The sequence below is a fragment of the Marmota monax genome, unplaced genomic scaffold (genome assembly GCF_021218885.2).
Source record: "Marmota monax isolate L192 unplaced genomic scaffold, Marmota_monax_Labrador192_F-V1.1 WCK01_AAM20220418_F8-fsc00004, whole genome shotgun sequence".
NCBI lineage: Eukaryota > Metazoa > Chordata > Mammalia > Rodentia > Sciuridae > Marmota > Marmota monax.
In genome coordinates, this window is record NW_026692881.1 from 174,062 (window position 1) to 246,150 (window position 72,089).

Here is a 72,089-nt window from a genome sequence, read left to right on the forward strand (position 1 = left end):
ATGAATCAGAGTGTCATACACAAAGACAGGGAAGAATCACAGCAGTATAGAATTCAGTACCCCCCCCCCAAAAAAAAGCCAAATAAAATATATAATATAATTCTCCTTTCACAAAAATAAACACATTTTTATTTTTAAATATTTATTTTAAAATATTTAAATATATCAAGATGAAATAAAGGATATATAAAGGTAAAGAAGGGAGCAAGCTCACTAAAACTGGTGAGCTCAAGAACTCCAGGGCTCCACAACGTCATCTAATGAGCAAAAACTGTTGAACACACTTTTGTAGAATGGTAGAAGCTAGTCAAGAACTTGAGAAAAGCTCTGTGAGGAAAGAAGCTGTCCCACAGCTGAAAGACAGGGCTACAACAGTAAAACAGTTTGCCTACCACCACTCTCCGGGTCAGGGTAACTGTGAAGGAGCCAGCCCAAGCTCTTTGTCTAGGCTGCAAATGCCAGAGGGTGCACATGGAACCTCATTTTCAAAGAACCATGATTGTATATCTGATAACTCCCCGAGGGATGGGTACAAGGGCTGGCCTTTGCTCCTCACTTTGAGCAGTCCCAGGACTGGACCAGTTTCCCAGGCTGTGAGTGCTTGCAGAATACATTTAAAGGAAAAATGGTATCTGCAGGAGACTTGGGCAGACCAAAAAGACTGGAAGAAAAAATGTTGGAAAGGAGATACATGGGGTTGGGCAATAAAGACTTTTAAAAATACCACATATTCTGGAGAATCGAGATAAGGCTCATGCCCAGAGCTGTACGTTGTGTTCAGAAAAGGCCTGAGAAGGTTCTAAGCTATGACTTCAGGCTAAAGTTCAAGATTTCTGCAAAAATAAGTGAAGGCTTAGGCAGAGGTGTCAATGTCCTGGCTAAGCATTGAAGAATACCCTGACTCAGAAGCAATCTGAAAAGAATGAAAAAGTATTGAGGTATTTTTCTTTTCTTTTCTTTTCTTTTTTTTTTTTGCTCAAATTCAATTTTATTATTTTCCCTTGCCTCCCCTTCTCCCTTTCCCTGTCTCCTTCCCTCTCCTCTACTGATCTTTCTGCTATTTTATTAAAGAAATTGGGGGGAGGGGTTATGTATATCCACAAGACACTAACCAAATTCCATTAAAATAGAAGAAAAACTGGTAGACTAGTTGAAGGGGACTGATGGGAAGGAAGAAGGAACAGGATAAGGCAAGAACAGAGGAATGAATCTAACCTACCTTTTCTAGTATATATATGAATATATCATAGTAAATGGACAAATCCTAATGGAAACAAATAAGAATATCAACATAGTGATAAAAATTATTAAAAAAAAAACAAATTTGGATTCTGGAGCCAAAAAGTATAACAGAAATACAGATTTCACTAGAGGAGTTCATCAGTAGATTTGGGCAGGCAGAAGAAAGAATCAACAAATATGAAGAGAAGCTGTATTAGTCTGCTTTTCTGATACTATACCAAAATACCTGACACAGGTTAACTGCGTACAGCAAAGGGGTTTATTTAATTCACATCTCTGGAGGTTCAAAATCCAAGATTGGGTAACCCCATTGATTTGGCCTCTGGTGAGGGTCTAATGATGAATTGTGTCATGACAGCAGGAGCTTGTTTGTGTGGGAAAGGATGGCAGAGTGTAATTCAGGGCTCAGATTTACTTTTTTTAATGTTTATTTTTTAGTTGTAGTTGGGCACAATACCTTTATTTTATTTATTTATTTTTATGTGGTGTTGAGGATCAAACCCAGGGCCTTGCACGTGCTAGGTGAACGCTCTACCGCTGAGCCACAACCCTAGTCCTCAGATTTACTTTTAAAACAGCTTACTCTATGAGTGTTCATGAAAAACTACCCATGAAAACTACTTTAATCCCTTCCAAGGGCATCTTCCCCAATGACCCAAGAACCTCCCATTAGACTCCACCTCTTAAAAGTTTCACTCCCTACATCACTATACTGGGGTCAAGCTCCCAACATAAAAACATGTGGGGGTACACTCAAACCATATTCAAACCTATACCATAGGCCAATTGGTACATTCCAGCTGAGGAGGAGAAATGAAAAATAAATAAAAATGAACCAAGCCTAAGAAACCTGTGGGACAATATCAACTATAACAACACATGTATAATGAGAGTTTCACAGGGATAGAAGAAACCAAAGAAAGAAGATAAAAAATACTTGAAGGGATAATGACCAAAAACTCCCCCAAATTTGGTAAAATACATGAATCTCCATATTCAAGAATATCAACAAACTCCAAGCAGGATAAATTTTAATATATCCCTACCAAGACAACAAATGGGTCAAAGAAAAAAATCACAAGTAAAATTTAAAAATATTTAGAGATAAATTAAAATGAAAAGAGACATACCAAAACTTATGAGATATAGAGAAAAGGGTATTCAAATTCATATTTATATCCATAAATCCTTAGACTAAAAAAGAAGAGGGGTCTCAAACCAATAACCTAACTGTACATCTCAAGAAATTAACAAGAGCAAGATAAACCCAAGCTTGGCATAAAGAATTAAACAGTACAAATGGCAATTATCAAGAGTACAAACAACAATGAATGTTGGTGAGGATGTGGGGGAAAAGATACATTCATAAATTGCTGGTGGGACTGCAAATTGGTGCAACCGCTCTGAAAATCAGTGTGGAGATTCTTCAGAAATCTTGGAATGGAACCACCATTTGATCCAGGTATCACACGCCTCCACATATACCCAAGAGACTTAAAATCAGCATACTATAATGATGCAGCCACAGCAATGTCTATAGCTGTTCAATTCATAATGGCTAAGTTCTGGAATAAACCTAGGTGTTCTTCAACTGAATGAAGAAAATGTGGTATATACACAATGGAATATTATTCAATCTTAAAGAAGAATGGAGTTATGGCATTTATCTGTAAATGGATGCAACTGGAGACTATCATGCTAAGTGAAGTAAGCCAATCCCCCCAAAAACAAAGGCTGAATGTTCTCTCTGATATATGAATGCTAACACTCAACAAGGGAGTGGGGAGGGAAGAATAGAAGTTCATTGGATTACACAAAGGGGGATGAAAGGAAGGGGCGGGGATGGGAATAGGAAAGACAGTAGAATTAATCAGACATAACTTTCCTATGTTCACATATTAATACACAACCAATATAACTCCACATCACGTACAACCACAAGAATGGGAAGTTATACTTCATTTATGTATAAGATGTCAAAACACATTCTACTGTCATGTACATATAAAAAGAACAAATAAAAAATTTTAAAATGACAAAAAAAAGAATTAAACAGTACATAGTATATTGAAGGTAAATGAAATAGAAAAGTAATGAAGCCAAAATGATTGAGAGCAACAAAATTGAAAACATTTAGATCAACAGACCAAAAGAGAAGAAGAAAGAAGCCTCAAATAACTTAAATGAGAAATGAAAAGGGGAATATGACTATGGACTTTACAGAAATAAAAATAATTATAAAAGAATACCATGAACAACTATATGCCAATAAGATAACCAAAATGAAATTATCAAATTCTTAGAAGTATAAAAACTACCAAAACTGGCTTTAAAAGTAATAGAAAATCTAAATAGAAATATAAGAAGTAAAAAGATTGAAATAGTTATCAAAACATAGAGAAGGCGTGGTCCAAAATAGGTGGAGTCAATACCTGTTGCTTTCTTTGTCTGTGTCCTCCATGATTTGACTTCAGGTGCAAGCATAGTCATGGAAAGTATGCAACAGACTGGGTTAACTAAAACTGGGTTTCTGCATAAAAAGCCAATCATGGGAATCCTAGAGAATGAGGGCAAACTAAGAACACAAAGTGAAAGCTGCTCAGGAAAGTATCATTGTAAAGTTGAACATGCATGGAACTGATCCTTAACAGTATGCAAAATACATTGATAAATGAACTAAATGACATATGATTGCCCTGGTCCCAATTTATTTGAGCTAATTAATTTAAGTCCACTATGATTGGAAAACACATTTTGTTTTATTTCAAATCTTTTAAACTTCTTAAGACTTGATTTATAGTCTTGCATATGTGGTCTTTTCTGAAAAATGTTCCATCTATGCTACTATGATTTGGGGAATGTTGGATAAATAGCAGTTAGAGCAATTTAATTGATAAGTTGCTATTCAAGTTTTCTATATTGTTGTGGGCTTTCTGGCTGGTTGTTCCATAAATAACCACAAGTCACGTATTGAAGTCGCCAACTATTTTTGTTGATTTGTCTGTTCCTCCATTCATTTTTGCTTTATGCATTTTGGGGCACTGTTATTAGGTACATGTATATTTAAAATTGTTATATCTTCTTGATGATTTTGACCCTTTTATTATTATGTTACTCTATGACATGTTTTTAACCTTGAAGTTTACTATATACATTACCTTTCCAGATCTCTTGTAGACAACGTATGTCTGGATCTTGATTTTTCATCCAATCTGACAAATTCCATGGAAGTGTTTGACCATTAAAATTTAATGCAATTATTGAAATGGTTACGTTAATATTGCCATTTTCAATCTAACTTTTTAAATTAAATCTTCAGAATTAGAAACATTAGTGTGAACTCATGTTTAGCTTAAATATATACAAATATTTCCACATAGAAATATTTATATACATATGTATAACTGTGTTTGGATTAGTATACATAAATATATCTCTTTATTGTATTGGCTGAGCAATAGCATTTCTGTAACAACCAACTACCTAGATCCTGGCTTCTAATATCATTCTCTAATTAAAGGAAAGAGAGCTCCTTGATTCTAGGACTGGGGTAGAAAAAATACATAAGATGAACCTGGAACATCTTTATAGTGCCAGAAAATGAGGAAATGCTAAAAAATAATGATGAGGTTATGTCAAAGGGATCTAGGAGACAACTGAAAGAGCTCTTAATGGTCAAAGCTAAAATAGTTTGAGTAAGAAAATAAATGAGGTCGAATTTATAACCCAAAGTATAAAATAAAAATTCATGTGTCCATACCAACATAAATAAATTATTGAATAAACAAATATGGAATACCAGATGAATCTCCCATTTATGAGAATTCTAAATAATTTGTTTTGATGCTGTAGAGGTAGAGTGTAACTCATGCTCCTAAAGTCTAAGCTGCACATGTAACTTTTTTTCCAAAAAGTACACCATGGAAAGGGAGGGGAGGGAAAGTGACTTTACAGTGCACTCACATAACAAATACTAGCTCAGCCAGTGACCAAAGTGACAGATATCAACAGTGATCCAGCATACTGATGACAGTTTGTGCTCTTGATATGTGATAACAATGATGTTGCTGTCTTACTCTTCCTCCTAAGAACACACAACTTCAGTCTAATAATGATAAAAGGATCAAACGAATGCACACTGAAGGATACTCTATAAGATACCCGACTAGACTTCTTAAAACTGTGAAAGTCAACTAAGTGAGGAAAATCTGAGATATGTCACACTCAAGAGTAGCCTAAGAAGACCTACCTCATAAATATAGGAAACCTAATGGGATCCTAGAGCTAGAAAAAGAAAAGACATTAGGGAAAAACTAAAGAAATGTGAATAATGTATGGATACTAGATGAACTTATTAATTGTCACAAATAAACCATATTAATATAAAATGCTAATGACAGGAGAAACTAGGTATAGGCTACATGGAAACTTTCTGTGGTATCTTCATAATAATTCTGTAAAGTTAAAGTAGTTCTTATTTTTTCCCGAATTTTTAAAACTTAAATAATGATCTTGGCTTATTCATTCCTGTATTCATTTAATCATTTAATTTAATCATTTTCTGAGCACGAACTATGTCCTAGACACTGCTCTAGACTCTGGAGATACAAACCACAAATAAAATCCAACATGTCTTGCTTTCAAAGAGCTTATCTTCCAGTGGAAAATGAAAGAACACTAAGTTACCATTAAACCCCATAAGAAATAAGCAACTACCTTCCAACTCAACACTCATCTTCTTGAGTCTTCATTATAGACAAGAAAACTTTTGAGAAAGGTCTAGGCAATCTGACAACTGAGAAGCGTGATTTTCAAAGAGGAACAGAAGTCAGCTCCTGAACCAAACAATGCAAATCCCTAGGAGGAAACTCAGCTTCCTGACCCTAGCAGGAAAAATTATTCTGAGTCTAGGGCTATGCCACAGGACCAGGCTAGCTGTTGGTTCTCTAAAAGCCAGATGAGTGCTTGACAATGCGATATGGTTAGGAGACATCATGCCCTTGGGTGCTGTCTTAGCAGTAGCCGTGCTGGCAGGAAAGATGGGTAGGCAGCCAATAGAGAGACCAAGCTCCACTCCAGCTGCGCAGGCAGCCACCTGTCCTCTGTTCTCCATCCCACTCCTCCATTCTCTGACCATGAATTAAACACCGCCTGAACACTACCATTAGACCTAACGGGCATCAACATGTATACCAGGTGACACTGGGAATCAGTGTTCCAGGCAACTGGAAGAACAGGTAAGACCCAGGAAGTGAGCCATGAGTAAAACCCTCAGGACATTTCAAGGGGTTCCATGGGTTGTGGGTTGAGAAAAGGAGTGTGCGCTGGCAAATGGCGACAGAGGATAGTGTAGATGGTGGCAGAGGCCAGATATGAACAGCTCTGTGGCTCCTGCACAGAGTTGAGACTTTATCCTGAAGACAAAGAAAAACAAATAAAGGGGTTTGAGCAAAATCTGTTTACGCCTGGGGCAGACAATCAGGTATGGATGTTTAGGAAAACAGTGTCGCTAGCTGCTGTTTGTGGTACCCGGGCTAGACAGGGCTGCCCTGAAGGCAGGAAATCACATGGCAAAGTCAGAAAGCAGGGGTAGAATTTGATACCTCCCTGGATGTAGTAAGGAAAGGAGCAGGAGGATTCAGGGATGACTTCCAAGTTTCTGGCCTGGGTAAATACGCAGGATTCCAGATTAGAGTAATAATGACAATAAACACAAATACTGTGTGTTGCCAGGATGTATCAGGCAAAGCAAGGGGGTAAATGCTGGTCCCTAGGGGAAAGTGAGGGACCCAGTCTAGATTCCTACCATTCAAATACTGGTGTTCCCTCTTACACGCAAGCCAACATCTCATTTGACAGATAAAAATGCATTTAATGAGCATTCAAAAATCTGAAATATCCAGGTGCGGTGGCGCACACCTGTAATCCCAGCACCTCGGGAGGCTGAGACAGGAGGATTGTGAGTTCAAAGCCAGCCTCAGCAACAGTGAGGCACTAAGCAACTCAGTGAGATCCTGTCTCTAAATAAAATACAAAATAGGGCTGGGGATGTAGCTCAGTGGCTGAGTGCCCCTGAATTCAAACCCCAGTACCCCCCAAAAAAACTGAAATAAACATTCTTTTTATAGATATAAAATATAAAAGTAATCACAAACCATGAAGAGCAACTTGTACAAGGAATTTTAATAATATATGAGTGTATATTAAATAAGCAATATTTCACAGGTTGTTAGGATCACTAAGTAAATCCTATTCATCTTACACAAGCAAATGCATCCACCAAGATAAATATACAACTGAGACAAAAATGAAAATAGCATGAGTGTGTTCAGAATTAGTAATTTCAGAGGGGAAAGTACAGGGCTGGGTGGGATAGAAAAGCGGGATGTGATTGGCCAGTTAATTTCCCAACCAAGGGTAACATCAGTAGAAGGGAAGAAGGAGGAGGACTGTAGAAATTCAACTGTTGGACAGAGTATCATGAATTACATGTGCCTCTCTGGGCTTCTCTTTCCAGCTACTAGTAGCTTCTGCTGTAAGATGGCTTTTAACATTTTCATAGAAAAACACTAAGCCAACTCTATGAACTGACAAGTGCTACATATGGTTTTAGGAAATTAGCCATGATATCTCAACTCTAAACCTCTTCACTTAGAACACTGCTAAGAGGTATCTAGATTTCTACCAGGCATGCCTGAAGACTTCTATGTGCACACAAAAATCTCCATTTTGAAATAGAATCATGATGATCATAGATAGTGTAAATTAGTTGTATTTTTAAAACTGAAGATGATATCAACTGACATTAATAAATCTATAAAAAATTTAAAATATTACGTCTTTCCCTCTAAGTCAACTCACCATAAACTCAACAACACACTGGGATGTATAGAGATTGACAGGGGACAATGTGGCCTCAGTCCATACTTCACTTGCTGGGATTGTGTCATTGGCCTAAGATTACACAGCACCACCAAAGACTATAACAGAGACAGATTCTGTCATCTTCTCCCTAGTTTCTTCACTAAACAAATCCCCATCCCCCAAAATGAAGCAGAGTTACAACATTTGAAGGTAAAGTTGGTAGAAAAAGATAATTATAGTTGTGGTATTAGTTTTCTCTCAACATTCTATTTTTCTTTTATTTTCTCTGAAACATTTTTGATATAAATACTATATCATTGGAGTCTAGATATTTTAAGTGAAATAAAAAAACTAATATTTAGGTAATTTGAGCCAACCTGGGTCCCCCCCACCCAAGCTTTCATTCCCAAACCAGGAATGCTGCTGTGCCCCCAAACTTCTGGAGAAGCTTCTATCAAACTCTTTCCTTTCCTTTCTAGTCCACACTCTGAACTTCCCCTCTGCCTCTGTGAAATGTATCTGTGCTACAAAAGGAACCAAGATCATGCAAAGTGTGTTGTGTACCATGCTTGGCTCACAGTAGGTGCTTTCTTCCTTTTAAATGAATATACAGTAATGTCAGAGATAACTGGATGTCAAGATACTATTGATGCAAGTAAACATCTAGCTGACGTCCCTTCAGCCAGGGTGATCACGAGAGACTCTCTGGAGAATGTAAACATTTCTTGTAATTCATAAAATCCCACCATCAGCCTAGCTACACTAGAAGTCACCCATGAGGTCTCCTTGTGCTAATGTATTTTGGAGTGTTATGATTTAAAAACTATTTCCCTTTCTTCTTAAAGTTTTCTGTTTCATCAGCAAATTAAAGAGCCAATGTAACAGCAAGGCTGTAAGCAGGTTGAAATGTCTAAACTGCAATAGATGAGCTCATTTCCTGCTTTAAAAATAACTTTTCAGGGCTGGAGTTGTGGCTTAGTGGTAGAGCACTTGCCTGGCACTTGTGAGGCACTGGATTCAATCCTCAGCACCACATAAAAAATAATAATAAACAAATAAAATTATAAAATAACTTTTTTTCAGCAATATCACCAATGTACAAATAATGAACTAGAATTTTTATTCTTCAGTATAACTGTGAAAGTGTGCTTTCACAAATGCACTATCCTAAAAAGGTAAAAATAAAAATAAGAACCTACTTGGATCATTGCAAACATATTTTCAATCTGTTGAATTGCAAACAAAGTTGAGAATTACTTAAGAATATTAAGAAATTTACCTTTGGGAAGGTACCCTCCAGATACATTTATCACAGAAAATTTCTATTTTTAAATGGATATAGTTTAAAAGTATGAAATGTGTAGTATCTGTATTAAAATAACTTTTGTTTGGGAAAAAAACAGTGTGCTTTCACTCATATTTAAATTGTCAGTTTCATCATTGGCTATACTTGAAGGGAATTCACTTGAAAAGATAATCCTTAAATCAAACTACATATCCCAGAAGTTTTCAGGATTAATACTGGTTCAACTCATGAAACAAGACAAAAAAGGGACAAGACATACATGAAAAATAACACATTTACATAAAATCAAACTTGACATTCTTGCCACAAAAGAAATATGGTAAACCACGTTAAAGGACAACCTGCCACCTGGGAGATTTCCCAACACATACAACCAACAAAGAAAGTCAATAAGAAAGAGAAAAACAAATCGATAGTGAATGTAAGCAAATAATCTGAACATGTACTTCCCAGAAGAACAAATCTGTTGTCCATGAACCATGAGAAGAGGTGTAGCCTCACTATTAATCAAAGAAATGCAAATTGAACAACAAAGAAGCTACCATGTTACACTAAGGTGGGCAAAAACTGTTGAAATGACATAATGTGACAGGGCCTCCCATATCCTGCCTGTCCGGGTGTACACTCACATGACCACTCTGGAAAGCAATTGAGCATTATCTAGTAGCTTGAGAATGGACATGACCTGTGCCCAGGACTCTCGCAAGTGTGCCTTGTATACCCTAGTAAGGTTTTTCCCTTCAGGTGATTGCTGACCAACCACAGAAGCAGAATCTGGAATTATTTAGAAATGCATATTCTCCAGCGTCAGCCGAGGTATACCAACTTAACCAGGAGTGGGTTCTTTTTATTTAAAAAATTGGTTCTTCTTAGTAATACGTGACAGTAGAATCCATTTTGATAAAATTATACACACATGGAATATATCTTATTCTAATCAGGACCCCATTCTTGTGGGTGGGCACAATGGTAAGGTTAACTTAAGTATTTTCAAATGTATACATAGGAAAATTATGTTAGATTCATTCTATTGTCTTTCCTATTCCTATCCCCCCTCCCTTCCTTTCATTCTCATTGTCTAATCTACTGAACTTCTCTTCTTCACCTCCCCACCTTTATTGTAGTTCAGCTTCCACATATCATCGAAAACATTCTGCCCAGGAGTGGGTTTTAAGGAGCCCTCCTGCAGATTATGATACATGCTGAGGTTTCAAAATTAATAGAGAAATTTCTTGCTTGTTTCAACAGAAGATTGCATCAGAAGGATACTAGAGACATGGTCCTTGACACATTCTGTAGACAGGATGAGTCGGAAAGAACTTGGCTTACTAATAAATATAGTGTCACTTAAGAGTCAAAGGGACAGTGTGCAATTTGATTTCCTCAAATGCCTATATTTGCATAAAGAAATACATATATATATGTGTGTGTGTGTGTGTATGTGTGTGTGTGCATTTAAGTATATACAAAAATAGAGTATTAAAAACCATCTAAACACCCATCAATAGAAGAATGGGTACAATGTTATATGAAGTCCACTGAATTTCCATCTGTGTCTCCATCTGTTTCTGGCGAGGAGGAAGGCAATAAATGAAGTAGTTATATGTGTATTGATGGCGTAGATCTTGAAAATAATGGAAAAAAGCAAGTTGCAGCATAACAACTATAGAATGATACCATTGTACATTAGTTTAAAAATCACACTCAAAAGAAACTGTCTTTTATTTGGATAAACAAATACACCTGTATTTGAAAACATTGAGGATGTGTAACTGTAAAGTGTATCTGCTGATCTCAAGATAATGGTTACCTGTGGGCCAGAAAGGAGAGAACTGGGATGGAGGAGAATTATCAACTGGTTAGTTTTTTAAAAAGCTTCAAACTTATGGTAAAGAGATAATATTTGATAAATTTGGGTCAGGAGAAAAGATACTGCTAAGGTATTCTTTGTACTCTCCCACATGCTTAAACTATTTCATAATGACTTTTAAAGTAAAAAGGAGTAGAGATGGTCTGATATGAAAGTTTAACTTATGATTTCTTTGATTTTGCAGAGCTTTCAGTAAAATCCATACTTCAAATTTTGAATTTTGATCTTTTCCTTGGCTAGCGATGTATAGTATCATGACACTCCTGCAGTTGGCTGGGCAGTGAGTCACAGCTCCCAGCCAGCCACCTCATCATGAAGAAAGCAACTAACACTGGACAGAGAGCTGTGTTGGCAGCAATGTTGGGATATTGTGTTCTATGTTTTCCACATGCCATCACGTCCATGGAACTCCCATCTGTGTCTCCAGTCTCTGGTGAGGAGGAAGGCAATTCCTTTTGAGAGGCAACTTAAGACACCTGCCCAGCATGAAGGCCACATGCCCAAAATGGCCATTGCATGTGAGTTCAGACTTTCACAGTAGATATCTTGAACAGCTTAGAGGATAAGAAGTGAGTTAGTTGGTAATTCAGTGAAATTATCAGCATTAGTTAATTCACCATCTTGTAAAGGAAACAGCCAGGCCAACTGCTGATGGGTAAACATTACTTGCAATGTGGGTGGAAGACCAGATGCAGAAGTGCATGCGATATAGTCTCCTGATGACACAGTCTTGGGTAAGATACCTTTCCCATGAGCATGCTGGAGACCCTACAAGTTTGCCAATATTTGTAGATAGAAAGTGACAAATGATACCAACACTTCAGAAGGCATCAGTTTAATTTTCTTAACATGAAGGTCAGCAGCAAGCAGCAAGGTGCTAGTCCTGAAGGTGTTAAGGGAGAGCTGCATGAGACAACTGTGTATGAGAAATATTTGCAAGACAAAATATTTACTGTGGATGAAATTAGCCTGCTCTGGAGACATATGATGAAGCATACCTATATTCATCAAGAGTCCCAGATGATGCCAGGTGTCTAAACATTCAAAGACTGTGTGATGCTGCTTTGGGGGAGAAATGTTGCAGAGTTCACATTAAAGTCATTCCTCATCAACCACTGAGAACTCTAGAGCATTCAAGAATATGTGTCATTTCATATTTTTTATGACCACACAATAAAGCCTGAATGACATCAGCATCGTTCTTGAATTGGTTTTTGGGCTATTTCATTCTACAGGTGAAACCATAGGCAAAACAAACAGCTATTCAATCAGCAGGGCATCTGAAGCACAGGGCAATGTGCATCCTAATGCAAAGGCTATGTATTTGTCCGTGGACACGATGGCACTCATTCAGCCAATGGGTCAAGTTGTGATAGCAGAGTTCAAAGCATACTATTTATGCCTAATGTTTGCTTGAGTTAGTTGTCAAAGTGACTGATTCTGGCTGAAAGCTCACAGAGTTTTGGAAAGTTTTGAACATTCTAAAGGCTAACCAAAATATTGCCAAAGCCTAGGGAGAAGTCACACAGTGATGCAAGAAGGGCATTTGGGAAAAAAAATTTTTAAACATGAATGCATTCAAAAGTTTTGACAGAGATTCTGCTGTTAATGAAATAGTAACAAGGTATTAGGGCTTGGGAGATAATTAGGATTGCATGTTGATGAAGAGGAGACTCATGAGCTTATTACAATGGAGGCCAAAGAGCTTTCCAATGAGGAATTGATCAAACTGGAAGAAGAAGAAGAAGTAAAAAAGTTGAAGCAGAAGAAAAGTACCCAAGGAACCAAGAGTGTTCACGGCAAAGAAACTGGTGGAGGTGTTTGCTGCTATCAGCAATGGTATACGGATATTGGAAGAAATGGACATCAACCATGAGAGAGTCACATGAACTGACAGGTAAATACAAGATGTTCTTGCTTGCTAGAAAGAAATATGTGATGAAAAGAAGCAACACACTCTACAGTTAAAAATTGATCTTTATGAAGAACACTATGCCTGCTAAATCAGCAAGTGTTGATGTCCCAGTGCCTTCTAACTCCTATTCTTTTTTTTTTTTTTTTGGCAGGAAGGTACTACTGGGGATTGAACTCAGGGGAACTCTACCACTGAGCCACATCCCCAGTCCTATTTTGTATTTTATTGAGAGACAGGGTATCACTGAATTGCTTAGCACCTCACTTTTGCTCAGACTGGCTTTGAACTTGCAATCCTCCTGCCTCAGCCTCCTGAGCCCCTGGGATTACAGGCATGCACCACAGTGCCCAGCTCTACTTCCTATTCTTGAGTCTCATCAAGAGAGAAATGGATACCCTGTCACTGAAGCAGCCCCATCAACCAGCAATGGATTTTAATTTAATGACTTAAATTCCTTCAGGCCCAGTTGTGCTTTCAGTTAATGTATGTTAATAAATTATATGAGTTATTTAACACTTTATTATAATATAAGGCTTGTGTTCAGCAATTTTGGCTAATGTAAGTATTCTGAGCATGTCTGAGGCTAAGCTATGATGAGTGACAGGCTACTTGTATTTAAATGCATGTTTAACTTACAATTTTTTCAACATAGATTGGCATATCAGGTTGCAACCCCATCAGAAGTCAAGGAACACTTGTAGTTTGTCATACTTACGAACACTAGAAAACCTTATTTCTGCAAAAGAAATTTTCCAAAAGGACCGCAAGAGCTTTTTAAAAATTGAACTTTTGTGACATCTAGTGGTAGTATAAATCATTACAATTTAAAACAATTAGAAAGAAACTTGGCTTAATATAATATTAATATCTGAATTTTTGGTTTAATTGGGTTTTCATGAAAATTTAATATGAATTTTAAAAGCTTGTGCTTTTGTTTTTTATTTGCTATTTCGAGTGGTACACACCTGAAGGTTTTTATGAATGTGAGACTTTAAAAATAAGCTAATTTTCTTGTATATATTAACTAATGTGGTTAGCCACTGGCTTCTTAGAAAATGTATGAATTATATACAGATGAACCCCTGCTGTCCCACTCTCTAGGTCATAGATAGCAACAGGAAGAAGTTTTTCCCATCATACCCTGCTACACACCAGCTGGGACAGGTGTCCCTCCCAACCCAGACCTGCAACTCTGCCTCACCTCCTGAGCTCTCAAAGCCCACCACTGTTCCAGAAACCAGGCTTTTCTTTGTCCTTCACTTCCATCCAGTCAGCTTCCAAGCCCATCTTTGAAATGTATCTTACCCACCACTGGTTTTCTTTATATCTTCTACAAATTTTGAATTACTTGAGAGCAGGGAACATGTCTTGCACACATGCTCCCCACAAGAATCTAATACAGTGCATTTTCACCACCATGACCTGGGTTCAGGCCTTCACTACCTCAACCCTGAACCTCTACTTTTTAATGCTCTTGGTATATTCAAATACATTTAGTAGTTATATGTCAAACATACTAGGTAACAAGACCAGTTCCCACCCTTAGTAGTCATATGACTCTTAACATTAATTTCTACCACCACGACCTAGGTTCAGACCTTCACTACATCCGTCCTGGACCTTGACAAACAACAGCTTCCTAATCTCTAAATACACCATTTGAGCTTCTTAATACATCTTTTTGCTCTGCCTCCCCTGAGCTACATCTCCAGTCCCTACCTCTTGACTTGCCTACTTTCTTATTACCAGAACACTAAAACACAACTTTGTCCACACAAGGAGAATATCTTCCAACCTTGCTACAGCCTCAAGCCACTCACTCTTCATCACCAAACTTCTCCACATAACTTAGGCTTTACCATTCATTCCCTTCTTTCAGAATTCATGACTTTAAACCACATGATGTGAATTTCACTCCCCCCCCCAGAAAATAGTGAAAAGTCCCAAAAGGACATCAGCTGTTGTCTGTCAGGAGGTGAGGCAGAGTTGCAGGTCTGGGTTGGGAGGGACACCTGTCCCAGCTGGTGTGTAGCAGGGTATAATGGGAAAATTGCAAGGGCACTCCTTATAAGCCTGAAAACCACAAAAGGGATGTTCCGGGGGTCTAGCCAATGCAACTAAAAGAGATCCTAGAACTGAAAAATTTACAAGTGGGACTCAACAGCTGGTCTGAGCTGGCAGAAGAATCAATCAGTGACTTCAGAGACAAGTCAAATGAGATTATCCTTCTGAGAACAAATGAAAGAGTAAAGATTTTTCAAAAAAACAACATCATCTCAGAGCCCAGTGGGACACTATCAAGTGTAACAAACATATGCATAATAGTTACAGGAGAGAGAAAAGAGTAAAAAGAACATTTGAGAATACCCAAAACATCCTCAATTTGATGGAAAACAAGGTACAGCTGCACAAGGAGACAAATCATATTCGATCTTCCAGAAGAAAAAAACAAAGACTGAATTTGAGTAAGTAAAGAAGAGAGAAGACTCAAATTATTAATGAAAGAAATGGACATTACTACTGAACTTACAAAAATACAAAGGATTACAAAGGAATATTATGATCATTGCATGCTAATAAGTGAGGTATCCTAGATGAAATAGACTAACTGCTAGGAAGATACAAACTACCAAAACTGACTCAATAATAAAAGAAACCCTGAAAGTAAAGAAAATTAATTAGTAATCAAAAAGCTTCCAAAGAAGAAAACTCAAGCCCATATGGCATCAGAGGTGAATTCTATCAAATTTTTAAAGAACAACTAGCATTGATCCTTCACTACCTGCTTCGAAAGTAAAAGAAGGAATACCTCCCACTTATTAGTATTACTGTGATACCAAAGCCAGACAAGAAAAAAATTCCAACATGTTTTGAATATAGGTGCAAAAATCCTCAACAAATCACAATTAAAATGACTCAAGCAATATATAAAAGGATCAGACATCAAGAACAAGCAGAACTCTCTAGCTGCCATCTTGCATCCTCACATGTGTATGCCTAATCTCAGCTGGTCTGCCTGAGACCCCTTGAGTGCCAACCCTAGTCCACCCCCCACCAAAGTATTGAAGAGGTGAATATGTTTACATGTGATGTATGTACAGTGATTCACCTTAACAACCCTAAAGTTCAGGCGTCTCTGACAGCAAACACTTTCACCATTACAGGCCATGCTGAGACAAAGCAACTGACAGAAATGCTACCCAGCATCTTAAACCAGCTTGGTGCAGACCATCTGACTAGTTTAAGGAGACTGGCTGAAGCTCTGCTCAAACAATCTGTAGATGGAAAAGCATTAATTGCTATTGAAGAGGATGATGATGATCAAGTTCCAGATTTTGTGGAGAATTTGGATGAGCCTTCTTAGATGCAGTAAACTGAACTGATAAACTTATGAAGAAGATAAACTTGAAGAAGTTACTGGGAGCTGCTATTTTATATTATGACTGATATTTAAAATTGTTTTGTTTCTGGAACTCATAAAATTGAGATCTCTAATATTTTTAAGCCCAAGCTCCTTGGACACTGCAGCTCTTTCCAGTTTGTGCTTATATACAATTGACTCTTTGAAGCTAATTAAGCTGAAGAAGCCTGGGAATAAAGTTTGAAACAAAGTTTAAAAAAGAACAAGCAGAACTTACCCCCAAGACATCAAGATTTGTTCAAAAAATAGAAATCAATCAATGTAATACATCGTATTGATAGAATAAAGGACAAAAATAAATAATCCTCTTAGGGCTGGGGATGTGACTTAGTGCTTTCCTGGCAGGTGTGAGGCCTTGGGTGTGATCCGTAGCATCACACACACTAAGAAAAATCATCATCTCAGTAGATACAGAAAATGGATTTTGTCAAAATCCAACATCTGGACTGGGAATGCAGCTCACTGGTAGAGCACATGCCTAGCAAGTGTGGGGCCCTGGGTTCCATCCCCAGTGCACGTGCACACACACAAACAAAAATGAATTATGTATACAAACCAACTACCTCAATTTGCTTAAAAGCATCTATTAAAAAAAATAGTAAAATCACACTAAATGGTCAAAGACTTAAAGCTTTTTCTATTAAGTCCCTCAAATAAGAAACAAAACAAGGACGTGCACTTTCAACACTTTTATTCAACATCATGCTGGAAGTTCCATCCAGATCAATTAAGAAAAACTGTGTGGGGAGGAGGGAGGCAGGGCTTACAAAGTGAAAAGAATCAGGAATGTATAAAAATAAAGAATAAAATATAAAAATAAAGAATCGCATATATTACATATATTTAATATTTATAGAGGACATGATCTTGAATATAGAGAATCCTAAAGAATATATATATATATATACATACATACATACATACAGAGAGATACACACAATTAGATCTAATAAATGAATTCAACAAAGTTGCAGAATACAAAACTAGTTTTATTTCTACACACTAACAATGAATTATCTGAAAAGGAAATTTTAAAAAGTTTCATTTATAAAAGCATCGAAAAATACCAATAATTTAGGAAAAAATTAATCAAGGAGGAGCCCAAATTTGTACACTAAAACTATAAATATTGCTGACAGAAATGGGAAAAAAAACTAAATAAATGGAAAAACATCCTATGTTCATGGATTGGAAAAACTTAATATTGTGCAACTACCAACTACTCAAAGCAGTCTAGAGATTCAATGTAAGCCCCATCAAAATTCCAATCACTTTTTTTACAGAAATGAAAAACAAAAAAAGCAATTCTAAGATTCATGTGTAATGGCAATGAGTCCCAATAGCTAAAACAACTTTCTATTGTTGGAAGAACAAAATTGGGGGACTCACAGTTCTCAATTTCAAAATTAACTACAAGCTACAGTACTTAAATTATGTGGTGCTTGCATAGGAATAAACATATAGGTCAATGAATGGAACTGAAAATCCTAAAATAAATTCATTTGTCTATGGTCAAATGATTTTCAGTAAGAATGCCGAGATTATTCAATGGAGGAAGGATAATTTCTTCTAACAAATGATGCTGGGAAAACTAGATAGTCATTTGATTACCTCACATAATATGTACAATTACTTTCTGCTATAGATAGAAATTAACTAAAAGTAATCAAAGAGCTAAATAAAAGCTAAGATGTATAAAACACTTAAAAGAAACCATAATGTAAATCTTTATGACTTTGGATTTGGCAATGCTTTCTTAGAGATAATGTCAAAAACCTAAGCAACAAAAAAATGTAGATAAGTTGAAACTGATCAAAATCAAAACCATTGAGCCACGAAAGATCACTATCCAGAGTGTGAAATGACAGATCATAGAACAGTAGAAAATATTTGTAAATCATGTAACTGATGATGGTCTATTATCAGAATGTACAACTAAATAACTCTTATAATTCAAAAACAAAAAGAGAAACAAAAAATAAACTGACTCCAAATAAGATACAGAAATGGCCAAAAAGCACATGAAAATATGTTTAGCCATTAGTCATTAGGGAAATGTGAATCAAACCACAAAGAGATACCATCTAACAGAAAGTCTATCAGAATAAAAGCCATATCCCTCTGTACCCTTGGGTGGGTCCATAATGAATCTTCCTGATATCAGCAATAAATCCTAGGATACTGAAAGACAGCTCAGGGTAGCCAATCTAACTGTGACTCATCTTCTTCAGAGTCAGGAGTCTCTTCCACCTTCTGCCTCTTGTGTCTGGCTATGGCCAGGAGGGCTTTAAATAAGACTATAATATCCAAACTAAGCTCAGATTCTCTTGCTGCCACATCCCAGACCCTAACCCATACCCCAAGGATGACCTTCCCAAGACTGCGTCCCCCTCCCAGCCTTTCATAATGGGCCCCTTGTAGGCTGAGGCTGAGGTCTGGAAGGAAAAGATGCTCTCAGACTCTCATGCCTGGGCAGATATGAATGTAGGTCATCCATGGGTCACAGTGCCTTGCAGCCAGACTGTCATGAAGTCATTTCTCCAAGGTCCATGGGACTTTATTCTGAAAAATGTACATGGAACTGATACAGGATAACATGTATTTTTAACAAAAATGAACATTTCTCCTATTTTTCTCTTTTAGTCTTTCCATTTAAGCAGTGGGCTGTTCAGTTGTAATTGACTCAGGAAAAGCAAATTATAAGGAAAAAACACAATTGAAAAAAAAAATCTCTGAAATGGGTGTTTTCAAACCAGTGTCCTTGAGAAAACACTCATCCCATAGACTTGAATTTGGAAGAATTTTGTAAAGGAAGTAAAGTTCTCTCCAGAGTCTCAAACTAGGCCTGAAGTTGAAGGAGCCAAGAGCGCAGTGCATAGTCTGAACCCAGTGAGACCCGCCCTTCAGCAGTTGCCCCCATACCTGAGCCTACTGATGGGTCCAGAAGAAATGATACCTTTTAGCACCCTAAGACTTTGCCTGGACCCCACTCAATTCTTTCCATACGGACATTCTATACAAGGTCCCTGGACTTCATAAACCCCAAAGAGGAAGGCAGGATCCTGGACATCCCACTGGGCAGAGAAATGAAGAAGGAGAAGTTCCTATGCCTGTACTTGAGGGGGCTGAGCAAGCTAAGCTTGAGAAAATTCCCCAGCAGGATAGTGGAGAATGTTCCTTCCCCATATCAGTCACAACATGGAAGTGGGGATTCAGAATTTCCAGCTCCCAGCAAACTGGAGAAAGCCCTGCAGTCCCCTCCCAGGAAGAAAGCCATATCTAAGGCATGCTGAACTGTGCTGAGCTCTCCTCAGTGGCTTCCTCCTTCATTTCCTGCAGACAGCTCATCTTTTTGCCTGTTTTTGCTTGCTTCAGCAAACTCCATCCGTCCTGTTCTCCCAAAGTAATCACACAAATAACCAGATGCATTGGAATATCCAAACAATATTTTAAGGTACTCCTTTGAAGCCCATTTATAAAGTTGTCCTTAGAGGGAAAAAAAATGTACAGTTCAAGATTGGAGGTAAAAAAAAAAAAATTCTTACAAATCAAGAGCTCATAATTTGAAACTTAAAATAAGCAGACAATTTTTATTGTTCTTAGATTTATTGATCCTGCAAATCTTGATCAATGTTTAATGCGACCTAGAAGCAAAATAAAAGCAAACAGACTTTAATACAATGAGAACTGTGAAAAGGTACAAGAAAGGAAATAGAGCTTACATAATTGCTATGTAAATGAAGATTTTTTTGCGAATTTCAGATGATTTAGAAGAGTATCCAAATAGAACATGATAATGAATGTGTTCTCCAGGTGGTCATCTCCCTTCCTTTCTTCAACTTTTCTTGCTTCCTTTCTCACCTCTTTGTGAGGTCCTCTTTCTGTGGCCCACCCCTAAAATTCTGGAATTTCCCGAGCTTTTCCCCTGAGCCCGCAGGCTTATAAACACTCACAGCATGCTCTCCCAGGTGCCTTGCTCACTCTCCTTGCTCACTTGGCACCTCTGCCCATGGCTGCTGAATTTGAATCTCCTGCCTGGACTCTTCCCTGTTCTTCAGACCCATACCCTACATCGCATCAATTGGCCATTTTTACCTGCATATCTCAGAGCTGCCAGAAAGTCAACCTCTCCACACTGAAGCCCTCTTGTTCAAAAACCTTCCTTTTCTTATATTCATCAACTCATCAGATGGTAACACTCAGCTCAGTTGCTTGAGGATAAGAGTTTGGCTTTCTTCTGGGATCCCTCTTCCCTTGTCCACTCAGCCAATCTCGAATTCTCTTAGGACTCATCTCTACCTAATCCTGGTTACTTTGCATCTGGATAACCATAATAGCCTCCTAAATGGTCACCCTTATCCACTGCTGCCCATTGCAAACCTCTCTGCAGCTTATAAAAAGACAGATCTAATCCCTAAATCCTTTGAATAACTCCCACTGCATTTAAGATCAAAATCCCTTACATGAACACTCGGAACCCAGTATCATCTGACCTTTACCACCTCTCCAGCTTTCAATCTTCCCATCCTCCTAGCTTCATGCAACTCAGCCACAGTGCTGGACTGTTTCAGTCCATTCTCAACATCTTGTGCGTGGGCGCTCGCTCTCTCTCTCTCTCTCTCTCTCTCTCTCTCTCTCTCTCTCTCCCCATCCTCTGGGCTCATCTCAGGCTGAGGCTTCATCTTCATTTCCTCAAGAAGACTCATCCAGCCAGGTCTTGTGCCACATGCCTATAATCCCAACAACTCAGGAAGCCCAGGCAGGAGGATTGCAAGTTCAAGGCCAGCCTTGGAAACCTAGTGAGAGCCTAGGCAACTTAGCGAGACCCTGTCTCAAAAATAAAAAGGGCTGGGGATGTCTCTCAGTGGCAAAACGTCCTGGGTTCAATCCCTAGTACCAAAAAATAAAAATAAAAAAATTTAAAAATCTCTGCCTAGTCCCTCAGAGCACCTTACTCACTGGCCCAAGGCCCACAAAGGGCAGGTACATTGTTCAATGGTGTTTTCTAGCTCCCACCACAGTGTCAAATAATAGCAGATATCCAATAAAAATATAGCCATAAACTGACAAGCACTGAGTCCTTCTAGTCTAACTTTTTGAACAGCTCTTGAAAACAACATTCATGTCCAGCCATGGCTGCCTGTCTCTAGACTACTCGCAAAGCTCCTAACAGGTATCGCACATTCTCTTCCCACAAGATAGCCAGCCTGGCCTTTCTGAAATGCAGCTCTGGATATGTCAGCCTCCACTACATCAAACTCCACTGCCTGTAAGGAAATATGATTCTCTGGGCAGCTATTATAGTCCTTTCAGGGCCTGGCCCCTGCTTTGTCCCTTGCCTCATCCCTTACCTGCCCCCGCTAAATCACTCCACTCCATACTCTCCTGCCTGGATCTTCACACTTTTTGTGTTACCTGGAACTCCTCGTCCTCCACCTTACCACTGAGTAACAAGTAGGTGACTTCCTTCCCTGACCAAGGTTCCCAATCTGTGCTGGCAGTTCCATCTCATCAAACTAAAGTGCTCCAATGTGCCCTTCTACCAGTACCATCCAGGTCCACACCTGCTAATCTAGCTCAGTTATTGAAAGCTCCTCCTTTCATTCTCAAAAGCATACTAGTTTGGATAATAAATTACCTGGTCATTCTACTAAATTCTGGCCTATTTTCCCTCTAGAGAGTAACCTTGTGGACAAGGTCAAAACTCTTATTCACAAGTGCATCTGGCACAGAGCCTGGCACACAGAAGACATGATATGTTTGCTAAACAAACAAATGTATTTATATACTGAAAAAGTATGCACTCTCATTAGGATGTGTATGTGGTTCCAGGGCTTATTAAAGAGAAGCAAAATGGTGTGCCTTCCCAAATCTAAAGATTATATAATACCCATGTGCATGCACACACACATACACACACACACACACCTTTTGAAGAGATTTTGTTATTTTCAAAGTCTAACCCCAAAATAGACAGATAAGGTGACATACATAGATAGACATAGGCAGATAATAGGCATAGACAGATACAGATATAAGTACGGATTTTCCAATGACACACTTCATTAAATAACAGTGCCAATTATGCAAATGGTCAGCAACCAGGGAACTGACTTTCTATGAAGAAAAATAGCCTATTTGCCAACCAATTCTGGCCTTATATGTATTAGGCTTTATCAAAGTAAAGAAAAAGATGAAATAATTTGCTTTTTAAAAAAAATATTTGGGGGTTGGGGTTGTGGCTCAGTGGTACAGCACTTGCCTACCATGTGTGAGGCACTGTATTTGATTCTCAGCACCACATATAAATAAATAAATAAAAATAGAATAAAGGTCCATCAACAACTAAAATATATGTGTATAAATATAATTAAAAATTTTTGATACTTACATCAGAAAACATTGATTCATCAAGTTCTTCTACTCTGGTCAAGTTAGGTGCTCCATATCTATCACTAATTTCAGCAAGTGTTTTGCTTGTGTCTAGAAATCCTTCCTACAATCACAAAACTCACTTTCACTTTTAAGTGACTTGAAACTAATATCTTTCAGATTTAATATGAAATTTCTCAATAACATCAAAAAAAGTCAACATTGTTAATTAGTGGAATAACTAATATCTGCTAAGGACAAGAAAAAATTAGAAAAACTACATTCAGAAACTTAAAATACATAATTTGTAAATAATTCTATGGCCAATATTTCAAGATATTCTAGTTTTTAAGTATATAAACACACTCTGAATGCACAATTTTTGTTTGCTTTGAGATTTAGCTTCAAAGCGCATTACGCTTGTGATCTATCACAAGAACATATATTTGTACTATTAGTTTTGATAATACCCCTTTAGCTACTTACTGATGCATCAAAATTAAGATTTACGTCCTAGCATAGTCATTCATTTCACATAACATAGATAACTTTTTCTTCTCACCTCTGAATAAAAAGTATCCTCACTCTTCGGCATACTTTCCACACTCGTTCTCATCTCCTAGAATATATAAAAGTTAATAAAATACTTTAAATACAGCCCATTTGATTTCATGTTTAATTTTCAAGCATTTTTATTTTTACATAATCAAACTAAGAGTAAAAACCCATCACTCTTTAAGGTGTGGTCTATACACACTTCACACACAACTGCAGATCACAGTTTAATTGAAATACTAGCAGAAGACAGCTATGCTTTATTTATAATTAAGTAAAACTTTTTTAAAACTAAATGAGCTAAAAACATTAAATCTGAAGCCAAGTTATTAGCAAATGTAAAGAGTGACAAAATAAAAGTTCTAATAAAATCTTAAGAAATCTTAAAGAGAATTTGCAGGTATAAGTAGAGTTTTATACATAGTATGAAAGAAATAAGTGTTTGTGTTTTCCCCAAATTCCTATTCGATGAACGAGTCTTCTTCATAGTGTGTAGGCAACACTCTCCATAAGTCTACAGTAGAAATGTATTGCCTAACAGGGGAGGCCTTTTCGTGAATGACAAAGTGTTCTCCCAACCAAGCCAAACCTTGCTTACTATCCACCTTTTCATTCTAAAGCAGCAGGGTGACCTGACAGATCATTTGCTATTGGAAGGCAATAACCTTGTACTCATACATATGGTCATCCTAATTATAGGAACATATGTGATACTATTTTCCAAAGACAACTCCATTTTCCTATGTTCTTATAGCCCCCAACCACAGAAATAGATATTTGAAACAAACAAAACCAGTCAGAATCTTTCCCCCAAATTCTTTTCTTAACTGAACCAAAAGAGAAATCCATTCCTCACCAATGGTGTCAGCTACACACACATAAACCCAGGAACCATTAAAGACCACATTTCTCACTCAAGTGCTACAAACCAGACCATCATGAGAGAGACTGGAAATAGCAACCAGAGAACAGCAGAGGTGAGAGCCCTGGCAGCATTTGATTCTCTTGCTCTCAACAGTCTGGAAGGCCCAAATGTACCAGAGTTCTTCACAGTTGAAGTGTTCAATACTTTCTCCAACTGGCAATCCTTCCTATAAACTTATTTTGAGAATGATAGTTTAAATCGTCTGTCTGCAGCCACAATAAGGCCAGAATAAAGAACATGAACGGACTGATCTCCGAGCAATGGGAGAGGCAGAGGTACTTTGCAGGGGACAGATAAAGGATGATAATCCAGAGGAGAGACGAATTATTAAAATTACCATCACTCTGGTCACACAGACTGTTGATACCGGAACAGACTGAAATAACATGGGTGTGAGGCTTTGGAGCCATAAAATGATACCTATTTTTAGGCACTCAAACAGAACCATCATTTCACCTCAATAAAAGATACTTTAAATCCCTGATTTTGATTGTTATCTTCTTGATATGATCCTGTTTTTCTCCTGTCATTCTGGGTCACTAACTCAACTAAAGAGAAAGGGTGTGCTTGCATGTATGTGTACATATGTGCATATCCAGGCGCTCCTCCTACATAGACCAACTTAACACCCGCATCTATATTTTATAAAACTATGTAGAGGGGTTTAAATTTATACATCAAAATCTCATCTTTTTGATTCAATTCATTCTTGACACTTTTAAAAACACCCTTTAAATAGAGATGCTCTCATCTGAGCCATTAATAAACATATTGGACATATTCTATAAAACCTCCTTCTGACCTTATTTTTAATTATGGAATCAACATGGGAGTAACATGTGAGTGTGAGATAGTAGCCACAAATTCAGTCATTCATAAGTTTGGTCTATATGATACATACTTTTCTGATACCAGGAAATATTAGTAAACTGGACATTTGACATTCTATAGACACAATCAATGAAGACAGGCTTTTAAAAAATCAATTGTGCACAATTTACGTTAGTAAAAGACATGAAAATCTATATAAATGTATTTCAAAATGCAAATTACTGTTAATCCATTTAACCTGAAGAAAACAGACATGCTGTTTTCTTCAACAAACTTAACTTCCAACAGTAGCTACCACGATCAGAAATGGTAAGCTTTTTTTTTTCCCCTTTTCCTACATTTAGGTTTGTTTGTTTGTTTTTAGAGCATTGTAATTATACACAGTATTGGGGTTCTTTTTTTTTAGGATCATAATCCACATGTTTATTAGTGCATTACAGTTGATAATATTGGGTTTAATTTTGACATAATTATGGAAGCATGGAATATAATTTTTTTCATAGGATACAATTTGCTTCAATTCAGTCCCCAGTATTTCCCTTTGCCCTCTGCTCTTGCCTACCTGTTTCTTTTCCACTACTCTGTCTTCCTACAATTTATTGATAGTTTGTTTAAAATTAGTGCTTAATATACATAAGGGTGAAAATCACTGTCACATATTCATATGTATACAGAGGAAAGTTTTGACAATTTCATTCCATCATTCCTCTCATCTCTCTTCTTTTTTTTCTTTTTTTAGAGCATTGTAATTATACACAGTATTTGGGTTCCTTTTGACAAATTATATACAAGGAATTTGATTTCAATCCCCACCCCCTCTTTTCCTCCCTTCCTCCCTCCTCCTCTTTTCCCTTCTCTACTGATCTTCCTTTCACTCCTTTATTTATTTGTTTTTGATTGGTACTTTCTACATACATATAAAGGTGAAATTCCCTTTGGTGTGTTTTTATATGTATATAATATGATTCTGTTAGATTCCTTCCATATTTCTTCCCCTTTCCCTCCCTCCTTCCTTCCTCTTATTCTCTGCTTGTACTCCATTGATCTTCCCTTTATCTTCATGATATTCGATACCCTCCCACAATACCTTCTTTCCCTTATTTTGCTTTAGCCTCCGCATGAGAGAAAACATCTGACCCTTAATTTTTTGAGTCTGACATATTTCACATAGCATGATTTTCTCCATTTCCATTCACTTACCAGCAAATGCTATATTTCTTTCTTCTTTATGCCTCAGTAAGACTCCATTGGGAATAGCTAGCTCTTGACAAAAATGTTGACAGAGAAACTTGGTGCTCACAAAGCGGTTTCACATACATGACTGTACTTGATCCTCACAATAATCCAGTGAGATATTACCCATAATATTATGTTTCTATCCATATATTTTGAAACAGGTAAACTGAGATGGAAAAGGTGATGATATACTTAAGTTACCCAGCTAAAGTCTGACAGGTCTTTAGACAATCCCTTGATCTTTTTACTATGATATCAGTTTAAGGATTCTAGAAGATTTTAAATAAACATATTTATAAAACTTAAAATTACCTTCTCTAATTGTTCTTGAGTTCTCTGAAGTTCTTCTAGTCTCTCTTTCTCTTTTTTTTGCATTTCCAACTCCATTTGTAATGCCAGTTGTTGCTGAATATTCAGAAATATGTAAGTCATATTACAGTCTGATTAATCACCAGGAAAATACTCTATCACTCTTAAATGTCCCAGGCTAATTTAATTTATACCTACCTGAATTTTAGAAACTTATAGAAATAAATGATCGCAGCCACATAATATTTAGTTTCTACAAATATTTCCTGAAGCACAAAAAAGGGGGAAGATTTCTAATTGCTAGTTGTAGGAAGAACAGTTTGTACAAAAATCAAGTCATTTTCTGTTTATCTTGGAGCTACAAATGCAATTGTGATAATTTTTTCAGATAAAACCTCTTTAAGCATAAATGGATCTTCAAGTAATCAAAACTTGGATGCAAAATAATGGGTGAGAAAAATCTAAGATTATCTGAAACCATGAATAATCATCAATATATTTGTTCCCAACCCAACACGTATATACTAGAATCTGGGTCGGCTATAAGGATGGTGGGCTAATCTGATGCCACTCATTTTTTTATAGCTTGGGAGGTAAGAATGCTTTTTACATCTTTAAATAATTGTTTACATCTTTAAATGATTTCAAAAGAATGAAATTTCATCACACCTGAAAGTTATATTCAATTCAAATCTCAGCATCCATAAATAAAGTTTTATTGAAACACAGCTGTGCTCATTCACTTATGTACTGTCTGTGACTGATTTTGCCCTGCAACAGCAAAGCAGAGTAGCTGCAAAAGAGACCATGAATGGGCCTCTCACAACTTTACACTGCTGCTCAGAGTGCTATGAATTACAGTGACAACATTATAACTTAACAGGGTTTGGAGTGTCACGGTATCACCGTAACATAACATTTTTAAAAAATTATTTCATCTATCATGTCAAAACAAGAGAAGAAATGAACTTCAGATGTTGTGCTTTTTTTTTTTTTTAACTTGTATTTATTTATTTCACTTGGCTTTGCATTGTTTCCTTAAGAAAACATTCTATTCCCACATGTAATCATTAGGTGCTTTTAAACACTAATTCTCACCATTGGTTATTTTGACTAGAATTTTCACGAAGATATTAAAATTCCATTTTTGAAATGTTCCTTGACAAGATTTCCTGTTAATGTCACTTCAAATTTTATTTGTCTATTTCTTCTAATTCAAGGGCAAAATATGTATACTTAAAATATTATCCAATTTGATATATTCTGAAACAAATTGCTGTAAAAAATGAAGATGCACCATGAGGGACCATTTTGTGGATAGAATTCAGGCACTTGAGTCGGTCAATGTTTTTCTTTTTTGAACCATGACAGATGCTGTTTATATGTTGTTTTGGTAATGCATCAGCCATTTCTAAATGATAGTTATTATTATCTTAATTCTATGTAAGAGAGATAAAGATCTGATAGATTATTTGTACCAGTTTATCTTCTAGCAGATAGTGAAAACAGAGCTCAGATTCTAAGGTTGGTGCTGTTTAAACTTCATCAAGCTTGAACTCTACTTTCTGAATCCAGGAGTAACTGTTCAAGAAACTTAGGAGATTCTGGAAGGAAGACAGCTTTAAGATGAGCTCAATGCTGCAGGAATGTTGATGTTCAGAGGAGTGGATGATGATGGGTTCAAGACTATCAAATGAAGTTGTCCCCTGGATCAGCCATAGACACTCAGTTCTGAGTAATGTGGAGGGAATGGTAGATGACATATGAAAAAAATAGAAACCCTTTTAAAAATCCATAGTGCTTTTGAAGCAAGAAGCATGACTGGGGACACTTGTAACACAGGTGGTGTTTCAGAGAGGGTAGAACAAGCCCTCTGTCTCTTCCACCTTATTGTGGAGACACTGATTTTCTAACACCCCCACTCTTTGATTTTGTGAGAAATGGAAATGTGCCCAGCTAACAGGCAGTAAATCATGATGGGTTTGGAATGATTATGACCAGTAACTGCAGACTGTTTATCTTTGACAGACTCTTGATTTTAGAGCTCAACATTAGTGGTATGTCAATAGTGATATGCTCAACATTATCTTTGTTCCTTCTCATCCTAGACATACAATTCACTTTTGAGTTCTTTCTCCTTTGGAATGTATGTGTGGCCATTTGACTTACTTCATCCAGTATGACTGGAAGTGATATGAGCTGATTGGAAGTCATTTTGGAAGTGAAAGCTTCTGAAGGTTGAAACAGTAGTCTCAGGTCTTCTTCCAGTTTTCTGAGACAACCCATATGATTTTAGAGAGATGATCCTTCATCTTGGACCTTGAGAGACAGTTGACCAAACAGAAATTCTGCAAAACTCAGATGGACATAAAACAGAAGAAGAAATAAACCCTGTGGTTCTAACTCACCAAGATTTAAAGCTGTATGCTAAAGCAACATTGCCTAGTCCATCTTAATTGATACAGAAACAGACTGAGCTGGTACTTGCCTTATTTCTCTTTCTGACTAAAATGATCATGAGTCTTGGAGGTGTTGCAGCCATCTTGACAAGTATGAGGACAGAAACCCAAGATGATATGGTTGTAGGTGTAAAGTTAGGAAGCGTCTGAATTGCTGTTAACATCACTGAACAGATTTATCAATTCCAGCTCTAGCTTCCCTCTTGAGGAAAAAAAAATCCTCTCCATTTGTTTAAGGTTTTGTGTTTTTTTTTTGTTTTTTTTTAAATTTTTTATTGTTGGCTGTTCAAAACATTACATAGTTCTTGATATATCATATTTCACAATTTGATTCAAGTGGGTTATGAGCTCCCATTTTTACCCCATATACAGATTGCAGAATCACATCAGTTACACATCCATTGATTTACATATTGCCATACTAGTGTCTGTTGTATTCTGCTGCCTTTCCTATCCCCCCTCCCCTCCCCTCCCCTACCCTCCCCTCCCCTCTTCTCTCTCTGCTCCCTCTACTGACATTCGTTTGTCCCCCTTATATTATTTTTCCCCTTCCCCTCACTTCCTCTTGTATGTACTTTTGTATAACTCTGAGGATCTCCTTCCATTTCCATGCATTTTCCCTTCTCTCTCCCTTTCCCTCCCACCTCTCATCCCTGTTTAATGTTAATCTTCTTCTCATGCTCTTCGACCCTACTCTGTTCTTAGTTACTCTCCTTATATCAAAGAAGACATTTGGCATTTGTTTTTTAGGGATTGGCTAGCTTCACTTAGCATAATCTGCTCTAATGCCATCCATTTCCCTGTAAATTCTATGATTTTGTCATTTTTTAATGCAGAGTAATACTCCATTGTGTATAAATGCCACATTTTTTTTATCCATTCATCCATTGAAGGGCATCTAGGTTGGTTCCACAGTCTAGCTATTGTGAATTGTGCTGCTATGAACATCGATGTAGCAGTGTCCCTGTAGCATGCTCTTTTTAGGTCTTTAGGGAATAGACCGAGAAGGGGACTAGCTGGGTCAAATGGTGGCTCCATTCCCAGCTTTCCAAGAAATCTCCATACTGCTTTCCAAATTGGCTGCACCAATTTGCAGTCCCACCAGCAATGTACAAGTGTACCCTTTTCCCCACATCCTCGCCAGCACTTGTTGTTGTTTGACTTCATAATGGCTGCCAATCTAACTGGAGTGAGATGGTATCTTAGGGTGGTTTTGATTTGCATTTCTCTGACTGCTAGAGATGGTGAGCATTTTTTCATGTACTTGTTGATTGATTGTATGTCCTCCTCTGAGAAGTGTCTGTTCAGGTCCTTGGCCCATTTGTTGATTGGGTTGTTTGTTCTCTTATTGTCTAATTTTTTGAGTTCTTTGTATACTCTGGATATTAGGGCTCTATCTGAAGTGTGAGGAGTAAAGATTTGTTCCCAGGATGTAGGCTCTCTATTTACCTCTCTATTGTATCTTTTGCTGAGAAAAAACTTTTTAGTTTGAGTAAGTCCCATTTGTTGATTCTAGTTATTAACTTTTGTGCTATGGGTGTCCTATTGAGGAATTTGGAGCCTGACCCCACAGTATGTAGATCGTAGCCAACTTTTTCTTCTATCAGACGGCGTGTCTCTGATTTGATATCAAGCTCCTTGATCCATTTTGAATTAACTTTTGTGCATGGCGAGAGAAAGGGATTCAGTTTCATTTTGTTGCATATGGATTTCCAGTTTTCCCAGCACCATTTGTTGAAGATGCTATCCTTCCTCCATTGCATGCATTTAGCCCCTTTATCAAATATAAGGTAGTTGTAGTTTTGTGGATTGGTTTCTGTGTCCTCTATTCTGTACCATTGGTCCACCCGCCTGTTTTGGTACCAGTACCATGCTGTTTTTGTTACTATTGCTCTGTAGTATAGTTTGAAGTCTGGTATCGCTATACCGCCTGATTCACACTTCCTGCTTAGCATTGTTTTTGCTATTCTGGGTCTTTTGTTTTTCCATATGAATTTCATGATTGCTTTCTCTATTTCTACAAGAAATGCCGTTGGGATTTTGATTGGCATTGCATTAAACCTATAGAGAACTTTTGGTAATATCGCCATTTTGATGATGTTAGTTCTGCCTATCCATGAACAGGGTATATTTTTCCATCTTCTAAGATCTTCTTCTATTTCTCTCTTTAGGGTTCTGTAGTTTTCATTGTATAAGTCTTTCACCTCTTTTGTTAGGTTGATTCCCAAGTATTTTATTTTTTCTGAAGATATTGTGAATGGAGTGGTTGTCCTCATTTCCATTTCAGAGGCTTTGTCGCTGATATACAGGAATGCCTTTGATTTATGCGTGTTGATTTTATATCCTGCCACTTTGCTGAATTCATTTATTAGCTCTAATAGTTTCTTTGTAGACCCTTTTGGGTCTGCTAGGTATAGAATCATGTCATCTGCAAATAGTGATAATTTAAGTTCTTCTTTTCCTATTTTGATGCCTTTAATTTCTTTCGTCTGTCTAATTGCTCTGGCCAGTGTTTCGAGAACTATGTTGAACAGAAGTGGTGAGAGAGGGCATCCCTGTCTTGTTCCAGATTTTAGAGGGAATGCCTTCAATTTTTCTCCATTCAGAATGATGCTAGCCTGAGGCTTAGCATAGATTGCTTTTAAAATATTGAGGTATGTTCCTGTTATCCCTAGTTTTTCTAGAGTTTTGAACATAAAGGGATGCTGTACTTTGTCGAATGCTTTTTCCGCATCTATCGAGATGATCATATGATTCTTATTTTTAAGTCTATTGATGTGGTGAATAACATTTATTGATTTCCGTATATTGACCCAGCCTTGCATCCCAGGGATGAATCCTACTTGATCATGGTGCACAATTTTTTTGATAAGTTTTTGTATCCGAGTGGCCAGAATTTTATTGAGGATTTTTGCATCTAGGTTCATTAGAGATATTGGTCTGTAGTTTTCTTTCTTTGAAGTGTCTTTGTCTGGTTTAGGTATCAGGGTGATGTTGGCCTCGTAGAATGAATTTGGAAGTTCTCCCTCTTTTTCTATTTCCTGAAGTAGCTTGAAAAGTATTGGTATTAGTTCCTCTTTAAAGGTTTTGTAAAACTCTGCTGTATACCCATCCGGTCCTGGGCTTTTCTTAGTTGGTAGTCTTTTGATGGTTTCTTCTATTTCCTCAATTGATATTGGTCTGTTTAGGTTGTCTATATCCTCCTGACTCAATCTGGGCAGATCATATGACTTAAGAAATTTGTCTATGCCTTCACTATCTTCTAATTTATTGGAGTATAAGGATTCAAAATAATTTTTGATTATCTTCTGTATTTCTGAAGTGTCTGTTGTGATATTGCCTCTTTCATCCCGTATGTTAGTAATTTGAGTTCTCTCTCTTCTTCTCTTCGCTAGCATGGCTAAGGGTCTGTCGATTTTGTTTATTTTTTCAAAGAACCAACTTTTAGTTTTGTCAATTTTTTCAATTGTTTCTTTTGTTTCGATTTCATTAATTTCAGCTCTGATTTTAATTATTTCTTGCCTTCTACTTCTTTTGCTGTTGTTTTGCTCTTCTTTTTCTAGGATTTTGAGATGAAGTATGAGATCATTTATTTGTTGGTTTTTTCTTTTTTTAAGGAATGAACTCCAAGCAATGAATTTTCTTCTTAGAACTGCTTTCAATGTGTCCCATAGATTCCGATATGTTGTGTCTGTGTTTTCATTAATCTCTAAGAATTTTTTAATTTCTTCCTTGATGTCTTCTATAACCCATTGATCGTTCAGTAACCTATTGTTCATTCTCCAAGTGATGTAATCTTTTCCCTTCCTTCTTTTATCGTTGATTTTCAGTTCCATTCCATTATGATCAGATAGGATGCATGGTATTATCTCTACTCCTTTATATTGTCTAAGAGTTTCCCTGTGACATAATATATGATCTATTTTTGAGAAGGATCCATGTGCTGCTGAGAAAAAAGTGTAACTGCTTGATGTTGGGTGGTATATTCTATATATGTCAATTAAGTCTAGGTTATTAATTGTGTTATTGAGTTCTATAGTTTCCTTATTCAACTTTTGTTTGGAAGATCTGTCCAGTGGTGATAGAGGTGTGTTGAAGTCTCCCATGATTATTGTATGGTGGTCTATTAGACTCTTGAACTTGAGAAGAGTTTGTTTGATGAACATAGCTGCACCATTGTTTGGGGCATATATATTTATGATTGTTATGTCTTGTTGGTGTATGGTTCCCTTGAGCAGTATGTAGTGTCCCTCTTTATCCCTTTTGATTAACTTTGGCTTGAAATCTATTTTATTTGATATGAGTATGGATACTCCTGCTTGTTTCCGAAGTCCATATGAGTGATATGATTTTTCCCAACCTTTCACCTTCAGCCTATGTATGTCTTTTCCTATCAAATGCGTCTCCTGTAGGCAGCATATTGTTGGGTCTTGTTTTGTGATCCATTCTACTAGCCTGTGTCTCTTGATTGGTGAGTTTAAGCCATTAACATTTAGGGTTATTATTGAGATATGGGTTGTTCTTCCAGCCATATTTGTTTATTTATGTTACTAAACATGGTTTGTTTTCCTCTTTGATTATTTTCCCCCCTTTAGTGTCCTACCTCCCACTGTTGGTTTTCATTGTTATTTTCCATTTCCTCTTCCTGTAATGTTTTGCCAAGGATGTTTTGAAGAGATGGTTTTCTAGCTGCAAATTCTTTTAACTTTTGTTTATCGTGGAAGGTTTTAATTTCATCTTCCATCCTGAAGCTTAATTTCGCTGGAAACACAATTCTTGGTTGGAACCCATTTTCTTTCAGTGTTTGAAATATGTTATTCCAGGATCTTCTAGCTTTCAGAGTCTGTGTTGAAAGATCAGCTGTTATCCTGATTGGCTTACCCCTAAATGTGATCTGCTTCCTTTCTCTTGTAGCTTTTAAAATTCTCTCCTTATTCTGTATGTTGCGCATCTTCATTATAATGTGTCTAGGTGTGGGTCTCTTATGATTTTGCACATTCGGCGTCCTGTAGGCTTCTAGGATTTGGGGTTCTGCCTCATTCTTCAAGTCTGGGAAGTTTTCTCGTATTATTTCATTGAATAGATTGCTCATTCCTTTGGTTTGAAACTCTGTCCCTTCCTGTATCCCAATGACTCTTAAATTTGGTCTCTTGATGTTATCCCATATTTCTTGGATGTTCTGCTCATGGTTTCTTAACAGTCTTGCTGAGCTGTCTATGTTCTTTTCAAGTTGAAATACTTTATCTTCATTGTCTGATGTTCTGTCTTCTAAGTGTTCTACTCTGCTGGTAGTATTCTCAATTGAGTTTTTAAGTTGGCTTATTGCTTCCTGCATTTCTAGGATTTCTGTTTGTTTGTTTTTTATAACCTCTATTTCCCTGTATAGTTGATCTTTTGCTTCTTGGATTTGTTTATGTAATTCATTGTTGAAGTGATCTTTCATTGTCTGATTTTGCTGTCTGATGTCTTCCTTGAGACTCCAGATCATCTGAAGCATGTATATCCTGAATTCTTTATCTGACATTCCATCTGCTGCAGCTATTACCTCTTCTAACGTTGAGTTGACCTGCAATGCTTGTGGTCCTTTCTTTCCTTGTCTCTTCATACTGTTAGCGTTCCTTTCTACTTGGTGAAACTCTTGTGCTATTGAATTTTCCCCCTATATATTTATATTGGTCTTGTATAGTTGCAAAGTCTCCCTCGCAGGCGCGGGCGGCGGCTCTGTCCCTCTGCGGGCCGCTAGGCTTCTTCTGTCGGTGGTCACAGTTCTGTCTATTTTGCAGGCGCAGGCAGAGGCACTGCCCCTCTGCAGGCCTCTGGGGCTGTACTGCCAGTGGGTCGCAGGTGCGCCTACCTTGCAGGCGCGGGGGGTGGGGGGGCGGCTCTACCCTTCCTCAGGCCACTGGGCCTGTTCTGTCTCTCGGTTGCAGGTCTGGCCTGTTCTGATGGTGGTCACAGTTCCGTCTACCTTGCAGGCGCTGGGGGGAGGGGGCGGCTCAGCCTCTCAGCAGGCCGCTGCTCCTCTTCTGCCAGTGGGTCGCAGGCCCGCCTACCTTGCAGGAGTGATTGGAAGCTCTGTCCCGCCGCGGGCCCCTGGGCCTTTTCTGTCCGTGGTCACAGTTCCACCTACCTGGCAGGCGCGGGGGGTAGGGGGCAGCTCTGCCCCTCAGCAGGCCGCTGGGCCTGCTCTGTGCGTGGTCACAGTTCCCTCTACTTTGCCGGCACAGGGGGAGGGGGCGGCTCAGCCTCTCAGCAGGACGCTGCTCCTCTTCTGCCGGTGGGTCGCAGGCCTGCCTACCTTGCAGGAGTGATTGGAAGCTCTGTCCCACCGCGGGCCACTGGGCCTTTTCTGTCGGTGGTCACCTGGCAGGCGCGGGGGGTGGGGGGTGGCTCTGCCCCTCAGCAGGCCGCTGGGCCTGCTCTGTGCGTGGTCACAGTTCCCTCTACCTTGCCGGTGCAGGGGGAGGGGGCGGCTCTGCCTCTCAGCAGGTCACTGCTCCTCTTCTGCCGGTGGGTCGCAGGCCCGCCTACCTTGCAGGAGTGATTGGAAGCTCTGTCCCACCGCGGGCCACTGGGCCTTTTCTGTCCGTGGTCACCTGGCAGGCGCGGGGGGTGGGGGGTGGCTCTGCCCCTCAGCAGGCCGCTGGGCCTGCTCTGTGCGTGGTCACAGTTCCCTCTACCTTCAGATGTTGTGCTTTTAAGGTACAATGGACTGTGGATTATTTTGTTATCAAATTGAATGGCAAAACATGGTTTGTATTATACAATGACATTATGCTAAAAAAAATACACTTAAGCATCAACATTACCACTCTAAGCCTTCACCATGATATTCTTGACTCACATGAAAGCAAAGTTCAGATAAAATAGAAAATTAAAAACAGAATTATCACAGCAGAATTTTTTCACCAAAATTATAAATGAAAGCAAGACTACAACAAATGTAAGTTCCCAACTAGTTCATATCTTATAAAAGCAAGGAATGACATTAGCCAGCAGTGAGTTATTAAAACTCATTTCATTTCAGTGGCCAAAAGATGTGTCCAGGAAAAAAAAAACTTGTTGGATTATTAGTCTTTTGGTGAGGACAGTTGTGCAAAGAGTTGATGTTGGGAAAAACATCCACAGTCAATTAAAAAACAGGCAAATGACTTTGTTTTTCCTTGGCGCTTGATGATAGTCACATATTCCTAAGGCTGCCCAGTTGTTATTCTAAAAGTCAATTCTGGGTTTGGAACAAATTAGTCTCCATGAACAGTATTCATGGAACAATTATAGGTAAGAATATTTCCAAAAAAGTTGAGAAACATAAACACATATACAAGTGTTTATGAAGTGAAGTGAAGTCTGATGTGTTACAACTGATAATGATTAAAATATGCGTTGTATAGAAAAAGGCTTAGTTGAAAATGCTGGTTAGACACATAGGTGTGTAAAGCTACAACAGAAAATACTTGTATCTCTCATGTGTAATTAAGCCAGCATTGATAATGGTGACTTTCATCCAATCCTATAAACTTTTTTTTCTTTACTACTAGAGATTGACCCAAGGACTGTTTATCACTTAGTTACATCCCTAGCCTTTTTTTGTTTTTTTCTGACTTTTGATTTTTTAACAGGGTCTTGCTAAGTTGCTGAAGCTGGCCTCAAACTTGTGATCCTCCTGCTTCAGCTCCTGAGTACCCTGGATTATAGGCATATGCCACAGTGATGGGCCCAATCTTATATACTTAACCATCATGGGTTCTATAATTTTTGTCAGAAATAAAGCTAAATATATCTTGATTTGTCCCACGACACAGCAGTTCTGCAGCTTAACAGTGTTAACATCTTATTGTGAATTTTTAGCTTGGAGCCAAGATTTAAATGTTTTACTATATAAATTTAAGGTATACAATATTATGTTTTCATATACATATGCATACAGAAGTGATTATTAATGGTAGAGAACTTAATATATCCATCTAGTTGCTGTTTGGGTGTGGGGGGGGGGGGAGATAAGAGTACTTGAAATCTACCATCTTAGAAAATTTTCTATATACAATACAATATCATTAACTACAGTCCTCATCCAGGACCTTAGATCTCTAAATTAGTTCATCTTACCTGACTTCAGTTTTGGACTCTTTGACCTACATCCCCCCATGTTCCCCTCCCACCTCATGTATCCCACCTCTGGTAACCACTTTTTCATTTAAAAAAAAAAAGATTCCATAAATAAGCCACCTACCCCAGGGGTGTTCTTTTAGTGGGTATAATATAGGAATATCAAGGAATTGCCTTTAAAAGTCTTTTGTAAATAAAATATTACTATTTGTTACCTTTGTAAACATGTTGTTTTGCTAAATATGTTATTAAAATGTATTTGTAAAATGTTCTGAATGTGAGGAGCTTAACTTTTTACTAGACAGTGCTGGGTTGGTGGTGAGAAGTTACTTTCTGGCTTAGGAATGGGTAAACTTATTTTGTAAAGGGTCAGATGGTAGTTTATGCTTCACAGGCCTAGAGGCAAAATTGAGGATATTATAGTATCTTACACAGTTATAGAAAGAGAGAAAAAAATTCCACAATATTTTATTGATGAAATTTAAGTAATAATAATTCTTGAATAGATTTTTTATAATACCAGCTTACTATTAAGAATTAAAAAAAAATTAAAGATAACATTCCACTTAGTTGGATTTAAAACTTAGTGTTCCTTATTATCAAAGTTGAAAATGTTAATGCTAATCTTTCATCTTTCAAACTGTCTTTTCACACAGATAGTTACTGTCAAATAGTGATATAATCCTGTGTGCCTGTAGTTTAAATTGAGCATATTTATCTCTTAGAAGGCATTTACAGAATCCTATTAGATTTTTCTCCTGATATTTGCCAGCTGAAGTCTGGTAGAAGCTTCTTAATGGCACAGTTAAGTGAATTTTGAAATATGAGAATTTTCTTTGTACCTACAATGTGGTCTAATGAACACTCTGGAACTATAATTTGAGGCTGGAAAATACATCTAAGCCAATCATCTGGGGATGAGGATGTGATTTCTCATTCCAGTTTCTGGAGGCACTGGGAAGTACATAATGCTGGTTGACATTTCTTGTGATTCATGCAACACGAGTTGTTGAAATGATATTACTGCAGTGTAAGATTCATATATGAGTGTTGTTTGTTTTATAATTCTTAGGTTGAATTAAGAAACATAATCAAGAAATTCAAAATCATTTAACATTTGAAGTAATGGCTGAGTGTGATTCTTCTTATTCCAAAAATTTACAACTTGTATGCCAATAACTTATCTATAAAAGAAATGTCATTTATGATAGCATCAAAAAGAACAAAGTACTTAGGAATAAATTTAACCAAGGAAGTAAAAGATCATACACTGAAAATTGTACAACTCCTATAAAAAAATGAGGATGGCACAAATAAATGGAAAGATAACCCTGTGTTCATGGATTGGAACAATTAATAATATTAAAATGTCCATACTGCCTAAAGTAATCTATAGTTTAAACTTAATACATATTTGGAACCTATCAAAATTCCAAAAAAAAACTATTTACAGAACTAGAAACAAAATGTACTAAAATTCCTATGGAATCATAAAAGATCCCAAATAGTCTAAGTAATCCTGAGAAAGAAAACAAAGTTGAAGACATTATACTCCTTGATTCCAAATTATGTTACAAAGTTATGGTAATTAACAGTGTAAAAACAGACACGTACATGACCAATGGAATGGAATAGATGGCCCCCAGATAAGCCCAAGTATATATGGTCAACAAGTCCTGCAAGATACACACAGGGGAGGGATAGTCACTAGAGTCCAACATGCAGAAGAATGAAGCTGGACCCTTCCTTTTCTTGCACAATACACGAAATTCAACTAAAAATGGATTAAAGATCTGAACTTAAGACCGAAACCATAAAACTCAGAAAACATAGTACGAGAAAATCTCTTTAAAATGCGTCTGGTTATGACATTTTGGATACAGCACTGAAAGCACAGGTAACAAAAGCAAAAATAAACAAGTGGAACTAGATCAAATTAAAATTTTTCTTTCTTCATAGTGAGGGAAACAGTCAACAAGAGAAAAGGCAGCCTGAGGATTGGGAGAAAATATTTGTGAATTATATAGTTGATAAATAGTTCATAACCAAAATACATAGGAAGCTTAACTCAATATCAAAAAAAAAAAAAGTAGCTGAATTTAAAAATGTGCCAAGGTCCTGAAACAGTAGGCCATAGTGTAAAAACAGACGTTTCTCCAAGGAAGCCATAAAAATGTTGAAGAGGAATATGAAAGCTGTTCAACATCACTAGCATCAGGGAAATGGAAAAAGGAACCATTTTGTACACTGCTTGTGAGAGTATAAATTAGTAGAGTCAATATGGAAAAAAAAGAGTATGGACATTCTTCAAAAAAATTAAAATATGAATCTAACAATCCCTCTTCTGGGTAAATATCCAAAGGAAATGAAATCAGCATCTCAAAGAGATGACCTGAACTCCCATGATCACTGCAGCATTATTTAGAATAGGCAAAATGTGGAAGCAAATGTCTACCTATAGATGGCTGGATAAAGAAATTCATATAATATCCCAGGGTGGCCAACACTTCACCAGGGAACTTTTGCCTGCTCAGAGGGATAAGCCTGAAATCATTAGTAAAGAACAAAAGACAGAGACAGAAGCCCTGTCATTCTGACAGGGGGGCAGATGCTAGGCATAGGAACAGTCAGAGGAGGACAAATCCCCCAAAGTTGCGGCTGCTGGATAGATGGCTGGCCTGTTTGGATGAATGGTTTGACATCCAGCTCAACAAGCTGCCACTTCCCCTCAAGAATAAGCCAAGTAACTGAGGGTGAAGACTCAGAGCAGCAACGTTCTCAACAGCCCTATTCATCTAGACACCTTGGCACCCAGACACTTCTATCTCAGCATCAAGGGAGATTCAGCAGAGAAGCTGTTTGTTAGTTTGTATTTTTCTTTTTATCCACACATCCAAGTAGTGGGCTTCTTTCCCTTTTTTAGATGTGTAGATCTGAGACTCTAAAGTGAAGTCTTCTGTGGTGGAACTACAGAGGTGGCTTACAGTTAGTTCAGGAGTTCTCTAAAAATTGTTAGTTCAGAGGCCACCCTAGAGCTGTCCATTTGAGACTCCTTGACCTCTCCCTCCACTCATTCCCTTACCAGCATGTTCAGCCCCCAGTCCTGCTACCCCAGTCCTGCTAGGCCAACTTTAGTCAAGGAGTCTGCCTCCTCTACACTTGCACTAAGTAGGAAAATCACATAATGACACAACCAAACCAAAGGGCACCACTATGAATGTGTGATCATCCATCAACTGCTACCAAGTACCAGCTGAGTATCCCTTATCAGAAATGCTTGGGACCAGGATTATATCAAATTTCAGAGGTTTTTTTTTTTTAAATTTTGACATATTTGCAGATGTATAATAATATATTTTGGGGATAGATCCTAAATCTTAACACAAAATTCATGTATGTTTCATATACACCCAAGTAATTCCATATAATTTTGGACAAGAAACAAAATTTCGTGATGTGGTATCATGTTGCCACTGAAAAATCTTTCAGGTTTGGAGAATTTCAGATTTAGGATTTTTTTTTTTTGGTTAGGAATTTAGGAATACTCCATCTGTAATGCTAAGTTTCTTTGGTCAACTCTCTCTTCATTCCCCAAAGCCCCTGCAACCCTTCACATTCCCACTTGCCAATTCATTCTTGGCAGATGGTCATGGTCCCTACTTCACAGAGATGGAAACAGTCACACAGAAACTGCTTCCAACCTGTGCCATGGAAAACCACATGTGCCTCTCCTCTCTTCTGTCCTTCCATTATAATCAAAGAAGTGCCTTCCACTTGCCTCACCATCTTCCAGACCTCATCTCCTCATCTCCAAGGGAAGCTGACTCTGAATCATCCAGTTTCCTAATGTCACCCACTCCCCGTACTGTGTTCCTAAATCAAAACAAAAAACTCATCTCTCCTGAAAATCTCCTTGAAAATATTATGTTCACTCGCCATCTCCTACTTTACTCCACCCTGAATGAACACTCTTCAGTTCAGCAGAGACATGGTAGACCATTTAGGTCCTGCTCTCTCTCCTGGTCTTCCACGACAGCAAGCTCTCTGGGTTTTCCCAGCTGCACTGCTGCTGTTTCTGCAACAAAGAGGATGCACAAGGGCAGCAAGTTGGATCTATCAGGAAGCCACATCCATGTGGCCAGAGCTGAGGAGTTTGCCAGTGTTTGGGTTGTGGCAGAGGAACTGAAGTTGACATCACTAATTCCTGTAACCACCGAGCTCCCTTTCTTGCTTACCTGCTGCAACAAGAGCTCCTCTGCCTTGAGCCGCTCCATAATTTCCTGCTCCCTCCGAGCCAATTCTCTTTCATGCTCCAAGTCCACCATTTCTTGTTGCCTCTAGCATGGTTAAAAGCAATAGTACGTGACTCATTAGAGACCAAACAATTCAAAAATGATCTTGAAAACTTCACCAACAATAGGAAAACGGGCAAGCAAATTATAGTCCATCCATTTAGAAGCGATATAGTAATTGGGGGAGATGTGTGTTTTATCTGAACAAAGAGCACAAAATTAAAATTATACATTGAGAATGACCACAGGTATGTAAAAAGAAAATCTATAGGCAAACATGTAAAAAAAAGACTACCTGTAGAAGAAAATACCTAAAAAATGTAAACAGAAATCTTATTTGGGTATTTTTTCTCCTATGTTTTCACATGTTATTTTTCATAATACATACTATTTTTTACAATAGAAATAACATGTATGAGAAATAGTCTGGTGGTCCATTTTCAGAATAAAGTATTCAGTCTTAATTGGATCAAATTATAGTCCTTCCCTTTTGCCCACCTGAATTTTAAAATTAGCCAATAGCCTAGGTTGTACCCTGGAGTCCTCCAATCAGGGTGAAGGGCAGTGCTGCATTAGGTATATAAACCTGCAGAGCCAGCCCAGGTGCTCTTGGTAGCCAGGTTCCTATAGCAAGCCCTTTTGGCAGAAATAAAGGTTTGCCTTTCCCACCCATTTTGAGCATATATTTGATTTCTTATTGCTAACACATGGAATCTTTAAAAAAAAAAAAAAAGAACCAATTATTTTACATTTCTTATTTCATAAAAGGAGATTCATACTTACTAGTTGTTCCATGGTTAAATTTTCCTTATACTTGTAAATCCACAATGCTAAATATTCTATTGGATCCGCTGGGCGAACTCTTGCTACTTCTGCAAGACCTAGAGTTAGACACATTCCAAGGTGCTTTTGAAGATATGACGACTCCATTTCTAACTCGTAAATAAAAACCTCTAAAAAAATAAACATTTTGCATTAGTGCAGGCTTTCAGTTACAATACAATAGGAGTAAAGTCAATGAGACCAACAAAGCACTCTACTCTATCATGGGTACTTCCCAGTATGGGTGGCATAAGCAAACTGCCCCGAGGAAACTTCTAACAGCTTCCAAAAGGGCTGTTCTAAAATCATTACAGCTAAAATAGTTAAAAATCCTGAAGGGCTTTTAAGTCCAGTGCATGAGACAGAAAGGGATTATTGACTTCAAGTTGACTTTATGCCAAGCAATACCTGATTCATTTAATCCTCACAACATACCTAAAACTTTGGGTATCACAATTCCCCACTGAGCAGATTGAGGAAGTCCAGGCAAAAAGAGCATAAGTGGACAGTTCAGATTGAAGAGTTGGTACTCACTTCTCGATTCTAGGGCTTCACCCTACACTCTACTAAGATGTTCCTCCTACACTATGTATGCCATCTTTACAAAAAGTCTCAACATTAAAATTCCGTGTATTTCCAAGGTTAAGAGTATAAAAGAATAGAATACAAGGCTCTATTATGGTTTAGATATGAGATGTCCCCAAAAGTTGGTGTTTGTGAGAAAATGCAAGAATAATCAGTGGCAAAATTACTAGATTATGAGAGATTTAACCTAATCAGTGAAGTAATCCATGGATGCTGATTAACTGGGTGGTAACTGTAGGCAGGTAGGTCACTGGGGGTGTGCTTTTGTGGTATATATTTTGTCCTTGGTGAGTGGAGCTCTCTCTCTGCTTCCTGGTTGCCATGTCTTGAACTGCTTTCCTTTTCCTTTTTACCACACCTTTCTGCCATGATGTTCTGCCTCACCTCAGAGCTAAAGAGTAGGCTGACCACATATTAAACCTTGAAACCCTAAGCCCAAATAAAAACTTTCCGTCCTCTACTTTGTTCTTGTCAGGTCCTTCAGTCACAGCAACACAAAGCTGACCAAAAAAAAGGCTTCTCACAACCTGGCCCCAAATTTCTTTTCAGGTTTGCTTCCAGGCAACTCCCCTGCCCACAACACACCCTGGGCTCTTGCTCCACTGAACATCCTGCCACTCTGCTGATAACACTTTATGCCTTTCCATCATTGTGATTTTTGTACATGAAGATGATCCCTTCCTCTCAACAGGAAAAAAATATCTCCTCACCTGCAGGACAGAGATCATTTCTCATTCCCTGAGCTTTCCCATGCAACTCAAGGAAGTTGTTCCTTCTCCAAGCAGCTCACATAGTCACAGAAGAAGTTCTCTTAGGGGTAACATCTCAGCTAAATTTGAAGTTAGCTGAGATGTCACCCTAGGAGAACCTTTCCTAAAGGGACAATAAAATTCACAAGGCAACAAACAGAAGGAAGAGCCTTGGTAATGACAGTAGACAAAATGCCAATGTGTCTAGATCCATCCCTGGACAACTGCACCTAGCATTTTGCATAAAATTTCAGAAACACTGACATCTTGAGGTCCATCCATAAGCCTCAAGGCTTTTCTTCTGTCATGAGATGTTGGTCCAAGAGCAAAATACAATCCTACAGAGGGGAACTGACAAAGATCTAGAAAATCATGTGTTTGATCCACCAATCTCACTTCTTGAATACTATCTCAATGATATACTAGCAAAAGTATAAATGGCATATGTACATAGTTACTTGCACTTTCATTTACCATAGTCAAACTGGAATACCATTCAGATGTTCATATACTAGGGATCAATGAGACACAGCACCCTGGATTCTTGTGCAGGCATAAAAGAGAAGGACAATGCTCTCTAAAACAAGAAATGTTCTCTAGGACCCAAAATGAAGTGAAAAAAAGCAAGGTCCAGAAATGACATGTTATCTTTTGCATTCGCAACAGCAGTGGGGAAAGGAACAAGTATGTGTTGTATGCATAAACACAGTCCAAAAAACTCAAAATTGAAAACAGAAAAGTGACTCAAAAATGGACCTAATTTCCTATTAAGTTGGTATTAGTGTCCTAATCACACAGAGAAAAGCATTATTGCTACTGACTTGGAACAGTCTTCGCTGTGCTTCTTCAGTGGGATCCACTCAAAAAACAGTGCTACACAGACATCTCAGGTCATTTGAAGTGAGTAACATGAAAAAGGGAAGGGAGTTCTGCTGCTGCTCCAGAAGGATAACACGTGGGAAGGGGAGAACCTCTGGCCTTAGGGTAAGCCAAGTTCAGTGTGTATCCGTCACAGCCTTATCAGTGGGACCTAAGGGTTGCTTGTTGGGCCTCTCATTTAACATCTGGTCCCTGTCCATGAACCTACAATAGTGCCCATCTCTCCTGCATTAAGTAATGTTGTTTTTATTTGCACCACTAGGGACCTAGGCCACTAAAGCCCTTTCTACAGAAAGAGTTAATTCTGGCCTGAAGAAGCTTCTGCAGCCATTAAAAGGTGGGAGAACCAGCCTGGGGGAGAACTGGCAGCTGAAGAAGAAGGTAAGGTACTCAGGCAGAGGTACCAAAGTTAAATTTAAAAAGAGCTGATTCAATTAAATTTGAACTTCAGAGAAACAATAAATAACTTTTATACCATTTTCCTACTAGAAGGCAATCCGTCTATCTGAAATTCAAATTTACATAGCCTTGCAGTATTTTATCAGTATTTTATCTGGCAACCATCAACCTGGGGCTTTTAGGTCACTTTTCCTATTTGGGTCTGCAGAAGAGTCTCTTCCCGGGATCCAGGGATCCTGCTAGGAAGCCGGGAGGAGGATAGGGAGAGAGGGAAGAGGAGGAGGAGGAGAAAAAGAACCAGAGGCAAAAGGAGAAGGTGCAGGAAAGGGGTCCTAGAGGGAGGAGACAGAAAAGGGTGGGGAAGAAGACGGAAATGAAGGCAGGGATTGGGAGGAGGAGGAGCGGATCCACAGAGTGGCGACCCACGGAGCTCCCAGGAGTGAACCAACTCTCCCTCGGCCTTTGGGGTAGAGACCTGTGCCGCTCTCAAGGTCCAACCGTGAGAACCGCCTCTGCTAGGCGAGAGGAACCGTTCTGAGAAAAGGGCTCCTCCCTTCTTGGTGCGCGCACCCGGCGCATGCGCCCATCCCAATCTGCTAATCGCGTCCCGGTGCTAGGCAACGAGCGCTCCCATCCAGGGCCAGAGCAGGCGTCCTCTCGGCAGGGGCGCCGGCGGAACGGTGAGCTGAGCGTGCGTCGTGGGGGATGGAGCGGAAACGCGCGCCCTACGGGAGGGGACTCGCGCGAAGGACTGGGGGCGCGCGAAGGACTGGGGGCGCGCGGAGGGGAGAGATGAGGAGGCTTGCCACCCAGAAGCTGGGAGCAGGCGCTTGCTGAAAAGAACCCTCAGACCTGGCGGGTGGACCGGCTCTGTGTGGGAGAGGTGAAGGGGCAGCGGACTTTCTGGAAGGAGCCTTGAGGGACTGCCAGACCTCGAAAGCAGGAGACCACAGCCCCTGGGAGACTCGCTGCATGCTGCGTGGTCTGGCAGTGTCACGCCTCCGCACTTTGGTACTTCCTGGTGACCTCCGGACTCTCACGATTGCACTGTAACCGGGCCCAGGCGTGTGTGCAAAATACTCTGCTAACATTTCCTATGTTGTTTTTTGTTTGTTTGTTTGTTTCTTTGTTTCTTTGTTATGTCAGTTTTTGCGGTATTAGGGATTGAACCCAGGAGCGCTTTACCACTGAGCTACATCTCCAACCCTTTTTATTTTTTATTTTGAGACGGAACCTGACTAATTTGCCCAAACTTACCTGCACCTTGTGATCCTCCTGCCTCAGCCTCCTCTGTAGTGTCTGAGTTTACAGACATGCATGACCAGGCCAACTTCCCGGGTTCTGTTTTAATTTATGGGTGTAGCATTACCTGGTAGGAGAGGCATCAATAAAAGCTGGTTGAGTAGTAATTGCCAGAGTGGGCACTGATGAATCAAGGAAACAGAAGCTCTAATCTGGGCCCACACACATCAGAAGATGTATTTACCGAGCACCCACTGTGTGCCAAGCAAAAGGGATAAGTTCTCCCAGTAGGGTTTGTCACACCTAAGCAGTGTGACAGCTACCCAATGAACAGGGAATGGAGAGTCACCCTGGGAATGCAGAGTTGATGGCTCTTCCTCCTGGTATGGACAGTTCTGCAATGACAAGGTGGATTTCTAGGTACAAATCACTTGGAGATTATGTTAAAGTAAAGATTCTGAATCTGTAGCTCTGGGTGGGACCTGAGAATCTGCATTTCCATAAGCCCTCAGGTGATAGAATTCCAGTGCTCTTTTGTCATCAGACCACACTGAGTGAAAAGGGTGCAGAAGATTGTTAATCCTCATTCATTAGTTTAGTTGGGCCACAGATTGGCAGAAAGAGACACCATCCACCCTCCTTCCCACCCTCCACACCTACACCAAACTCAGTGACTTTAAACACAAATTTATTCTTTTAGTTATTGAGGTCAGAAGTCCAAAATGAGTCTTCAGGGCTAAAAGCAAAGTGTCAGCAGCCTTTTGGGGGATCTGGAGGAGAATCCATTCCTGACAACATCACCTCTTCTCCCTCTGCTCTCTCACCATGTTGCCCTCCCTGTCTGACCTTGCTCATCTGTCTTAGAATGAACCTTGTGATTACATTATACTCACTTGGATAATCTACTTCCCATCTCAAGATGCTTAATTTAATCACATTTACAAAGTCCCTTTTGCCATATAAGCTAACATATTTATAGATTTCAAGTATTAGGACACAGAGACCTTTGGGAGACATTAAATTTCACTCAAATTTCAATTATTCACAATAAAGTTAATAAATTCTACTGTATAATCTACAGTTTGCATTTTATTTATACAATTTTCCCAACAATATCTTTTACAGAATTCTTTTTTCTGTAAAAAAAAAAAAAAAACTAGTATCATGTGTTTAGTCCGCTTTTCTCTTTATTTCTTCCCTATCTCTTTTTATGACCTTGACATTGTGGGGCAGGTCGCTTAGAAAACACATCAAGTCCCAGTTTTACCCAAATTGAAGAGTCTTTATTCTGACCAACCAGGACTGCTCCCTGCAGGACCAAGTTGTCTCTGCAGGAAATAGCCTACAGCCTCAACATTTTAGGATATTTAAAGACAAAAACCACATCCAGGTTGACATAGCAACCAGCAAGCAAGCAAGCAGGATATACAGAAGCTGAATAAAGCCATTAGTGAAAGAATGCAATGTCCTTAATCATATTTTCATTCTCATTCAGTATTTCTCATGGGATTTTCCATAATCATAATCAAAAGAGAAATGGGTCAAAGTGACCCTAGTTGAGTACAAGTTAAAGAATATCAACTAACATCTAATCAATTATTCCCGGATAAGGCACATTGCCCAAGAAAAACGGAGACCAATGAGAACAATTTTACATTGTATAAGAATTGCTATTTTGTGTTGCTAAGTATACTATGCTAGGCAATTAGTAATGGGTACAGAGGTGGGGCTTTCCCATGGGAGAACCATTTCTTACATGAGTCTAGTTATTGCCCATACACCCTGGCCCATAATATTTTGAAGAGTATAGTCCAGTTGTAGACTGTTTCTCAATTTACTTTGCTTGATGTTTTTCTCAGTTGGATTTAATTTTACATTTGGACAGGACTTCACAGAAATGTATAATGTGCCATAGGAAGGGCATCCCAGCAGGAGGTATGGGATGTCTTTGTTGCTTCACTGGTGATACTCAGTTTGATCACTTGGTTAAGGTTGTGTTGGCCAGATTGCACCACTATAAAATTTCTATATTTCCCTTTTGAAAAATTAATGCATATTTTTGGAGAGAAACTTTGAGGCCATGTAAATATCCTGTTCCTTATCAAATATTATTTACCTGCTCAGGCAGGATGGGGCATGGCCATTTTCTCAGTGACTCAGGAGGCTGAGGCAGGAAGGTTACAAGTTTGAGGCAATCCTCAGCAACTTAGCGAGCCCCTTAGCAATATAGGGAGATCCTGTCTCAAAATAAAAAGGGATGGGAATGTAGCTCTGGGTTCAATCCCCCAATACAAAAAAACAATTTTAAATAAAATAAACCAATAGTCATTCACCCATTAATGATGTGTTTTAGCACTCCAGCTTGATTCAGTTATACTACAATGGTTATAAAATAGCAATTTTGAAACTTCCATTATTCTTTCCACATATATTAATCAGCATTCTACTCTGGGAAGGAACTTAGTTTTTTCCCTGTTCATCTACATTTGTTTTGGGATGGACTTATGGATACTTTTTTATTCTGAGTTATTTGTGAAACTTATCAGAATAAAAATACAGCCACTTGTGCTAAGTCCAAAGAAACAAATAATAAGTCAGGCTCTCAGGCCGTGAAGGACAGGATCTCACACACATGTGCCTGATAATAGGAACTATGGCAAAAGACTGCCAGAGCCACAGCCTTGCACAAACACCAGTGCAATCTGAAACAGAATATCTCTGCAGGGACATTTGCCCAGCAACAGTCTAATCTTGCACTGATGTCACCCTTGCTATGGATTCTTCATGATCAAGGATTATTGTTCAAAATATTGATAAAATCCTCCTCTTTTTGCGTTTGTAAACCTCCCCTGGACCTGGGCACTGTTGTGCCCAGCAGTTTGGGAGACCGATACAGAAGAATAGCAAGTTCTAGGCCAGGTGGGTCAGAGACCCTGTCTCAAAGTGAAAGTAAAATGGGATGCAGCTCGGTGGTAGAGCACCCCTGGGTTCAATCCCTAGTCCCACCACCAGCAACCACCCCTTCCCTGGCCTCAGCCTCTGTGAATGCACAGTTTGCAGGTAGCGTATGTTTTCCTGTTGCAGTGCTACTCCTGTATAAACTTAATTTTTGGAGAATCTGTTTGTTATTTAGGTTAACAAATCTATTACACTCATTTATTTATTTTAGTGATCAACTTGTCCCATATTTGGCTGTAGGAGCCACTTGAACATGGCTCCAGGGTCCTCAACCTTTCAGTTCTTTAGAACTCCTTTACTTTCTGGCACAGTGAGTGATCAGGCACTTTAGGCTTTTCCTGTACCTGGCTTGGAGCCAGTTGTTTCTTGAGGAGCTCCAATGCCCTTTTCATGATGAGGGATGTTTGAAAACACTTTCCCAGTGCTCAGGGCTCTCCTTGCTGCTCAAGCACTTGGCTTCTAGGCCCTGCAGCCCCCAGAGCTGGGAAACACTGGTTTTTCCTTTTTAGCTTCACATCTCTCTCTCTCTTTCTCTCCTTCCTTCCTTAAACTGAAAAATGGAGAGAAAGAGTTCCAGGGAGGAATAAACTAAAAAATGCCTCCAGAAAATGCGAAGGCTAGATCTGACCCTCTGTTATTCCCTGGATTCTTCTGGAGTTTAAATATGTAACTTTCAGGAACATGGAGTTTGTCAGGGAGCCAGGTGCTGGAGAGCTTTAGAACAAAAGTCTGCTTGAACATAAGGCCTACTGGCAAGTATACATTTGTTGGTTCTTTTGAGAAGAGTGGTTCTATGGTTTGGATTTTAAATGTCCCAAAAAGCCAGATGCTGCCATTTCAGTCTCTAGCCTGAGGTGCTATAGGGAGATGGTGCAACTCTACAGGGGTGAGGCCCAGTGGAAACCCTTGAAAGGGGACTGTGAGACCCTGACTGCTTCCTCTTTTTCTGTTTGTTTTTGGCCACTGTAAGAAGAGCTTCTCTGCTCCACCTGATGCTCCCTGCCATGGTGTTCTGCTGAGCACCCACAGACTGAAACTACTGGCAAATATAAATTCATCTTTATGTGTTGATTACCTCAGGTATTTTGTCACAGCCATGGGTAGCTGATGAACATGGGTGAGACCAAGTAACATCTCATATTTATCCTAAAATAAATCTGAATTGGTTAGAATGAATCTGTTTTTAAGATATGATTACCTGTGTACAAGAATGTGTCTGTTTGGATGCTTCCCAGGTCCCCAGGATGGAAACGGAATATCTGAAGAAGTGCTTTGGAAATTCCTTGTCCCAGGCACTGGCAGAAGTGGCAAAGGTTCGGCCCAGTGACCCAATAGAGTACCTGGCTCACTGGCTTTACCATTACAGGAAAATAGCTCTAGCAAATGAAAAGGTGTGTGTGTGTGTGCAGGTGTGTCTAGGGAGGGCTCAGCTTCCCTGGAGGGACTGGGATCCAAGGCAGAGTCCTGGAGTTGGCCAGGAGGGTTTTGGTTCATTCACCTTCCCAGGATGACTTAGTCTGCAGCTGGAATCCAACTCAGGGGTGTGGAGTTGGTGGGTTTGGAGCTGCCAGCAGGCTAAAGTTAGTTACAGGAAGAAACTCCATATGCTTAAAGGGCCTGGGTCCAGGACTATCCCCAGGGATGGCGGGCCCCCTTATAAGACCTCTTGGTGCTGACCTGACTTGAGCCTGTGACATTACCCCAGAATATGCGAGAACAGATCCAGCTGATGGAGGAATATGAGAACAGCCTCAAGGAAAAGGAAATGGCAGCAATGTTGAAACAAGAAGAGCTTCAGATTCAACAGAAGTGTGAAGAGTGTCACAAGGTAGGAAGGGGGAACTCACCATGGCCCATTCCTATCCCAGGGATAGACTCCAGGAAATCCCCAGGGCAGCCGCCACCACCGTGCTGAGCACACTGAGGCCCCTTTAGTCAACTTTCCCTCCCTGTCCCACATTTATGTCTGAACCAGGTCTTGTCAATGACATAGGGAAGGTTCAAGGCAAATTCATGTTAGATTCAGAAAATGCTACTGATGTTACTGACATACACATCTAGATTTTTTTAAAACAATCTATTCACCTGGAACAAATATTTTTTTTTCATGAAATCCTTGAGCCCTTGTTCAAAAATTATTCAGTATTTTTCAGAAACCAAACATGATTGTTATCAGTGCATACTTAATGCATATGATTACATTAACTATTTGGTATATTATTATTATATTCTGCTTAGGTGTCGAGCCTCTGGTGCCTCCTCTTTGAAGCTATAATAATGAACATAAATTCATAGTTCAGAATAGTTGGAAAAAACTGTACATTCATCACTCTGACAAGCAAATCTTTTATCTCCCACAATCTTTTCTACAATTTCCTAAAAGATGTCCCCTGCCATTTTATGCTTTCCAAAAATTACATTATGCCAGAACAGATAATTCACTTAATGGGGATGTCAGGCTGGAGATCTGAATCTTATTCAACTATCACTACATCCTGTGCATTTAAGTCTTTAGTGCAGTCTGGTACAAGTCACTAACTTTTGCTGGTTTCCAAAACCGACTTTGAAAATATGCATATATTAAACTTATTTTCATTTATAATAAAATGCTCAGCAACCTCATAAACAATAAGTAAATTTATTTTAAAGGCTGAACATATGTAAATAAACTAAAAGAAAGATGGTTTTATGCTATTTTTTGAGGTGATCTAAGGAGCTGTCCCTCAGAAAGGGTTCATGCTTGAAGCAGTTTTGGGGGGATGGAAGAAATGAGGCTCAGTAAGCAGAAGTCACTATCACCTTACTGACAACCCAATCATTTTCTAACACCATGTTTCACTGGTAATAAAAATAAAAATACAAGATGATGGACTCCCAAGTCTCCACCCTAGTTTTGTGGTAGCTGTATTGAAAAAAACTTTGCGCACTCTGGTATTTTGAGTCACACTGAGGATATTTTGCACCCTGCAGCAATATTCCTCAGCAAGATTTTGAAAAGCAACAGGTTCGCCTTTCTTTTACCAAGTGTGAGACAAGGAAATTGTAAGGGAAGATGGGAACTGAGAGATAATGCCTGGGCTGTGTGCAAGTTCTCACTTTTAGGAAAGAGTTCATGTGCAAGTTGTGGTTATGAAAATTGATTCCACTTGTTAGAAGGGAATAAACAAAGAGAACTCAACAGGGATTTAAAATAGAGCTGAAAGGATCACCTGCCTGGCAAGGGAGAAGCACATCATTCAGTTCTGAGTTAATTTCCAAGTAGAAGTTGAAAGGGCGAGATAAAAGGCAAAGAGGTAGTGGGAACCAAGATCTGGTTCCAAGTTGGCTCAAGGTGGATTATGGACTATCCCTTGCTATTGGCTACCTGTAAATTTTGCATCACTAGTACTGGTAAATCTGGTTTCAAACAGGCCCAGGAGGGATTTCATGAAATTTCAGCAGTACTGCTAGTTTACACTCAAAGCTTTGCCAGATTTCCCTCCCTTAATCCTTTAAAACCATCTTTGTTTTTGTCTTAACAAGACTTTGTTAATGTTTTTTCTTGAGTACCCCAGATAGAATACTAGTCTAGAGGAAGTGTCAAAAGAAGAATAGAAACAGAGTTCTCAGTGTGGCAGAGGTCATTCCAATTATAGGAATCAAGAAGAGCTCCATAGAGTGGGTAACAGTAGAGTCCAGGCAAAGAGAGCCAGCAAGGCTTGACCTATATGGGTTTCTCTTCACTAAACAGAGGAGCTTTGACAATATAAACCATAATTTTGTATATTAGTCAGAAAGCAAATCTTGTTGTTTATAAAGCTCCGAAGCATTCATGTTTTAGGAAAACATTTTCATAAAAATCAATACAGGTATTTGCTGCATAGACTCAATACTTTGAATACAGAAGGGTCTTAAAGATCATGTGACCAAGTGCTTCACCCAGAGCTCTCTGCCCGGTCCCTTAAGGTTCAGTATGGAATGAGGCTCTGAGACTTCTAGGCAAAGATGGAGTGGAGGTAGCCCCTGGGGCTTAGGTTCCAAGGACTCCTACCTCAGCAAGAGACTACAATCACCTGAAATTGTTTCACAGGTCCCTGAGGGCCCTGCTCATCTTTCCCCCTCTATACTTCAGTTTGGACAATTTCTGTTGATCTGGCTTCAAGTTTGTAGACACTCTCTTTTGCAATGTCCAGTACCCTATACCCTAAAAAAAAAAAAATCAGATATTATACTTTTCAGTTCTAGAACTTCTAACTGGCCCCTGCCCTTTTTTTTTTTTTTCCTTTCTCATTTGTGGTACTGGCTGGGGATTGAACCCAGGACCTCACACATGCTAGGCAAGTGCTCTACCACTGAGCTACACCCTCATGCCTTTTTGAAATTTTATTTTAAGAGTCTCACTAAGTTGTCCGAGCTGGTCTCAAACTTGCAATCCTCCTACTTCCACCTCCTGAGTGGTTGGGATTACAGATATGTGCTACTACACCCAGCTTAGTTCTCTTTTTTAAAATAATTTCCATTTTCTTTGCTGATATACTCTTTCAAACAATATGTCCATTTTTCCCCTTAAAATTTTGAAAAGTTTTAATCATGTTTTTAAGTCCTTGTCAACTAATTCTGGCATCTGTGACCTTTTCGGGTCTCTTTCAATTGAATACTTTTTCACTAGATTATGGTTCACATTTTCCTACTCCCTCCTACGTCTAGTAATTTTTACTCCTATGCTGAACGTTGTAGGTGGTATTTTCTAGGGAGCCTAGACCATGTTGCATTTCCTTTCAAAGGTGTTGAGTTTTGTTCCGGAGGCAGTTAGATCATTGGTGAGTCACTTGATCCTAGCAGATTTGATGGTCTGCTTTGCTATGGCAGCTGTATTTCAGTTTTGTACTTAGTCTTTGGTGTGAAAATAGCAACATTGTGTTCCTGCCATTCTTGAGAGTGTTTCCAGAGTGTGGTTAGCCTCTACTCATGTATTAGTCTGCTTTTTGTCACTGTGACCAAAATACCCAACTAACTTAGGGGAGGAAAAGTTTATTTTGGGCTCATGGTTTCAGAGACCTCAGTCTATGGTCTGCTCCGGTTATAGTTGTGGGCATGAGGTTAAGCAGAACATCATGGCAGCAGGGTGTGATAGGGAAAACTAACTGGACTCATGACAGCTAGAAAGCAGAGAGAGTGTGAAGAACCAGAGACAAAATATAGAATCCCCGAAGCATGTCCTCAGTAACCCACCATCTCTAGCCATGCCCCACCTGCCTACAGTTACCATCCACCAAGCAGTCCATTCAAATGATTAATCCATCAAATGGATTAATGCACTGATGAGGTCACAGCCCTCATGATCCAACCACCTCTTAAAAGAGATACCTCTGAACTTGCCACATTGGGGACCATGCTTTAACATGAGCTTTGCGGGGGACATTCCTAATTCAAGCCATGACAACTAATACCTTTTTTGCTTTTTTTGTCTCCTATTTAGAAAGTGATTTCCCCTGCTTTCAATCAGGAACTAACAGAACCCTTTGAGGAGGAGGCCTTGGAGCAGGAACCCCTGCCCGGTACTGCCAGTAGGATTCCAGCAGTGCTTCAACAATTTCCTCCTTCAGAGCTGGCTGAGGAGATTGAGCAGAACTTGGAATCCCCATAAGATCAAATCACCAGGAGGCTTTGCCCTGTGAAGTTGCTGATTAAAATGCCTCCTGGAGGCTGGGGTTGTGGCTCAATGGTAGAGCATTTGACTAGCACGAGTGAGGCACTGGGTTCAATCCTCAGCACCACATAAAAATAAATAAATAAAAATAAAGGCATGGGCTGGGGATGTGGCTCAAGAGGTAATGTGCTCACCTGGCATGTGCAGGGTGCTGGGTTCGATCCTCAAGACCACATAAAATAAATAAAATAAAAGATGTTGTGTCCACCGAAAACTGAAAAATAAATGTTAAAAAGTTCTCTCCTCTCTCTCTCTCTCTCTCTCTCTCTCTCTCTCTCTCTCTTAAAAAAAGGCATTGGTTCCACCTACAACAAAAGAAAGAGAGAGAGAGAAAGAAAAGAAAGAAATGCCTCCTGGCTCCAAATCTCCTTCTTAATTATCAGAATGGGAAGAATTTGAGTGACCTTTCCCTCAACGCTGCAATCCAAGAAAATAGCCCTGGAGGGAGAGCTCTTGCCAACCAAGGTTGCAGGACTCTGAAAGGCGGGATCTACAGGGCCTCTCTATCATTGTCAGGCAGCTAGCCATGAGAACCCTCATCATGTGTAAATCAACTCAGAAAATAAAGATTTTAAAATAAGGAATGGAACTGAGTCTTTTACCTCTTGTTTTATCATTTATTTGGAGACTGCCCAGTGAAAGCACATCATCTCTTATGCACATGCCTTAACTTTAGCTGTACTTTGCAGTCAGGCCTCCCAGAATATTTACACATACCCTGGAGTCTATCTGTCATTAATAACAGGTATTTTCCTTCACTGTATATGCCAGTTTGTCTCATGTTTTCCAATTTTTTTATTGTAATCAAACACAACATAAAATTTACTATCATAACCAATCCTGAGTGGACTAAGTGTGTTAAGTAAGTTAATATTGGTAGGCAAACATCACCAATCAGCACTGAGACTCTTTTCATAATGCAAACCTAAGACTCTATGCCCATTGAATGAAAACTCCCATCCCCTCCAGCCCCCAGAAGCCACCATTCCACTTTGTATATCTATGATTTTGACTATTCTACATGCCTCATCTGAGTCACACAGTATTTGTCTTTTTGTGGCAGGCTTGGTTCATTTAGCATACTGTCTTCAAGGTTGATTCAAATATCATCAGAATTTCCTTCCTTTTTAAGGCTGAATGATTCCACCCTATTTATGGAACACATAAAATGCCAGTGTTTCTGCACTTAACCACCACACTATGGTGTCTCATGTGATGTAAGAATTAAGAAGGAAACCAAAGGGCATTTGGTCCCCAAAAGGGTAAAGAATGGGTGTGGGAAATCCAAGACAGCTGCCAGGCTTCTGGCTTGAGTCCCAGGGGTGGATAGTGGTGGCTCTTCTTTCAATAAAGGACACAAGAGAAAGAGCAAGTAAGGGCATGCTGGGTATATCATACCTATGAAGGGAACAGGCAGGGGATGCCACAAAAGGGAGCATCTTTGAGTTATTGTCCCCACCCAAGCTTCAGGAAAGACCAAAGCCCCCAAGCCCAGCTGTGGCTTTTCTGTAAGATCCTAGAGCAGAGGCTGGATTTACTGTTCATGAACTGAAGGGGCCTCAGAAGTTCTTCATTTCAACTCTGTGATTGACAATGTTCATTTCCAAGTGTAACAATTTTAAATACCTGAGATCCTATAAGAGATATTCTCCTGACATTAGGAGATAATAATGCTTGGCTTAGACGTGTGTCTTTATGGATTTCTTCTACTCCAGAAGCAAGTTTACCTTCTTAGCTATGTTTTAAAACTCATCATAAATTGGGTGATGCTTGGCGGTAGCACTTGGAGTTAGAATACTATTACAAATATTCCTTAGAATTATTTTCAGGCTTTAATTCCCACAAGACAGCAGATTCGCTGTGAATGTGTTCATTCCTCCTGTTCTCCAAGAACCCAGAATGCTTCAGTGTGTCCAGGACCTACCTAGGACAGACCCCTGAACTTAGAATCCCTTCTGACTTTCTAATAATGCTTTTGCTGAAATTGTGAAACATGATCATCATGTTTTCTTTAAAGATTGTAAAACTGCATATGAAATACAAAAAGAGCTTGGAATCCCAGTGATATGGTAATGTAAATGAAAATGTGGACTGTTTTAAAAACAACTAAAAATCATTGTGACACTGTTTTTCTCTTCCATTTTTCCAATGATCCTGGAATAAATTTATTTAGCTGTTGTGTGGTATTGATGAGCTCAGCTATATCAAGTCAATTCCTATGAGGGACACAAACCAGCCAACTCAATGGGGAGCTGAGGCAAACAGCATACAGGCCATATAGGAAAACTTCATTATTCAAGATCCATATCCAAGTGATATGGGAATAAAAATTGAGGGTCATTAGGGTAAAATCACCTTAATTTTGGGTTTTGTGCTTAGTGAATAGGAGAGAAAATGCCTGAGTCATTTGCATTAGTGCTCTACCAAAAAAGTGAATAGGGTCAATGGAGGTCCCTTCAGATACCCCTCCCATCCCATGGGGACCCTCTTCTCCTAATAGTTTCTTATCCAGTTCCTTCTGGATATAGCAACAGAGAAAAGAGTAAGGGTCCTCTGTCCTACATCTTAACATGGAAGACTGAATTTATTAGTTGTCTATTGCTGAAACAAATTACCACAAACTGGCAGTTTAAAACAACACCTATCTGTCACAGTTACATAGGCCAGAGATCCAGGCATGATTCACAGGGTATTCTGTTCAGTCTCCAGATAAAAATCAAAATGTTGGCCATAGCTCAGTAGTTGTTGGTACAATTTAGTTCCTGGCAGTTGTAGGACTGAGGACCCCTCTTTCTTATCGGCTTGCAGTGGAGAGACCGTAAAAGCCATTCCCACTATGTGACCCTATCCACAACATGTTATTTGCACATTCAAAGCCAAGAAAAAAAATCTCTGCTTTGAATCTCTCTGAACTCTTTTAAGGGCTCTTCGACATGGATCTCTCTATTGATGAACTTGATCATCTCCCAACCATAGCCATGATATCCCATCCTAGTCACCAGTTCTACACACACTCAAGGTAGGGAATTATGCACAGGAGGTGAGGGTCCTCTAACAACTCTTCCTGCAACACACATCTCTTCAGAAAGAAGAGGGCCACATTACAGAAATAATGCAAAATAGTTCATGATGAATTCAAAGACTTTCAGCCACCCAGAGTCAATGAAGTTCAAGCAGTGGAGGAAGCCCCCAAACCAGCATGAATGAGAGGAAACCCCAGTGGGCTAGAACATGAATGGAGGAGAGGAATTGTCACTGGAGGAAAACGGAGTTCACTAAATGCCTGGCTGCTTGGCCAGGCAATGGGAAATGGAAATAAGGAGAGTGGAGACAGAGGAGGAAAGAAATACAGATGAGAAATGGAAGAATATTTTAATTGAGAAACATCCCCATCTTGTGGGCTTTTAGAATAAGTACTAATGTCTCAAACTAAATACCCAAATACTTCTTTTACCAAGCGCTATAAGTGAGATAGCACCTTTATGATTCCCAGTTTAGTAAAAGTTTAAAGACCACAATCCAATCTCTTCATGTCAAAGAAAGTGAAGACCTCTTCTGGCATGTGGTACTCATCCTTCTGCATGTCTCTATTCACTCAGAATGAAGTCTGAGTTTCTTGGAACAGCATAAAAAGCTATTCATGATGGGAGGGGGGAGGGGATTCCTGCCAACCTTTTCTTTTCTTTTTTTAAAAATTTTTGTTCTTTCTAGTTATACATGACAGTAGAATGTATGTTGACACCTGCCAACCTTTTCAATGCCAGTGCCCACCCTGTTCCCTGCGGGGCCCTCCAGCCAGCCACACAGAATAACCTGCAAATGCCCAAAGACACTGTGCCTTTTCCCAGGCCATTTCCTCTCCCACATTCTGGTCCCTGTTTTCATGTGCTGATGTGTCACTTACCTGGGCAGTTGTTAATAGGCACCACAGGATTTCTGCTCACCAGGTTTTCCTTTGCCCTGCCCCGACTCCCTTCCCCTGCCTTGACAGAGGGAAAGGCTGGAGGCGGGGGAGGACCAGGCATTACAGCAGAGGGAAAATGAGCACAGAGTGCTTTGGCTTCTCTCCCACCTCAAGGGGCAGCCCCTGTTGCAGCAACAGCCCTCCTTTCCAGCCTGACCTCTGCTCCCATGCGCCCCACATCCTGAGACACAAACTCTCTTACACCCTCAGCCTCTTTTCTGTTCTTCCCTCTGCTTCCTGCCATCACAGAAGCCTGCTATTTTCCCCTTTGCTTTTACCTTCCCCACATTCTCCCTTCCAGACATCCAGAATTATTCTGGTCTCCTTCAACTGCTGCTCCCAGAGCTTTACTCCCCACCCTCATTTTCACATGCTTCCACTGGAACAAATGTCATCTATCCAAGAAACTCTCTACCTCTGATAATTCTTAATGAAGTTGTATTTTCTTACATATTTCATTGAGTTTATGAATCTTAGATATTTTTACATATTGCTGAGAGAGTTATTATGAATTTGTGTGCAGGCTTTTAAGATAATAAAGTTTGAAATAAAAACTGCATGATAAATGTCATCAGTGCCTATGAAAATGAAGGACTAGTGTCAGCCCAGATGTGGTGGCTTGCATCTGTAGTGATGACTACACAGGAGGCTGAGACAAGGGGACCTCTTCGGCAACATATAAAGATCCCATCTCAAAACAAGACAAAACAAAGAATATTAGGGTAAAATGCAAGAACTTGTGTTTTTCTTCAATTATTCCTTTCATTGCTTTCATTCCTGATTCTAGAGGAGCCCATACTTACACCGAGGGTGTGTATGTGTGTGTGTGTGTGTGTGTGTGTGTGTTTATTTGTTTAAGGGAAAGACAGATTTCTTTAACCTCTTGCCTAACGTCCTAGTTCTCTGATTTCTCTGCCTCAAATGCTTGGATGTACAACCCCCTATAGCTTGGTTCAGGTTTCTTGATTCTATTCTCCATTAAATGCACCAGGTCTCTTCAGAAAGAAAATTCTTTCTAGGGTACAGGAGAGCAAAAATGACTCTGGGACATTATGTAGTTATTATCAGAAATTAAGAATGCTTTCATGGGAGAAGGATCAATTTGGGCCTTGGTAGACCTGTGGTGACGCCAACTTTCAATGATAAACCTATATTTATAATTAGTTGGAACCACTTAAATCCATGCTGACGCTGAAAGAGAATCAACAATAAGAGCACCAGAAGAGTACTTCCTAGGTTGTAACGTTCATGCAACTTTCCTGGAGAGCTTTCCATGCAGCTTTCCTGTTAATCAGCAGGTCAGTTCTCATTCCCTTGATTTGGAGTAGAGCCAGAGACTCTTCATTTCAACAAATATTCTAGGTAATACTTAAACTGCCAATCCAAAAACCACATTTTGAGTAGCAAAATGCTAGAGGGGAATTTCTGGACTACTAATGTTTTAGACATTCTTTGTTGTGGTGGGCTTTCATATTGTATATTTGAAAGATGCTCAGTAGAATTCAGTCTACACACTGGTTGCCAGTAGAACATAATTTACCTAGATGTTAAAATTTGGATATGAGGTGTCCTCCCCAAAGCTCTCGTATGAGACAATGCAGGAATATTCAGAGGTGAAATTATCAGATTATGAGAGCTGTAATTGAATTAGTGGGTTGATGCATTTGATGGATTAATAATTCAGATGGATTAGTGTGTGGTAACTGTAGGCAGGTAAGGAGTGGCTGGAGAAAAAAAGTGATTGGGGGTAGACCCTTGGGCATTATAACATCCATAACTCCTTGTACTCAAGGTCTCTGCTTCCTGGCTTCCACGGCCTGAATGGCTTTCCTCTGCCACATCCATCATGATATTCTGCCTGATCTTGGGCCCAGAGCAATGGAGTCAGACAACCATGCACTGAACTTCCGAAACTGTGAGCCAAAAGAAACTTTTCCTTCTCTAAGTTGTTCTTGTCAGGTATATTGGTCACAGTGATGCAAAGCTAACTAAAAACATTGGATGATAAGAACCAAATATTACCACATGTCCCCTCTGGGTAGGGTGACCAACCACCCCAGTTTACCTGAGACTGAGGGGATTCCCAGGACACAGACTTTCAGTCCTAAAACCAGGGAAGCTCTGGACAAACTGGAACAGTTAGTTGCCCTAGTTGGGGGTAAGGAAGAATTACCCCACTTTGAGAGCTACTATGCTAGAGAAAAGCCAGATTTTCTAAAATGGCATAACTAGTAGTAGCCCTTTTTAAAGTAGTCACTTCTTTTTTTAAAAAATACATACCCTTTAGTTGTAGGTGGACACAATACCTTTATTTTATTTTTATGTGGTGCTAAGGATTGAACCCAGTGCCTCATACATGCTAGGCAAGTGGTCTACACTGAGCCACAACTTCAGCCCAAGTAGTCACTTCTTTTTGCGTGTGTGGTTGGGAGAAAATAAACCATTTGTTGGGAAAAACATGTGAAATGCTGTAACTTGCATAATTAATTCCGTCCATACTTACTTCAGGTAGTTACTATGGTAATGGAAAGATGGTTTGTTTATTTGCTGCCTGAGGTGTAAGATGGTGCCTGAAGAATAAGATATTCTTATATCTTATTCAAAAAATTTTACCTACCAGGTTACTAGTGGAAAATTGTCAAATCTTAGGACAGGAATGGCTTGCAGAACTAGGTCCTAATGGGCCTCAGGAGTGGTCTTTGCTAGGGAGGATGTTGTGTCCATATATCAAAAGGGAACAAAGTTTATTATTACCTAAGAGTTTTGAGGGAAGAGCAGGATATAATCAAGCCTTGAGAGAACATAGCTTGGAGACTAGCTTGAGTTTGTATTTGATTAGGAGTTAAGCCCAAATAGGAGGTCTTGTGCACAGGAAGCTGCTTTATGATGGAAGGGTAAATCTAGGAAACTGGCCTCGATCCATTCAATCTTTCAGTAAAGCACTCAGGGATGTGCTGAGATCATCACATAGAATTTGCACCTGTAGGTAAGCATTCGGCCAGACTTTCCAGGGTAGCTGGCAAAGACTAGAGGATTTTTTCCTAAATGTATAAAAAGATTTATACATTGAAGAACAGATGGAAGTCTTTTTTTTTTCCAGTACTGGGGATTGAACCCAGGACCTCACACATAAATTATTCAATTAAGATTTATCCTAGGTGTGCAAGCCTTGTTTAACATTTGAAAATGAATTAATATTACCCATCAAATCAACTAACTAAAAAAGAAAAACTATATGATCATATAAATAGATGCAGAAAGAGGTTTTGATAAATCCAAAACCCATGCATGATAAAATTTCATTGGTGAGTAATTTTCTTAGCTTGATAAAGAATAACTATCAAAAACATATAGCTAATTTTATTCTTAGTGATTAGAAACTACAAATTTTCCACTAACATCAGGAAGTAGGCAAGAAAGTACTCCTCACCTCTCATTTTCAATATCAATGTGGAAATCACAGATAACACAATAAGACCAAAAAAATATATAAAAGGTATATAGATTGGAAAGGAAGAAATAAAATTGTTCTTTGCTCAATGTCATGATGATATAGGAAAAATGAACAAACAAACAACTCTTGAAACAAATAAGCAATGACATCATGGATAAAGGATACAAGTTCAATCAACAAAAGTCCATCATTTTCCTGTATTCCAGCAATAAACACTTGAAATAATAATGTAACACCATATATATGATCTATATGAAGATTAGTACAAGTCTCTAAGGAATGAAATCAAAGAACTAAATAAATGAGGAAATATTTCATTTTCATGTATAGGAAGACTCAATACTGTCAGGATGCTAGTTATACTCAACTTTCTAGATTCAATGCAATTCTAATCAGAATTGTAGCAAATGATTTTGTGGATATCAACAAACTGATTATAAGTTTATATGAAAAGGTAAAAGTCCCCAAATAGCCTACACAATACTGAAGAAGAACAAAGTTAAAACTGGCACTACCCAAGTTCAAGTCTTATGATAAAGCACAGTAATCAAGACAATATAGCACTGGTGGAAGAACAGATGAATAAATCATTAGAACATAGTAGAGAGTTCTGAAATAAACTCACATAAACATAGTCGATTGATTATCTTTGACAAAAACACAAAGGCAATACAATGCAGCAAAAATAGTCTTTTCAACAAATGGTGCTGAAACAATTGGGCATCTGTTTTAGTCAGCTTTGGTGTGGCTGTTACCAAAAAATCTGGGAAGAACAACTTAGAGGAGGAAAAGTTTATTTTGCTTGACAGTTTCAGAGGTCTAGTTCATGACCTGCTGATTGTACCTAAGGCAAAGAATACTATCACGGCAAAAGCACTTGGTCCACAAAAGCAACTCAGACCATGGTAACCAGGAAGCAGAGACAGAGTTACACTCATGAAGGACAAAATACAAACTCCAAAGGCAGGCCCCAAGTGACCTACTTCTTCCAGTCACGCCCTACCTACCTATAGCTACTGCCTGGTTAATCCATATCAGTGGATTAATCCACCAATTAGGTTAAGGGTCTTATAACCTAATCATTTCACCTCTGAATGTTCTTATATAGTCTCACACATGAGCTTTTGGGGGACACCTAATATATTTAAATAACAACAGCATCCACATGCAAAAATAATTGAGAAACTCTCACAAAAATTAACTCAAATGAAATAAAAAATTAACTCAAATGGGATCTCAAATGTAAAACTCAAAACTGTAAGACTCCTATAAAATAAAATGTAAGTGATCTCATGTACATCAAAGATTTTTAATTAATTAATTAAAATTTTAATTGACAATAAAAATTGTATGTACTTATGATGTACGATGTGATATTCTGAAATACATAAACATATGGAATAACCAAATAAAGCCAATTAACATATGCATAACCAGACATACAATAGGGATTGTTAAGCAAATATTGAAGATGTCTTAAAACTCAATAATAAGAAAAACAACAACCCAATTAAAAATGAGCCATAGACCTGAACAGAAGTCTCACCAAAGAAGATATGCAGATGGCAGCATGTGAAAAGAGGTTCATTTCATATGTCACCAGGGAAATACAAATTAAAACAACTCTGCAACACAACTGTACACATACCTATTTAAACAGTCAAAATAAAGTTCACAGATTAGGAGAAAGTATTTGCAAAACAGCTGATAAGTTTTGGTGTCCAGAATGTATATAAAGGACTCCTACAACTCTGATGAAAAGAAAACCAAATTCTAAATGAGCAAAGAATTTGAATAGGCATTTCTGTGAAGAACACATACAAATGGCAAATACATATGTGAAATGATGCTCAAAATCCTTGATCAACAAGGAAATGTAAATCAAAACCTCATGAGATGCCACCACTGCACCCACTAAAATCTCTGTAACAAAAAGATAATAAAAATCATTTGTGAAGTGATTGCTAAGTTATGGAATCAACCCAGATGCTTGTCAATAGACTAATGGATTAAGAAAATGTGGTATATACACATGATGGAGTTTTACTCATCCATAAAGAACAAAATTATGGCATTTGCTGGTAAATGAATGGAACTGGAAAACACCATGTTAAGTGAAGTAAGCCAGACTCAGGAAGTCAAGGATTGAATGTTTTCTCTCATATGTGGAAGCTACAATAAAATAAAGGAAAGGAGGAGAGGAGTAGACATCATAAGATACAGAGAAGATCAATAACGTAGAAGGAGATTGAGAAGGAGAGAGGAAGGACGGGAAAGGAGAGGAAATGCAGAAATCATTTTTTTAAAAAAATCATGTTATGTGCATATACAACTATACCATAGGGAACTTCACCTTTATGTGTAAGTAGAAAGAACCAATCAAAAATAAATAAACAGATGAGCAAAAGGAAGACAAGTAGAGGAAGGACAACAGGAAAAGAGGAGGGAATAGAAAAGTGGGGGAATGAGAACTGAAACTGAATTCCCTGAATTCCATGCATATATGACTTTATTGGGATGAACCCCAACTACTATGTATCATTGTAATGCTACAATAATTTTTTAAAAGCATTTATGAATATATGGAGAAATTGGAGCCCTCACACTTTGCTGGTAGTAATGTTGATTATGGTACACACTTTAGAACACAGTTTAGCAATTTCCCAAAAGGTTGAACATAATTATTGTATGACCAAGTCATTTTTTTATGCCTAGGTATATATCCAAAGGAAGTAAAAATATATATACACGGAAAAACTTGAGCATCAATATTCATAGCAGCATTATTCATAACATCCCAAAGATATATAAACACAAATATGTATCGACTGATGAATAGATAAACAAAATGCATGATGTTCATGCAATGGAATATTATTCATCCACTAAGTATGTAATGTCATGCCACATCATGAGTGAATCTAAAACATTACACTAATAAAATGAGCCAAATGCAAAAGGTCACATATTACATAACTATATTTATAAAAATTATTCACAATAAGCAAATCTATAGAGACAAAAAATAGATCACTGGTTGCCAGGGGTTGGGAGAAGGAAAATATGTAGAATAACTGCTAGTGGGTATGAACTTTCTTTTTTGGATGATAAAAACATTCTTAGATTATAATAGTAGTACAACTGTGAAAATACACTAAAATTGATGAATGATACTTTAAATAGAGAAAATTTTATTACATGTGAATTATATCTTAATTTTAAAAGGGAGCCATTTATAGAATACAAAGAAATATTCCATTTTCAAGCTGCTTGGGAGGCTGAGGCAGGAGAAGCACAAATTTAAGAGCAGCCTTGGCAACTTAGACCCTATCTCAAAATAAAAATAAAAAAGGGCTGGGGATTTAACTCAGTGGTAGAGCACCCCTGAATTCAAACCCCAATATGAAAGAAAGAGGGAGGGAAGGAGGGAAAGAAAGAGATCCCATTTTCAAATATAATGGAAATATTAATAATGAATAATATTTTGTGGTGTTGAACCCAGGGCCTCACACAGGCAAATTCTCAACCACTGAACTATATCCACAGTCTGATAACAAATAATACTGATAATATATGAGTAGAAGCCATGACAAATATTAGCAAGAATAAACACCAAACTTAATAGTATTATCACAGTGGTAGGGATTACAGGAGACAGTGGCTTTGAGTTATATGTTTCTGTAATAATTCACATTTTCTAATAAACTCCAAGTATTATTAGAAAAAAAGAAGGCATACCTCAGTGAAGGCTGGTCTCTAGGCTGCAGTTGCATGCAGTGCTTCGGTTAGTGACCGACATATATATGACAGTGTTTCCTTTAATGCCACAGTGGAGCTGAAAAAGTCCTACTGCTGAAAAGGGGCTAGAAAAACAAAAATGTAAAAGAAAAAGAAGAGCTTGCAAGAAATTAACAGCAAAAAGCTTAGCAACAGTTTTTGTAGACTTCAAGAAGCTCCTTGAAAGGATTGAAAACAGGAATCCTAACAGAAAAGTTTTCACAGACAGGAATGTTCATAGTGCATTACCTGCTTTCAAGCAAATCTTTGATAAAAAAAGAAAAAGAAAATAAATAAAGAAATAAGCTAAGAAACCATCAGAGACTTAATTCTGAAAAGGGTTGAAGGTTCCAGAAGGAGAGTTCCAGTGCATTATTGCCCCTGAAGACCTTGCAGGGACAAGATGTGGAGATGAAGACAGTGAGATTGATGATGACAACCCCATGTTGGGCTAGGCTAATGTGTGTCTGTGTCTCAGTTTTTAACAACAACAACAAAAGTTTAAAAAGTGAAAAATAAAATGAAGCAAAATATTTTAAAAATAGAAAAAAATATAGAACAAGGATATATTAAAAGGAAATATTTTTGTATGGCTGTACAATGTGTTTGTGTTTTAAACTAAGTTATTACAAAAAAGAGGGAAAATTTTTAAAAATGAAAAGTCTAAAGTATGAACAAGTTATGGTAAGATAAGGTTAATTTATTGTCAAAGAAAGAAAAATATGCTTTGTAAATTTAGTGTAGCCCAAGAGTATAGTGTTCAAAGAGACAGTGACATCTGGGCTTCCATGTTACTCACCACTTATTCACGGAGTCACCCAGAGTAACTTCCAGGCCCACAGGCTTCATTCCTGGCAAATACCAGATGTACTACCTTTTATCTTTCATACTACATTGTTACTGTACTTTTTCTATGTTTGTTTATGCTGAGACACACAAAAACCATGTGTTACCTCTGCCTGCTATATTCAGTACAGTTACATCCTGTGCAGGTCTGTAACCTTTTAAAAGGTTATACTTTTTGGTTTATGTGTGTACACTCTCAGATGTTTGCACAATGACAAAATTGCCCAAAGACACATTATTCAGATCTTATCCCCTTCATCAAGGAACACATGACTTGTCTTTCCACTTAAAGCCTCCAAGAGATTGAATGCCACAGCGGCTTATTATCTCCCAACTAGAGGCCAGAAACTGAGTGTTTACATTCCTTGGTTTCTTATCTAGTACCTCCTTCAGTACTGCATTCAAGCAAATCTGCAATTAAAAAAAAAATTAAAAAGAAAGAAAAGAAATAAGACTAAAAAAGAAATAAGCCAAGGAAACCATCAGAGACTTAATTCTGAAGAGGGTAGAAGGTTCTTAGCAACTTAGTAAGATGCTGTTTCAAAATAAAAAATAAAAAAGGGCTAGGGCTGTATGTCAGTGATAGAGCATCCCTGGGCTCAATACTCATGACTGAAGAAAAAAGAATACCAGAATATCAGGATGATAGCAACAGAGCTTCTCTGACAGCCAGCCTTGCTCAGGGTCAGAAAGTTGTGAAGTAAATGGCCAAGTTTCCAATCCCCTCAGGGCAGTGCTTTGAGGTCACTGTGCATGCTTGCACTGCCCCTTCTGATTGACACTTCCTCTCTAAAGGAAGCTGAACACATTCACTCAGGGTTCAGTCCTTCTTGCCTCTCTCTGTAAGGTGCCATGACATATCTCAGTCCTGCCCAAGCTGGCGTAGCTCCACCAGGTAAACTGAAGGCAGACTCTTGTTTTTTCCGCCTCCTTGTTCTTGTGATTGGCAACTCTTTTCACCTACCTGTCCACCTTTCAGGGCAGCTGTGATGAGCAGGAGAGGTGAGGGATTCAGTGCGGAGTGCAAGGGAGATGTTCAATGACTACATCAAGATCCCCAGTATAGAAAGAAATGATGCCATAAACAAGGCAGGTTGAGAGACCACAATGAGTGTTTCTGACCCAAGGGCAGGGCATGTGCAAAGGCATGGGGGCAGGAGTGAGTACTAACTAGAGTGTGAGTTCTGTGGATGTGAAAGAATTGCCACAGAGGCTGAAGATGTAGAGGAAGGGCAAATCTTAGGGATGCTAGGGAGGAAGAAGCCACAGTGAGAAGGAAAGTTTCCAGTTTTCATTTGTTTAGGATCAAATTAAAAGTTCAAGTAAATTTACCCCAAAAATAATTCCTGCTTTTAAAGAGATTTTAAAAGAGTAAGAGTCAAGGATGGAATGCATCTTCCCCCAAAAGGGCACATGTCCACCAGATGTTCCAAAGGAAATGTGTGGATCCTCCTCTTACTGCTTAACTTTATTCCTCCATATGTGTTTAAAGGAAGGAACAGATATCGTTTAAAAGCACTATATCTTAGCTTCCCATAATAATATCTGACTTTTGCGGGATGTGGACCGTGTGCCCAGCACTGTGCTAAGTGCCTAATTGCATCATCTTAGTTACTTCTGACAACGAGCTGGGGACTCTTATAATTCTCCCATTATGGGTAAGGAAACAGCTAAGGTTCAGAGGGGTCAGTGGCTGGGCTGAGAGGTGGCACTCGGGTCTCTGCCAGGAGCCCCTGCACTTGACTGCTGAACTGTGCTGAGTAACAAGTCCTATTAAAGAAAGTCTAATTTCCCTGCTCACAGACTTTTTGAGCCAAGCTGGTTACAGTCCTTTTCTTACCTCTTAGATGAAATGAAATTTTCACAGAACTTTCAAATGACCATTGTTGTTCAGAAGCACTCAAGCTCATTCGTGCATATTTTAGGTGTCTTGATTTTCAACCAAAATTAACTGACCCTATAAGCATTTCAATCTCAAACTTCAAAAATTCGAGGAAATTTCAAAAATTCATATTAGAGACACTTTTTTAATGATAACTGTATAAATAACTGTATAAATGATAAAGTCCATAAATCAAAGTTCTTCTCAGTGAGAGAATATTATCCTCTAGTGAAAACATCCCTTTTGAATAATTAATGAGTAATAGTCATTCTTAATTGTTATGGATATTATGCTTTTTCAAAAGGTTGAATTAATATCAATGGGCAAATAAATCTCCCCTCTCTACCTGTAGATAGGGAATAAAACTACGGGGAAACAAATATTAAAGCTGTGATATCAGATATTAGCAGAATATGAGAATGAAATAGCTTTAATCAACTAAAAATGTAACCATCAGAAGATGCTTGTCAGCAAAGAAAAGCTAATGAGTGAATTCTTCAGGCAGGATTAAAATTTATGACTGAGATGAAGATAGTTGAACATGTGAGCCATCAGTTCCTCAAGGCTGGCTTGCCACTGAGTCACATCACGTGCCTATCATGAGTGAAGGAAAGGCCCTCTAGGTCTTCCTGCTTTTGTGTGTGAGCTCCATCTGTCAAGAGGAAACTTTCTCTGAAAGTCCTTCAATGAAAAGCCAGTCCCAGTGTCACAGAGGGAAGAGAGTCCCCAAAACTGTCCCCAAAAAGCAGCCCTTGGGAGCCATAGTGAGAAATCAAGGTGGCACTAGATAGTGTTTCTTGGGTCTATTGTCCTCTTGGGTGATGGCCAAAAGATACTGATTCTAAAAGAATTATTAGAAATGTAAAAAAATCCTAAGTTACCATTATCAAAAGGATAATTTCCAGGAACATAACGACAAGATCCAAAACTATCATTGGCTGAAAAACTATCCCTTGTTTAGCCAAAGTAAAGTATAACAATAAAAAAGTCTTGGAGGGCTAGGATGTGCCTCAGTGGTAGGGCACTTGCCTAACATGTACAATGCCCTGGGGCTCCCTCCCCAGCACTGCAAGGGAAAAAAAAAAAAAAGATTGAGTACATTTACATTTCCCCAAATGACAGCTTTGCAGATGTCATGCATGTACAAATGTGACTAGGATAACTCCCTAAACAGCTCTTTCAGGGGGGTTACCATGTAGAAAGGAGGTCAACCAAGGCATGAATCCTCACAAGTACTTTCAAGAGCATTTGAGTCCAACTTACAGAAATCCAGAAGGAAATTGCCCTCTCTCTCAAAAGTACTGTTGGGAAGAAGCATTTTCGGTGCCATTTTTAGAACATAAGTACTACAAAAAAAGTCTGAGAAGTTTCCACCAATAGGATTGACCAGAACAGAAGATATTCCAAAATTTATATAGAAACATTATGTCCAAAGGTTAAGTGGTCAGAACAAAACCTGTAATGAAGAAGATTCTAAATGATGATTCAGTCTACAGCCATCCCACCCTGAACGTGCCCAATCTCATCTAAAAGATGATGCATTGACTCCATGAGAAACGATAAAACTAAGTCAATCCTGAAATAGGTCATAGTTTCTTAGGATTACTCTTCAGGAGTAGCCACACCTACCAAAGAGATTCCACAGGGTAATCAGTCACATTAGTACACATCACCAGATCCCTCAAAATAAGATAGCAAAAGAATGATCACTGCTGTGGGTAAAGCTTCCAAATAAGGTACAAATCCCCCTGTGAATGCTACCAAAAGTAACTCTGTGTGTGTGTGTGTGTGTGTGTGTGTGTGTGTGTGTGTGTGGTCATTTTTTTTTAAATATTCAGGTATGAGATTAGTCAGAAGCTGGGTGTGGTGGCACACTTTTATAATCCCAGCATCTTGGGAGGCTGAGTCAGGAGGATCATCACAAGTTTCAAAGCCAGCCTCAGCAACTTAGCAAGGCCCTAAGCAACTTAATAAGATCCTATATCAAAATAAAAAATAAAAGGGGCTGGGATGTGGCTCAGAGTTAAGTGCCCCTGGGTTCAATACCTGGTACAAAAAAAAAAAAAAGATAAAAATCTTACAAGCAATTCTTCAAGAGAAGAAAGAGTAATGAATACTTTGAGCCAGGGCAATTCTCCCAGAAAATACTATCAGAAATTCTATGGAGGGGTTTAACTCCATGAAGTTCCCTAGTAAATGTTATCCAAAGGAAAAAAAACAATCTTCAGAGATAGATAGACAAGTGAAAATGTCTCAAAAATCAGGAGCAGTTGGGAACAAGATTGAGCTGAGACTGTGCCATATGCCTGTGGCCTTTCAGGAAGAAGTGCTCTGCATTTTCTTTCCTGAGGTAAGTTCTTTGTCTCATTTAATCTCTTTTCAAGAAGAAAAAAAAAAAAAAAAAAAAAAACAGAAAACAGTCAACTTTTTCATTGCTGTGACTAAAAGATCTGACCAGAACAACCATAGAGGAGGAAAAATTTGAGGGCTCACTGTCTCGGAGGTCTTCGTCCATAGAAGGCTGGCTCCATTTCTAAGGTCTTTAGATGAGGCTGAACATCATGGTAGGGTGTGTGGCCGAGGGAAGCAGCTCACATCATGGTGATCAAGAAGCAGAGAGAGACTCCACTTGCCAGACACAACTATATACCCCAAAGCCACGCCCCAATTCCCACCTCCTCCAGCCACACCCTACCACTTCAGTTACCACTAAATTAATCTCCATCAGGGGATTATTCACTAATTGGGTTAAGACTCTCACAACCCAATCATTTCCCCTCTGAACCTTCTTACATTGTCTCATACATATGCTTTTGAGGAACACCTCACATCCAAACCATAACAAACAGGATAAACTAGTTCTAGGTCAAGTATCCCTACAGATGTTATCTGAAAGTTCAGAATTTATGGTCAGTGCTACCCCAGCTAAATCTTTCAAAAGAAGTTTTCTTTCAGGATCCTATGCTGCATTATTAGATAGCCATGAAAATTCCCCACTTCAGATTTACTTTGTGTGATGGTTTGGATTTTAAGTATTCTCTAAAGGCTCATTTGTCGAAGGCTTGGTCACCATCCTGTGGCACTACTGGAAGATGGTGGAACCTTTAAGAGGCGGAGCCTAGTGGAAGGAAGTTAGGTTA

The 72,089-nt window shown here is 38.8% G+C and overlaps 2 protein-coding genes across 3 annotated transcripts; one reads left to right on the top strand and one right to left on the bottom strand.

The window, feature by feature from the left end:
* Positions 1-19,540: 19,540 nt before the first annotated feature.
* On the bottom strand, positions 19,541-45,689 carry Dydc1 (DPY30 domain containing 1). The gene is made up of 7 exons (XM_046450526.2): positions 45,613-45,689; positions 42,487-42,656; positions 41,647-41,748; positions 26,850-26,942; positions 23,553-23,609; positions 23,010-23,114; positions 19,541-20,262 (listed from the first exon to the last, which is right to left on the bottom strand). The coding sequence occupies exons 2-7, from the start codon at positions 42,631-42,633 to the stop codon at positions 20,224-20,226; spliced, it is 543 nt and encodes a 180-aa protein (XP_046306482.1). The 5' UTR covers positions 42,634-42,656; positions 45,613-45,689; the 3' UTR covers positions 19,541-20,223.
* Dydc2 (DPY30 domain containing 2) lies at positions 45,548-55,610 on the top strand. Of its 2 annotated transcripts, XM_046450528.2 has the most exons (4): positions 45,562-45,817; positions 50,573-50,728; positions 51,043-51,165; positions 54,796-55,610. In XM_046450528.2, the coding sequence occupies exons 2-4, from the start codon at positions 50,582-50,584 to the stop codon at positions 54,961-54,963; spliced, it is 438 nt and encodes a 145-aa protein (XP_046306484.1). In that variant the 5' UTR covers positions 45,562-45,817; positions 50,573-50,581; the 3' UTR covers positions 54,964-55,610. The 2 variants fall into 2 exon arrangements, with proteins under 2 accessions (XP_058437018.1, XP_046306484.1); XM_058581035.1 differs by lacking the exon at positions 50,573-50,728 and having other exon boundaries at positions 45,548-45,817.
* The last annotated feature ends 16,479 nt before the right edge of the window (positions 55,611-72,089 follow it).

Excerpts from the sequence above, each read along its gene's own strand:
- Dydc1 (XM_046450526.2), bottom strand. The coding sequence starts at position 42,633 with ATGGAGTCGTCATATCTTCAAAAGCACCTTGGAATGTGTCTAACTCTA. Across the intron at positions 41,749-42,486 it reads ATTTAACCATGGAACAACTA|AGGCAACAAGAAATGGTGGA; the intron begins GTAAGTATGAAT and ends TAACCATGCTAG. Across the intron at positions 26,943-41,646 it reads AGGAGCTCTTGTTGCAGCAG|CAACAACTGGCATTACAAAT; the intron begins GTAAGCAAGAAA and ends CTGAATATTCAG.
- Dydc2 (XM_046450528.2), top strand. The coding sequence starts at position 50,582 with ATGGAAACGGAATATCTGAAGAAGTGCTTTGGAAATTCCTTGTCCCAG. Across the intron at positions 50,729-51,042 it reads TAGCTCTAGCAAATGAAAAG|AATATGCGAGAACAGATCCA; the intron begins GTGTGTGTGTGT and ends ACATTACCCCAG. Across the intron at positions 51,166-54,795 it reads AGTGTGAAGAGTGTCACAAG|AAAGTGATTTCCCCTGCTTT; the intron begins GTAGGAAGGGGG and ends TCTCCTATTTAG.